The sequence below is a fragment of the Euprymna scolopes genome, chromosome 35 (assembly GCF_053919585.1).
Source record: "Euprymna scolopes isolate OS-2025 chromosome 35, ASM5391958v1, whole genome shotgun sequence".
NCBI classification, from domain to species: Eukaryota; Metazoa; Mollusca; class Cephalopoda; order Sepiida; family Sepiolidae; genus Euprymna; species Euprymna scolopes.
The window spans coordinates 50224547-50296635 of record NC_136516.1 but is presented as its reverse complement, the minus strand read 5'-3'; positions in this window follow the sequence as shown (position 1 = coordinate 50296635).

Here is a 72089-nt window from a genome sequence, read left to right as displayed (position 1 = left end):
AAGGGGTAAATGTGCAGAATATTCTTCAAATCATTTTATCAAAGTAGTAAAAAAATACTAATGGATGCAAAACATCGGCGATGTGAGAAGAGCTGAATCTGGTAAAATGAGCCTCCTATTACATGATTTTTTTTTGCACCTTGTCCATAAGAGAACCTGGTGCTTGACGCATTTCTCCAGATGTAGTACAAACGAATTGTGGATTTTCTGAGCTATAATCTCTCAAAACAATAAATATACTTTAAACATCTAATATCACATAAATGGGGAGAAGTTGCATTGATAAGGTAAATATCTGATTTCGACATTCAGGGGGTGATGTCCTTTTTCTTCTACCTGCCACCCCTTTTTCACAGAAAAGATGCTGCAACATATTTTTGGTCTATCGTAATTGTTATGGAAGATACTCGAATAACTCAATCCACTACTCGATTTCTTATAAAACATTATAAAACAAATACTCGTCTAGCTACGTCCATTATCAACAATTTCCCAATTTAACAAACAGATTTCTTTCTTAGAACTAATGTCTGCGAAACAAAGTACAGCAAGGCTACTTACCAACTGACTTGGACGTTTTCAAGTCCAATGTAAACAAGTTCCTGTTGAGCGTCCTCTTATTTAATCCAAGTCGATCGAATTTCCATAATCACGATATTTTCTCACCCGATACTCATGAACACTCGAGTCACCTCTGAGCCTTGATAAGCTGTGACCTTTAGGTAAAAACATAAAGTAATGAATAAGCGAAAGATTATTTGGTTTTGTTTATTTATTTCAAGTTTTTAGTTTTAAAATAGAAGAAATCGTATCGATATTACAGGGGATGTTTTTTTTTCATAGAATCTATTATTGAATTCCTTTCAAAATATATCATAAAATGTATTTTCTTGCTGCATATAATTTACGAAAAAGGTTTTTATAATAATTTATCAATTTGTAAAATCAATATATTTGAAAAAAGCATACATTTGCTTTTTACATTGAAAAAATACACATTTATTATATAGAATAGTCAGTTTCTAATAATTCGCTTACAAAATATGTATATAATCATGAATGCCATGTTTGGAATACGTAATCTCCCTTTACCTACCTTGATTAATAAATACCTAAATAATGACTAGCGTCTAACCTGGTGTCGCTAATGTAAAAACTCAAACCTTACACATTTTAAAAGTAATTGTTCCAAATTCAAATAAAATCGTCCTGTCGAAAAAAATGTGTGAAATAAATACACTAAAACGTGACGGTCGTTTAATTGGAATGATTTAGTTGATACTTATATTTATTGTAGGCACAATCAAAAAAATTGTAGAAAAATCAAGTTGTTGTTGTTGCTTTATAAACGATTTAAAATCTATTAAAATTCATTTTACTTGAGCAGCTATTTTTCTAAAAAGATAAATGCCTCCCTTTTATTATATGAAAAGTAGAAGAATATAATACTTTTTCTACTACTTTTAATATAATTTAAAATTTTAAATAAAAAAAACACAATTCGCAGTCATGTCTGTCTCAATGTATAAAATACTTGTATCTTTTTAAAAGGTTTTGAATCAATGTGTTTTTTTTTGTTTCAATAAGATTTAGCATAATTTGCTATAAGAATACGCAAAAATATAACAACATAAGTACCTGAATTTCAAATAATTCTATTTTTTTATCTCACTCAATGGTTGAGCGTAAGGAAATTAAAAACTCCAAATTTTACTGGTAGTATGAAAGACACTTCGTTAGTCTTTATATAAAGAAATAGAGGCATTTAGTCCTGTACATTTCCATCTATTTTAACGATTGTTTTTACGATTAAGTGAAGAATCAACATTATAAGTGTTTCATTCTTTTGTTTTTCGTAAGCGATACATATTTGTTTCCTACATTACCCCCGAATATAAGACACGATGAGGCTGGCTAGCACTAGATGGGTGACTATTTTGGGAATGCTAGGCGCCGTATGTGTTTGAGACAACTCCTGCATCTTGGATCACGCTTGGTTGTCTTGACTCTGTTTTACCATCAAGACCAAGTGTTTCTATACGAGATAGTGTGGTAGATGCAAATCCCTCACACTTTAAACTAAGTCAAGCACACGCCACAGCAAAAAGGAAAAAGGGGGAGATAACAACTGTTTGTAAATACTTTATGGTCTTCCATAGTTAAGGAAATATCACGTAACAACAAATTACCGAAACAAATTATCATATTTTTACAAAAAGGCACAGTTATTTATCGATTCTTTTCTTATTTTTCAGAGAATTTCCTATTTAACGAACTAAAAGAAAATTAGTAATTTATATTCAAAGTAGCATTTTCTTAAAAAAGTGAATGTATATATTTGAAAGTAGTATTTTGCTAGAAATAGTGAATATATATATATATATATATATTGCTAATCTGAAAGAATAATTATAATTAACATATTTAAAGAATTTCATACTTTCAAACTTAATGGATTAAGCACATTCACAATTCAGATTTCCAACCTAAAAATCTGATACAATCCTCACACCCCCTACAATACCATCGATTTTGTTCAGTTTCGGCTTGTTATTTTAAGCATATTTGTAACCACAATTAAAGAAGAGAGGTTAGTTGGAGAAAAATATATAAGTAATTATATGGATTATGAAAAATAAAATACACCGTTTTAGATTTTATTTTTACTTAATAATTGGTGAAAATTTCGTATTAATTGAATAATTGCTTGGTTTTCGGCAGCTTTTTAAAGGGAGACTTCCTTCCGTTTTGGCCGTGCCTTGTATTTGGTAAGAAGACACAGAATATCGATTGTTTTAAAACGTATAAATCCGCTTTAATTTAAAAGAAAAAGAACGTATATCCATAGATTAATAGGATAGCATGTGTGTTATTTATTTTGTGTGTCACGCTTACATCCGAGTGACTGTCGTTTAATTGTTATGGACTTCCATTTCTTGTAATACATAATTTTATCAAGAATTCTTTATAATTTTCGTGTTTCTGTTTCGATTATTCCACTCAAGTATGTTTTATAGAAAATTTTGCAACTGAAGTCATTTATTTTTTATGAATAGTTTTACCTTTATAATAAGTTTTGTTTTCGGTTTCGATTATAGCTGATGGAACTCCAGTAATCTATTTTTTGTCAAGAATTTTTCATAAATTTGGGTTTCGGTTTCGATTATAGGTGAAGTAACTCAGGTTATATATATACACATGTTTTCATAAGTTTTGGTTTCGGTTACGATTCAAGCTAATGCACACAAGACATATGGATATTCATTTTTATTTAAATCGCAACATTATAATATATAAAAATCGATAGAACATTAACTCTATAATAATATATACGAAATCTGCAAGATTTAAAATATTATATCTAAGCGTACTTTACGATCGGGCTACACTGGGCGTCTCTGCTTGCTTTGATAAATACTTTTGCAGTTTTAACAAAAGAGTTCCAATAATTACAGAGCGTCTTCATTTTCGCTGAACATCTACAGAATGCCAACATCAATATATATTACATATCAATGAGTCCCCTGCGGAATTTCCTCAGACCCCGCTAGTTTGTATGACTTATTTAAAGTATAGCTGGATGTTAATGGAAAGTATTTTACAAAAGTGTATTGCCACCCAGAGATATTTATTATTTCAAAACGAATATTATTATTAACAATAATTTATAAAGATGATAGATAGAGCCTTATTAATTTTATTAAAACACACTATAGTTTTTGCTAGGTATATAGAAAATTCACTATAAAAGGAAGGAATATTTTGGTATTGTAACTAGTAAAACGTCTGGGCCCTTCATAAGCTAAACAAAATGAGAACTGAAGTTGTTAATCAAGGAAACCAGAAACTAATAATGATGCTTAGTGTACTACACTCGAATAATGATATTGATCTACGTCATGAGAAAAGGGGGAAAAAGTGAATAAGTACAAAGCCATAAAATTGTGAAAACAAATGCAAATTTAACAGCGGGATCCCCCCCCCAAAGTATTCTTTTTTTTAAATCCAGCTGACCTAAGCTGTTGTATCAGCACTAAGATGGACAGAAAAAAATTGTAAGGCTTTTAGAAGAGGGAACGTAAAGTCACAAGAGCAGATTGGTAACGTATTTATTCAATATCACTTATCGTTTATTAATATGATAACCGATTAGTACATACATGATGATTGCAACGTCTTGTCAGACGAGTGCCACTCCCTCAGACACTTAATGTCTATGAGCCAAAAAATGATTTTTTTTTAGTCCTACTGGTGAATTCACACGCTAAAGTAGGCATGATACTGAAGACGGTCATTGAGATCAATTATTACATACTCCCAGCATTGCAAGCCTCCATGCGTCACAACTTTTCCATCGCCACAGGACCATTTTTATAGACAAATGCCTGAGGGAGTATCTATACACAGATGATGTTACAGAGTCTTAGCTTTGCCCGACAGCTAAGTCTCTCTCTCCGTTCAAAATGTTGAGATCCAGCAACAAGCAAGAGCAAGATAGCCAGCAACAAGTTAAACTGCAGACCAGCTTAATGCGGGTACTGGTCTCCCGCTTTATGGTATTTTAAATCAGTGATTTGCTTCTCCTAGAAAGGTTGCCTTCACAACGGCTTACCGAAGCCCTCTCCACCCCAACATATACATGCATGCACACAAATATACACGGTGCTAGTTGGCCGGTGACCCCGAAAATTGGTTCATTCGCCCTTTGGAAGGTCTTGTTTTTAATCCTTCAGGGAGACTAGCCACCCTCCTCACCGAACATACATCCTTCAGGGAGACTAGCCACCCTCCTCACAAAACATACATACATACATACATACATACATACATAATGACTGATGTGATAAATATGTTGTCCATTTACTATTTCTCATCTGCCCTCTCTTTAAAAAGCCCAAAATATTTGCTAAATAATTTGTCTATCCTCCAAGGTGAAACGATAGCCCGATTCAGCTAGATTTCGATCGAGAGAGAAACTAAAACATGTGTGCGCATATGTAACAAATACTGTTTGTATAAATAAAGGAATTTATGCTTTAAATATATGTTGCCAGTAGATTGAAGAGAATATGAAGTGTGAAGATGAAGAGTGTTGTTCCAATAATAGAAGAATCACTATAAACAGTTCAGAAAATATAGAAAATTTACAAGGATGATTTACAATCAAAGAAAGATGTGGTACCATACAAAGCACGGCATTGATGAGAAAGACAATATAGAACACCAACGTGAGAATATTAAGATGCAGATGTATTGCTTTTCTCTTTGCAAGATTTTGTCAGGCGACCGTCACATAAGGATACTCCTGATATGAAACATACACTGACCAAGTACAAGCATCTTTCCAAAACTACTGCCTTCTATTTTTATTCCGCCCGAAATGGTCCAGGGGCATTGTAAATTGCATACTTTAGACGACTGAACTTGTGCATTTATGACCTGAAAGTTTCATCTCTCTGTTGCAGTTATTAACGATGTGACGCTCAAAGAAATCTAACGCTGTCATGAACATTTTTCAGAAGTAGATATGCGTCATTGAATTATTGGCAACAGTGTATTAAGAATGGTGGGGACTATGAAGAAAAATGAATTCTTGCACACAAAGGTTTACTCAATTAATTATTCTTCTCTATATCTAATTTCCTATCACAGACGGTTACTTTTCCAACCTGTTTTCTTGACCAGCAAGAACAACACGCATCACTGTTATATCTGTTTCTGACCACAGTTCTCGATGATTACGTTACGAATGCCCACAGACCACTTGGAAATGCTGATCATGTAGTGATAATAGTTGAAATCGCACTAAACTCTAGAGCCAAAACGGAAGAGAGATTATTGAAAACAACGAGGTATTATAAAAAGACTGACTGGGAAGCAATCAGGGATCTCATCAGACACGCCGCATGGGAACATATCTTTTCACTTCCTGCTCAATAGTGCGCACATGAGACCACTCAGTGGGTCAAAATAGGAATTGAAGCACGTGTTTCCACGCGGAAGTTTTATAGCAAGCCCCACACCCCCCAATGGCTTACTTCTAGTTGTGCAGCTGCCATCGCGCAAAGGCAGCATGTGTACCGAAGATTTAACCGACTTAAGTCCGGTTAAAACAGACAGAAGTATATAGAACCCAGAAATAACTGTAAGAAAGAAATAGCGACAGCTAAGATAGAATTTACTGAAACCACCAAAAAACGCACCGAACCACAGAAATTAGGGATCTGTAACTTCTGAAAAGACTACAACAATGTAGTAAATAATGGGCAATCAACAATTCCCCCACTATCCAACAATCATGAGGTGGTTTGCTCAGCAAACGAGAAGGCTAACATGCTTGCCAGTCGGTTCGCCTCCAACTTCACACTGGACCTTGCAAACCAACCCCTAACTGACTTTCCTTTGCGGACAGCCGCCACACTAGACGATCTGGAAATAATCTCATCTCAGGTGCATGCCATCATAAAAAATCTTGACACTTCAAAAGAATGTGGATCTGATCTCATCACGACTGTGCTATTAAATAAGTGCTCCGCCGAAGTAATGCCGGTTCGCTCTAAACTTTAAAACAAATGCCTTAAGGAATCTTGCTTTCCTGCCTACTGGAAAACTGCTTCTGTGGTACCAGTTTTCAAGAATTCTGGTGAAATAACTGACCCTGTAATTTACCGCCCCATTAGCCTCCTCCCACTTTTCGCCAAAATATTTGAGTTCATTATTAACCAAGCTCAAGTCCATCACCTTACAGATGCTAAACTTCTGACTGACAAACAATACGGATTTAGGTAAGCCCGTTTCGATGGCAGACATCCTAACTGTAATTTCTGAGCGTATATACCATTCACTTGACAAAGCAGGTGAGGGTAGAGCGGTTGCTCTAGATATATCTAAGGCTTTTGACAGGGTATTGCATGAAGGTCTTTTCAGGAAAATCAGATCATACGGTATCACTGGAAGAATCTTTAACATAAATCTTTCTTAGATAAGAGAAAAATCCAGGTTGTCATCGGTGGTCGTACATCCAAACAATATGATATAAATGCAGGAGTGTCCCAGGGGTCTATCCTTGGACCTCTATTATTCCTAATATTCATGAACGACCTCCCTGACAAAATTGTCTGCGAGATGGGTATATATGCTGATGACACCACGCTCTATAACAGACAGGACAGGAAAACATGTGAACACATATCTAGAGAAATGGCAAAAACACTAGAGGATGACCTCCGATCTGTAGTGGAATGGGGATAAAAATGGATGGTCACATTCAATGCTGCTAAGATTAAACTTGTTTTCTTCAACAATTACAAGAAACCTCCTCTACCACTAATAGCAATGGTCAATGACTCTTTATCTGAAAGTTAATCTTTTAAACTCTTCGGTCTAAAGTTCACAGAAAACATAAGATGGAAAAATTACATTGAGAGCATTGCCAGAAACGCTGCGAAGAAGGTAGGTTCTCTATACCGTGCTAGAAAACTACTAACACCCGAAAGTATCCTGTACCTCTATATGGCCACCATTCGCCCATGTATGGAGTATTGTTGTCATATTTGGGCTGATGCATCTGTTACTAGTCTCTCACTCATAGACAGGGTTCAAAAGAGAGTCGGCAACCTAAGAGATCCTGAACTGTCATCTAAGCTTCAGCTTCTGTCCCATCGACGTAATATAGCATCCCTCTATCTATTCTACAAGTATTCGCATGGTGAATGCTCTGACGAACTGCAAACACTTGTGCCCCCTCGACGTAATTACCCCCGAAAAAACCGACAAGCAACAAAATCCCACCCCTTCACAGTATAAATTCCTAGATGTAAGAGAGCCTTCTACTCCAGTAGTTTCTTCCCCAGAACCGCTGAACTTTGGAATTCCCTTCTGAGTTCCTGCTTCCCCTAACTGTACTGACATGCAGAAGTTCAAGTGTAACGTGAACCGACATCTTGCTGCGCAACTCCTCACATAGTACCCATGTAGCTTATGTCCCTGATAGTAGCCCCCTATAGCAAAGTGGCAATGTGGCTTGTTTGGGCTTAAATTGCAATAAAAAAAAAATTGGTACCATTTTCGTCTTCTGTAGCTTTTCAACTTTTTTTTATTAAATATTAGTGGATTTACGTTTAGAATGATCATCGTATGATAATGCGCTTGCAATCATCGTACATCGCTTTTATGCACCGAGAATATCGGTTACTACGTAAAAATATAAATTTTAGATCAAAAGTGATGCTCGTTTTAATAGTCCTAAACCTGCTATTGTAACTCTTCAAGATTTTGAGTTAAAAAAATAGGAGCCTTGACATTTAGAACGACACTCGTATAAAAAAAAAATGCGCTTTGTCCAACATATTCCCCGAATAATCAACCAGTAGCCGTTGCTGATGAATAAATCACGAAAACAAGACTCAATTCTGGCTGGTTTTTATCTAGGATAAAAAAGACCCTCAGTTGGTTTATAGATTAGCCAGGAAGCGGGAAGCAAAGATGTAAAGCTTCCTACAGAGTGTAATCTATATTATATTCTTCTTCGACTGTTCCGCATATTTTAGGAAACTGCTGAGCTCATATAGCTGAATCTTTGTACAGACTTTAGTTATTATAAAGTGCAGCGAACTAAGTATCATAGTATATGCTCGATGTATAATTATGAATTCATAGGGATTAGTATTTAATGCGAAAATAAGCACAAATTTAATAAGTGTCATCCATCAGTTTGACATAAATTTCTCATTGTAAATCAACTGGTTATAACACATTCCTATTATAACAGGCGAAAAAGTCTTAACATTTTTAAAAATAAAACCCTAACCCTACACATTCAAGCGTGACGCTAGAATCTATTTTTATGTAAAAAAAAAGCTCTCATTCATTTCCTAATCGTAGGGATTCGGAAAATGTGAAACGATATGTGATTGATTTACTGATTACGTAATCTTCTTAATCGAAAATACTAAATAAAACTGACAATTAAAAGATCATCAGAAAGATGTAAGGTGAGTCCAATAATAAACAAACAAGTCGACAGAGGAGACGAAGTCCGCGACAGATTGAAATATGAAAGTCTAAGAACAATTTTTTTCTAAAATTCGACCTCATCTAAGTAGAGGTCAACATAATCAAATCGTTTTTTCCTCAAACAATGAATATTTCTGATTGTTCATAGCAAGCCTTTCTTGGTCTTAGGCTGCTTACAGAACCGACTACTTACCCCTGGTTGTCAGCTAGATTTCAAATAGCTTACAAACTTATTAAGGACAAAAACCCACTAAGGATGAAGGGTGAATCACATTATTAGATGCGTTATGGTTAGTTGGTTGGTTGGTTGGTTTTGTTTTACGGCATATCAACCTTTTCAAGTATTTAATGCCGAATGCAGTGATTTTGAAGAAAAATGTTTAATAGCATATATTTGTTTGTTTGTTTGTCTTTTTTCAAGTCGGTTTCTATTTAACCCATAGTTTGGACCCTAAGTGGTAGTTTCATTCCGGATTAGAGTGGACCAGGAATCAATGGCAATTAAAGGGTGGGTCCACACTCGCCAACGCCCGCAACTGGAGTCTCACCATCGGATATAGTTTAAGGTCATATCCAGGACCAGATGGGTCATGTAAAATAATGATATGATTTGAAACAATGAATGAAATAGAAGAACTTAATTCAGCGAATGTTTTCACAAGTATTTATTTAAATTATACTTGAAGACGACCATGTTGTAATCTACAGGAAAACAATTACGTGTAAAATGGGAACTTCTTGGAAAAAAACTCCTTTACGAATACTGCTTTTTGTTTTAGATACACAAAAAAACGACAGGAATGTTTTTCGGTGTGGTTGAAGTGTTGGTAGTGGAACGAGTTATTGTTGTGAATACTTGTCACAAGGGAGCAGATATTTGAGCTCAGTAAATCATCTACAATGGAAATAACGATAGAGCAGGAAGAGAATAGAGCTGCATGCTACGTTGACAGTATTTTGCGTGAACAGTCGCCAGAAATGTCGTAAATCTTCTGTTTCTATGATTATACTTGTGACCATATCACTAGTAATAGTCCTGGGCGTAAACGTTTTGTCTAGGCTAACGTTATTCGCCTGATAATCAAGGACCCGAACCTTGGATTAACAACTAAAATAAATATTTCTTCGTTTCTTTTTCTGATTTACTTTCCCTATCTGCTCTGTTCTAAGCAGGTCTGTCGACCTATTTCACAAATCCCAAAACTCCATTATGAAATGCTTCCAGAAGAAATACACGCTTAAACCCAGATCTATAACTATCAACGTAGACGCCCATTACTGTGCCCCCTTCTCCAACATCAGGGGTCTATCTTTCAACCTTCCAGATGTTGAAACCCAATTACGCGAGACTAAGCAAGACCTATTATTCCTGAGCGGAATGGGGTTGAACTGATTTGTTCCCTAGATGAGTTCGTAATTAAAGCGTGCTCTAACTTAACTTCAAAATCTGAACCCCAGGATAGCCATGAGCATAGCATATAAGCCTACATTGAAGACGGTTTTCCATATGGTAAGACCAGCTTTAAAGAAGATCCTAAATTACTTATATGTGATTTTGGGTTGCCTACTGCGTTTATATTTGCTCTCCATCGCCCCCACCACAGCGGAATTATTATCTTTAAAAGCATATCTGAGAAAATTGACCACATCCTGCCTGTTCATTCTTCGGCTAATATTCACGTCTGTGGAGACTTAATGTTCAAAATGTGAAATGGTTAACCCACTCAAACAGGACTTATGATGAGGGAAGGTACTGTCACGATTTTTCCATTGCTTATGACCTCATTCAGAATGTTCATGGACCCACCCCTGCGCCCGACACTGACGGTCAGTATGCAAATCTCCTAGAACTTTTCCTCACAACTTGCCCTGAGCTATGTTAATCTTCTGACCACTTTGTTTATCAGTTAAGATAAAAACGAAGTGTAATAAGTCCTCAGATATACCTCTCCATCGTACAGTATATTGATACTCTATGGCTGACTGGGATAGCTTCCGTACACTTATATTAGATCTACCTCTGCGTTCCATGTTTAAAAAGGATGTGTCCTCCATAGTATCAAACCTGACGGAATGGTAAATTGAAGGTACAGACTGTTTCATAACATCGAAAAACATTCCAGCAAAAACCTTACCGCCAGCCGTAGTTCTCTCCAGAATGTGCTGCTACGATTGCGCACAGAAATCACTTTTTTTCGTTGCTTTCAATTAAATAGATGTACTGAAACTAAATCCGCCTTCAGTACTGCCAGCAACAACTGTAAAAGAGTAATAAAGAACGCAAGAGAGTTGTATGCTCAGTCTGTCAAGTCCAAAGTAGCTGAGTAGCGGCTTGGTTCTTACCAGTTTCGGCAAATAGCAAAAAGGATCCTGAACTGAAGCGTGTGTTTTATCCCAACTATCATCAATGGACCTGAGGTAATCTCGTCAGCATCAGACAAAGCCAAACTCTGCGCCAATAATTTTGCAGAATTCTACCTTATGCGCCCAAGGCCACTAACCTCAGTATTTTCTTCTACATCAGAAATATGCTATGCGACATACAAATATATGTGCGTGATATTGCCGAGCTAATAAAAAAAAATGATTCCAGTAAAGCAACTGGCCCTGACGGCATTACAATTATAGTAATGAAAAAGCTTTAACCAACACTTGTTCCCATGCTTACAAAGCTGTTTAAGCATTGTCTTAAGGGGGATTGCTCCCTAACACCCTGGAAATCTCATCAGAATGCCTCCTATTTAAGAATTTAGATGATCGGTCATTTCCCTTCCAGTACAGTCCAATACGTATCCTGTGCGTCATGAGTACGTTGCTTAAATCTGTATTAAATAGAGAAGTAGTCAATCACCTCAGCAAAAATTACCGTCATCGTGACATGCAATATGGTTTCTGTTCTGCTAGATCTACAGCAGATGTGCTTGCGGTTATATCTCAAAGGATTAGCGAATCTCTCCATGGAGTCTTCCTTTCTAGGACAATTGCTCTTGACATATTCAAAGGCCTTTGATAAGGTATGGCATAAAGGTCTACTTCAAAAGATCTCCAGCTACAGTATAGATGGAAATGCCTTTTCAGTTATTAAATCATTTCTCTTTGGTTTATAAGGGTAGTGGTTGATGGGCAGAAATCAGAAGCTAACAGTATTAATGCTTGACCCCTCAGGGGTTTATCCTGGGCCCAACTCTCTTCCTGATCAACATTAATGATCTTCCAAATCACACCCTTAGATCATTCGTAGACATTTATGCTGGCGACACTACTATCTATGGCAGCACATCAAAGCCCGTAAAGGACCAAGTTCTCTCCGATTCTCTCTTTTCTGATCTTGAGCACGTGGTAGAATAGATTAAGATGGGGCTGGTTATTTTTAATGCATCTAAAACCAAGCTTTTATATTTACATCATCAACGCTCTGATCCCCATCTGGCATCAATTGAAATGAATGGTTCTCGTATTGAGGAGGCTCCATGTTTTGACAAGCTTCAGGACTTGACATTTACTCCTGATCTGAAATGGAACCCGTACATCAAATCTTTTGCCAAGGTTGCCGGAAATATGCTGGGTCTCTTCTATCTATCCAGTAGATATCTACCTGCTGATGCAATTCTCCATCTATATGAGAGCCAGGTAGCCCAAGAATGGAGTAATGTTGCCATCTCTTGGCAAGTGCTGCTGGAAGCAGCTTATCCTGCCTTGACAGAGTTCAAAATAGCCTTCGTAGCCTAGTAGGGGATGCCCTTTTCTCTTCTTTGCAACCTCTTTCTTACAGAAGAGACGTTGCAGGCCCGTCTCTACTTTATCGTTATTTTCATAGGAAATGCTAGTCTGAACTCCAATCTATGGTACTCTCTCGCCAAACTGTTACGAGAAACACTCGTCTATCTGAAAACACTATGAATAATTTCACCCACTCTTTATCTGTGCCTAAACCTAAACGAGGATTCCATGAACAAAGTTTATTTCTTAAAACTGCACAGCTGTTGAATTCTCTTTCCTTTGCATGCTTTCCAGCTGCGTACAAGATGGTCATCTTCAAGTCCAACGTAAACTAGTTCTTGATGGGTTATTCCTCTTAAGTAATTCAATTTTCCAAAATTCCAATACTAACGATCACGACGGTATTATCCCATTGAATACTGTCCACTCTTAAGCCCTTATCTTCGACTGACCTCTGGGCCTTGACAAGTGGTGACTCCTATGTAAAAAAAGTCTAACACCGTTCTTTCTGTGAGAATTAAACTAAAGGGAAAAGAAGGATTCATCGCCCACTATACACACAAGATCCACACGTACACATACACAGCTTCACGTACCTATTCACAGAGTAACATGCACATATAAACACACACACACACACGCACAGACTTTCAGATATACAAACAACGCCAACACACATCTACACACATATTTTCCTTGTTTCTAATTATTTTCTTTCATCCTATCACCGAATATTGTTTCCACTTGGCTAAGCATCCAGTTGTTGCTTGCCCGCCCCGCCGCAAATCCTTGTTTCAACCGTATCACCTTTTAATAAATGTGCCTCTGAAAGAACCCCACGCACCCCGAACCCTTCCATCCATTCTCTCTAAATAACTGATATCCTTCTCATATGTGATAAAGTTCCAGCCAGTTTCTCGCCTCGGCTTACCTCTATTTATCTAAGCCTTCGTCAATTCAATACATCATACCCAGGTCATCATATCCTAATGCGTACAACACCGAACCAGTGTTTGTTTTATAGATGCGTCCACACAAATCGCTAACACGCTTTGTTTGTCTGATTTTCTACATCTTTATTTGAAATAACATTTCAATCGCAAAACTCGAGTATAGAATAGCTGTATTGCAGCCTATAGCAGGCGATGGCCGCATTATTTCAGTTTGAAATAACATTTTTTTATCTATCAATTTATTGTGCATGGCATTGTTGTTGAATTGTCAAGCTTATGTTCGATTAAATATACTGATAATTTTTCACGCTTATGCGTTCAATAGCATTTTCTGCTAAATAAAGCATTATTGTTGGCATGTGACGCTCGTGTTGCAATGACATTTTCGTTGGTTTGTTACGCTTATGTTGGAATATCATTTCAATTGTTCTGTTGGCTTCAGATGAGAATAGCACTTTTGTTAGTCAGTAATACTTATGTTTTGAATAAAATTTTTGTTTGCCTGTAAAGTCTCAGATTCAGATAGCATTTTTGTTTGTCAGGTTCATGGTTTGAATATTATGTTTCGTTGGTCTGTAACGCTTTAGTTTTGAAAAATATTTTTGTTTCCTGTTACTCTTTATTTTGGGATTGCTTTTTAGTTAGTCTCTGATACTTCACTCTCGAATAGCAGGTTCGTTTGTCTGTAATGCTTCAGTTTTAAATAACATATTCGTTAGCCTGTTAACCTTCAGGTTTGGATAGCAATTTCATTGGTCTGTTACCCTTTTATTGAAAAAGCATTTCCGTCTGTAATTTTTATATTTTTTATTAACATTGCCGTTGCCTATAAAGTTTGGAATAAGATTATCTTTGGTTGTTAAAGCTTATATTTTAAATAATATTTTCGTTGGTCTGTCACTCTTCAGCTTGGAATAGCATTTTTGTTGGACTGTAGCGCTCTAGTTTCGTATAGCATTTTCGTTTGACTGCATCCCTTTAGTTATAATGCCATTTTGTTTTATTTGACAGACTAATGTTTCGAATAGCCTTTGCATTGTTCTCAAACGCTTCTATTCAGAATAGCTTTTACCTTGATCTGTAACTTATGTTGACTATGCTAATTTCCAATAGCATATTCGTTGCTAATTGTAAAAAATTTGGACCTTACGATCAGCTAAAGAGCACATCAGCTAGGTGAAATATGTGTAAATAAATTGCTAGACGAAAGCTATGTTAGAAAGTCAAGTTTTATGTTAAAAATAAGATTAAGAAGAGAGGTATTTTAACCAATAAATAAAACGACAAAAATAAAATTGTAAACAATCGGTTTGAATTTAGAATTTACGATAACAACCATAAGTTGGAAGAATAACAAGAGTTGGGCTTATTCGCAAACGTAAAGAGATGGTGTAATTTGAGTTTTAGAGACAAGTATATATTGTATTTTATTAGGTACGGAAAAGAGAGTTGACTTTTAGTTACCAAGAAATTCGCTTAGCAATAGATCATCACTTCAATTTCTGGGAGCTCAAAAGGAATCTACAGTCCAAGACATAAAATAATAGTTACAAGGATTTGAAATTATTTTTTTAAAAAGCAATGTTGTTTATCTGTCGCGGTTAATTTTAAAATACCAGTTTTGGTGTGTCATCCTTGATTTTTAATATCTATTTCGTTGGTCAACTAAAATTTAAAATATCAATGTCGTTGGTCTGTCACGGTTAATTTTTAATAGCATTTTGCTCGTCTCTCGGGCTTGATTTTTAATATCTGATCTGTTGGATTGCTTAAGTTTAAAATATCAAAGTTGTTTGTCTGTCAATCTTACTTTTAAAAATAGCATTTTCTTCGTCTGCCATGCTTAAACTTCACATATTAATTTCGTTGATCTGTCGCGAATAAATCCGAGTTATCATCTTTTTGTCTGTCATGTTTGATTTTTAAATTTCAGTGTCATTGGTCTGTCACATTTAAATTTATAAAATCAACTTTCTCGATTTGTCAGACTTAATGTAAAAATTTGAATTCTCCTTACTCTTTCATACTTAATTCTCAAATATAAATTTTATTGCGTGAAATTTATATTTTGTGTGGAGAAACATTTTTGACATGCCGTACTTTATTTTGAAGTATCAATTTTGGTTGTCTGTCACACTTATGTTTCAACTAATGCATAACCACGTAGATTAAATGGACGCATCTAAAGAATTGCCGTCCATGTCGTATGAAACATGACTTGCTTATTGCTTTATCTGGTTCAAATTTATTATTTCAAGATATCAGATCATATTTCGCAGTATAGGAGAAATGTCCGTTTGAAATTACCATTCCCAAATATGTTTATCTGAACATTTTTTCAAGCTATCTTGCGATTAATATTGACCTTGTGCTAAGCCTGTCATTTTTAGCATTCAGACCGCATTTATATCGGGGCCAGCATCTCGGATCGGATGACAAGGAGCGACTATGTGTGTATCATGCGATCAAGAGAGCAAACAGCAATTAGATCCCGAATAACTACCAATAAAAAAAGCACTGTAATCGTCGAGAAAATAAGAGAGGGTGTAGAAGGTTGAGGTGGATTAAAGGACTATCGGCATCAATGAAGTAGATATAATTAATATAATTGTTATTGTACTCCGTCTGCATGACAGAAAAATAGAAGAAATATAATTTATTAGCTATGATCTTCTTCTTTGTGTGTCTATGGAGAACATGATCAGATAACTGTTCTCCACCTATTTCGTGCAGTCTTTTGTGTTATAGAGAGATAGTTTCAGGATTCTAATAGTTTAAGTGCAAATATTTGAATCTCTTTTGCACTTGGTTTACCGGGTATATTTGAAGTAGTTATTGAAATTATTTTTCATGCTCCAGCTGTTCCTAAAATTACTGGATGGTGGAAATCTTCTTACGATCCTACCTTTTTATCATGCCGTACATAAAAAATAGCTATTTCGTCGTCTTTCCTTATGTATATAAACATTTAAATTAAAATAAATATTTAATATTGATTTACATATTCAATCAAATATCTATTTATAATTACCAAATCTTATTTAAGAAGCTCAATGTAATTACAGAGCAATATAGTGAATAAATAACAAAAAGACTATATTCAAAACTTCATGGTGTTGACCATCTTATAATTCATTCCTTTAATTCAGTTGACATTTAAAATTGTTAACTGTATCTTTTTCGTAGTGCAAAATCAATCACTTACTTATTATATCAACCAGTGAATCTATTTTGTCCTTAAGTCATCAGAAGAAATTGCAACAATAAATTCGAATATTAGTGGAATATAGTATTTTGCTTTATTTACTATATCTTCTTCAGCGCATTTGGATAAGTTCATGCTTAAGCACATAGAGAAGGATTGTTTCTACTTTTGCAACAAAAGGTATTACTTTCAACTTTTCTGAGAGAGTAGATGATCATGTCTTCCTTAACTTGTGACATGCACTCCATGACAGTGCCATTCTTACTTCAAAATCTTTTTCAGTGTCCTCTGACCATGCTCCAAGGTACTTGAAGTCTTCGACAACTTTGAGCAGTGTCCCATTAAGTGCTTTCACCGTAATTGAGTCAACGTGATTTAAGGCCCGTATCTCTGTTTTCTTGGCATTGAAATACAAACCCACCAATCATGCTTCCTCTTTCAGTTGGCTTAAGACTTATTGGGCTTGACTAATTTCTTCAGTTAGTAATGCTAGGTCATCAGCAAAATCGTCATCAGCGTTGCTTAGTCGCAAGATACTCCTAAATATTAATATTGATTAAAATACGTATTGATTATAGAAGCAATTTTTTTATCGATTACTATATTGAAGCTTATATATAGTAATATAGATATATGAATTAGGTGTCAATAACAATTCGTTGGACGCACTTGCGCTTTCGTCTACAGACGAAAACCAAGCTCCTCTTCTCTTCCATTGAGTGTCTTTCTTAGAACATAGTCAAGTACTATGGCAAAGAAGCAAGGTACTAATATGTCTCTTTGTAAGACTCCAGTACTAATATTGAAAAATTCTGTTTCTCAAACTGGTGTTATCACTCTTGCCCTTGTGTTCTCATAGATATTATTTATCGCTTTGATGGAACATCATAAGCTTTCAACATTTTTATCATCATGCCTCTGAATCAAAAGTATTCTGGAAATCTACGAAAATAATTATTGCTTTCCTGTCATGGCGTTTCACTTTTTATATCAATAGCCGAAGCGCGAGGATATGAGCAATTGTTGAACATCCAAGTCTGAAACAATTTTGGTTTGGACGAAGATGTGTATCCATTTTTGATGTATATATATATACATATATATATATATTTATATATATACATATATATACATATATATTTATATATATTTATATTTATATATATATATATTTATATATATATTTATATATATATTTATATATAAATTTATATATATATTTATATAGATATATATATTTATATATATATTTATATATATGTATTATATATTTATATATATACATATATTTATATATATATTTATATATATATTTATATATATATATATTTATATATATTTATATACATATATATTTACATATTTATATATATATATAAATATTTATGTATATATATATATATATATATATATATATATATATATAATAACATGTGCTTTGATGAGTACATATGCGTCTTTCGGGGTGTTTGAACAAACGTATCAAATGTATATTTCCAAGAATGCAGGCATTGTACACACATTTTATTTTGAAATAAGGAATGAGGAAATAGAAATAGTAGAAAGCGTGGGCGTATAAGATAAGACAGACATATATACACACACTCACACACATACACGCACAAATATACATACACATATATATGTGTGTATGTTTTTGTGTGTATGTGTGCATGTGTCTAAGTCCATTAATAATATTTCTATTTATTTTGAAGTTTATTCTGAATTAAGAAAATATTTTCATATGCACAGATACGTATGAACATACAATGTATATATATACATATATTTATTTGTATATATATGTGTGTATATGTCTGTATATACATGTATGTATATATATATATATGTGTGTGTGTGTGTGTGTGTGTGTGTGTGTGTGTGTTTATACATTCCTGTCTAATATATCGCTGGGTGTGGTTTGTTTAAATCTCCCACTACTTATATAATTGAAAGATTGTCGTTCAGCAAGTACTTATTTAAAAGCAGTATTCTATTTCACGTTTTTTATTTTTATAATATGTTGAAATCCATTACTATTTTCGCAGATTATGCTTCAGATATTCCAATGTTTATTTACAACATACGCGGTTTCACAGTAAACGATTATAAGGCAGTGAAACACGTTTCTACCATTAAATACGTACCCAGTGATAAGTCGTATACTAGTCGTATACTGTCCATCATAAATGATGGAAGACAATTATGGTTTACCAAAGTTTGCACTACTAATGGCTATCAGCAAAGAATTGCGACTACGACAGGGAAGACCAAGGAGTAAAGAATTGGTAATAGCAAGCATATTTATATGTCAAACTCACTTAGCTCATTCATACTTTCTAGCGGAAAAAAAGAATCTATGACATTCATATCGTGCATGTTATACTGAACCGTGAAACACATTATTATCTGTAATGATCTTTAAGAAAAAAGACAAAAATACTACCACGTAGCCTATATGAAGGACCAATTAAAAAGTTCCTGCATAAATTTCTCGAAGTCACAACTTTATGTGAAAAAAATTTATCCTTTTGCACTGCTCCTAAATATGATTACAACTAATACTTTAAATAAGACGGACAAATAAAAACGTTGTGATTGTTAGTGGTCAAAAAGGGTCACTAAGAAAATCACGGACAGATATATGCATTATAAAAGGTAATTTTATTGATAGAGAACAGGATATAGAATAAGGAAAGGTCCTACCACATACCACTAAGATGGTGTACTTCGAAGTAAAGAGACCGCTATAAGATTCGTCTTTCTCTCGGTCTCTTTATACAGTTCGGAAGAGTTAATCTCTAGTTTATGGGTGATTTCTCACAATTAACCTCTTCCAGGCTATTTTGCACCGCAAAAATCTTGCAACTATATTTTGCGCTTTGGGTTACCGGGTATATTTGAAGTAGTTATTGAATATAGTCAGAGGTCGGTGATGTTTTTACTTTGACCATCGCTCTACTTGCGGTAAGTCTTGATTTGACGTTTCGAAAATGGTGTCCATAAGCTCTTACTCTATAATGTATATATAGTTTCATCTAATTTGTTAATTGGTTTCGTTCGTGGAAATTAGTATGTATTGTACCTGGTATGTATATACCTGATATCGTCAAGCCTTTATTATTTGATTTAAGGTTCGCGTTTCTTTAGTGATATAGTTCCTGAATTACATCCCAATTCCGTAGCCCAAGTTTTGTTACTAAAGTCAAACCATCTTCGTATTTGTCAGTTCTACTTACTTTTCAGTTGGGTATTTGTTTTTGTGTCTCACTGCACGCCCCAACCGATTTTTGTTTGCGTTAAAACAGAACGTCTTTCTTATGCAACAATATTTATAACACTTTTATTTTCTGCGTATTTTTTAATAGTTGCGTCGTTTTTTCCAGATGTATTGGTGAAATATACGTGCTATGCTGTATGCAATTCATTTGAAAGTCTTTAGTTGTTTTTCATAATAGCTTTATTTCGAAGGGATTTCGCACGGTACGTTTTGTATCTTTACACTTCTTTGAGTTACATATTTTCTGATTAAAAATTTTATGCTGATAAAAACCTTTACCTTTAGAATGTATAAGGCAACTGATTGATGCGCGTAGACGGTTTGTAGAATATATATACATATATATATATATATATATATATATATATATATATATATACTAGCAGACCGCTAGGCGTTGCTTAGTCGCAAGATACTCCTAAATATTAATATTAATTGAAATACATATTGATTATAGAAGCAATTTATTATCGATTACTATATTGAAGCTTATATATAGTAATTAGGTCAAAACAAAATATAGATATATGAATTAGGTGTCATTAACAAGAATCAAAACTAAAACTACAAATTTATACCGTCTATCAATATATCGCAAGAAAATGCATTAGAAAAGGTCATTTGTATTGATAGAGAACAGGATATAGAATAAGAAAAGGTCCTAGCACATACCACTAAGATGGCGTACTTTGAATATAGAGTATACCATCTCATATACACAATCGGTGTTGACAGGTAAAAGTGTCAGATCTACTTGCCGACACAAGTATTGAAAAACAATAATATTCAAGTTTTTTTTTGTTTTTAATATGAACATATCTCACTGTCCGGTTTTATATCTTACCTCTCGCTTACAATCTCTCTCAATATCTCTCACTCCATGTTTCGCCAAAATGGAAGATTTGTATTCAGTTAATATCAGAAAACTGATGAAGTCTGGTCGATTGTCGGACCAAGGAGTCTTGATTAGAAAGACTCCATCAATATTTGAATCATCGCTATTTTATCTTATTTTATTTTAGAATTAATTACTAGAGCAGAAATATTTTGGGCTAAAATTGAACGCTGTATAAAAAGTGAAAACAGATAATTTGTATTATCTGTTTTCACTTTTTATTCAGCGTTCAATTTTAGCCCAAAATATTTCTGCTCTAGTAATTAATTCTCAGAGGAAAATTAATGACGTCTTAGCTCGATAGAATACAAAGAATAGTAAACGTCATATTCACCCTTTGAAATAAAGCGAATTTGGCTATCGTTTTATTACCTTCTTAACACGAAAAGAGGTATATGTCACGCATGGACGTTCGATCCGTTCCAGAAACGTCACGGCACTGTGATCACACAATATTACGTCCACCCAGCGCAAGCGATTATAATTCAGAAACTATTCTGTTTTCTTGCCACAAACTGTATCTCCTGATGTATCTTCTATTATACGTCACAATTAAATTCAATTTTTTTTTCTATAATTTTTACTTAAGTATTTAACCTTTAACCTTATCATTTACTTCATTTTTACACTGCAACAGTATTAAATTGGCACCCTAACAAAACAATGCGCTAATGATGGTTTCTTTTAAATATTGTAAATGTAAAACTTCTGTATATTTTTTACCTTAAAATAATCAACGTTTACTGCCCTTGTGTATTTGTTTTTGCTCATATCTATCTCAAATAAGGTATATTTCTATTGAGAAGTAAAAGTGACTACTATGAACTAGGGACAATGCACAGAAAGCCACCCCAAAGAAGTATATGAGCAGTGAGGGCAATGTTTGTTTTCTACTAAAATTTATGCATGTAAATAGAGTCGGTAAATCAAGACAAAGGAAAGGGATTTCAAAGTCTAATAGTTCGAATAAAAAAACTATTAGAATAGAAAGATTTCCACTTATTATTATTCAAAAACTCTTTTGGAGTGTTGTTCAATAAAGATGGACTATCAGTTGTTCATATTTATCTCAAACATCAGCTCCTATGTAGCATCTCGATTAAAGGCAGAAAGGAATGATGTCTTTGTAGTGTTACCTGGTATGTGTGTCTCTGTATTTAGCGCGATAAAGAAATCCCACACTCTTTGCTGCAGCTTTGGCAATGATTTCTATGTATTTGTTCCACATTCTCTTACTTTGAATGCTGTTTATTAAGTATTATACGCACACACAGAGACAGAGACACAGACAGACAGACAGAAAGATAGACACACACACACACACACACACACATATATATATATATATATATATATATATATATATATATATATATATATATACATATATACTTGGACACGTGCCCACGTTAAAAAGACATGGGTTATATAGCCCACTGCTTCCATACCATACAGATTCCACTATATAACAATACGGTAAAAAGGATTATACATTATATATATATATATATATATATATATATATATATATATATATATATATATATATATATATATATATATACGTGCGGGTGTGTATTCAGAGATATATGCATATATACATATATACATATATATACATATATATATGTACATATATATAGATATACATACATATATATAGATACATACATATATATGCATACATATATATACACATACATATATATGTATATATATGTATATATATACATATATATGTGTATATATATGTATATATATATATATATATACATATATCTCTGAATACGCACCCGCACGTATATATATATAAAATAAAATTGAAAAGGTTTCTGAACTTTTTCAAATAATGAGAAGAGAAAATATGTCATTTATAAAATGAATCAAAGCTAAGGTAAGGTAAGAATCTTAGGTTTAATTTATGTTAGGCATGGTATATTTACTCTTCTCCAAATTTGAAATAAAAAAAAACTCTGAAACCTTTTTAATTTTTGTATTTTAATTTTTCTTACCTGGTGAAATCATATATGATTGACACGGGCTGCACATCGTAGCAAGATACGATTTTATGTACAAAAAGAAAACTAACAAATATAAGTTGCTATATTTGCTTAAGCACTACCAATGACCCTTTGCTGAAATTCAATTATTCTTAATTTTTAATATTTTTCTAATTGGAATATATATATATATATATATATATATATATATACATATATATATATATTATTTGTGTATGTTTATAATAGGTGGAACAATTTTTACAGCTCCATAAGGGGAATCCACCATCTTTTCAGCAACCGTGGCAATGTCTTCTATTTAGTTCTTTAAATTCGTATTGCATGTTAAACTGAGAATTGTGAATACATTTTCTGATGCGGTAGTGTTTTTTTTTGTTTAGTTTTACCCATTGTATAAAGAAGGAATATATTACCACGTCTTTTGCCGGTTAGGAAAAGAGAAAGATTGCAAGGAGTTAACATGAACCGGATGTTCTCGCAAAATATCGAAAGAGTAATTTCATGAGAAAAAAGTTAAACATGATCTCCCTACGTAGAGTTTGTTCTTTCCTTCATAAACGAATGTAAATATCCGATTGGGAGTTTATAGCCAAATGTACAGGTGTCAAATTCTTTCGCGTGATTCATTTTTTGTGATAAAATATAATCTCAACATTCGTAAACGTATCATTTTTTATGGAAAGAGACAGACCCCAGTAAGTAAGAAAGCAAAACTAGATAAGTTTGAAAATGATATTAGGAAAAGGCTAGAATCGAACCAGTAATCAAGTGTTTAAATATAAGGAATGCAGACGATTGGCATTATTCTCGCAAATAGCTAGATGTTATTTGTGTCAGAGATAGATAATCAATTTCGAAATTCATTCAATTGTTCATTCTTTTAGAAATAACTAGATATTAAATATGTGAATTAAAAGAATACACAATGCGAGTTAATAAATAATTATTAAAATAGGTTAGATATTGATGCATTGAAATTGGGATTTCTTGTTTTCCAAACGTGTGTTTGGACAGAAAATCAACGGGATATTTATTCACGTGGAATAAGCACATATCTGTCGGCATGAACAAAGGAGATTCTCAACATATTGAGGCAGGGTTTGAAGTTAGGAAGAAATCAGAGAATCACAGTCACAGTGATAGAATCAGTTAGAGACTTAGTAAAGCTTATGCCCTTAGAGGCGAATGAGGAGAAGATCACACCATGCAGTCATATAAGCTTGAATTCATGAGTCATCAATCGGCCGACTGATGAATAAAAATGACAATCTATATTTTCCAACTGTTATCCTTGTGTCATTACAACTTAAAGATAAATGTGTTTTGTCTATTATCATCTTGTAAACAGATTTGTATTACCCCCTGTTCCAAGTAATGTGTTAACAAGAACTGTTGTATAAATGTCTCAGCTCCATATTTATAATACAAAGTCCCCGTGAATCGTCACAGTCGACGTTGTGATGTAAATAGTACATAAATGTCACTATCATCGTCTGTTCTGTGTCCCCCGTTATACGTGTCTCCAATATGTGGCCCGACTATTCAACATGTTACCAATATGTACCTGCTACACAACACATTTATTTAGTACCTATTGTAAAAAAGACTATTGTATTCATATAATTTCGAGGTGTCTTCAATAAATTTCCAGATATTTTTTGTAGGCATTTCAAATAGTAGCAGACTCTTTAAAATTCATTATCTTATTGCGATACATCTTTTGACATAACTAGCTAATTTTTATGATTTCAGATTCAAATGAACAGCTACAGCAGGAATATGAATACCCCTTCTTGATTGTGACAGCTGGTGAATTTCAAAAATGCAATCTGGACGTGAGAACACTTTAGAAGAACGATATGCAATAAAATTCTGTTTTATAATAGCTAACGCAGAAACGTATGGAATGTTTCAGATTGATTTTTGAGCATCTTGCATAAATCGAGCGTCAGTTGTTGAGTGATGCAAGAGATTCAAGGAAAAAGTCCGTGAAAGAATTAGGCGAGATGTAGAAAAATAAGGAATTTACAATACCAGGGTTTATTGGCCAAATGAAGAATTTCATGGATGAGAACCGCTGTGTGTCTATGTTTTGTAATTGAGAACACGAAAAATGATCTGTTATTTATCTATCTAGCGATCGTATTTTTGTAGCGGGTTATCTATATACTTATGTATCTCGATCTAGCTATCATACTCAATTTAGCTATCTATCTAACTAGCGAGGTAAACAAGAGATGAAATGTGAAGCTATGTTTTGATAAACTTGTCAAAACTATAAAATTGACAAGTTGCACCGGAAGTTCTAAAAATTGCTGTCCGGCAGGACGTTGTTGTCACGTGATCAGGTTAGCTAAACGTAGAGTCGAAGTTGGGATAAGGACATAAATAAGATGTTGCGAGGGAGATAATGTGCCTCCAAATTAGAGGTCAGAATTAACCACAAAGCAAAGATTCTCACTTTCTATTTTTCTGTGTTCGACATGTGGAAAATGATTAAAAACTAATATAAAGCAACCATCGTATGGCGTGAAATGCATTCGTCCAAAAGTTTGCAGCTTCCCTTCAAGAAAATATAAAACCCAGGTGAACCACAAGATCAAACACGTAGTTTAAAAAGATATGCCGAATACAGGTATTGCATATAGACACACACACACACACACACACACACACGCACACACACATGAACATTTAGACGATAATTTAGAGACCAAGAGACAGATTTGAAGTTTGCTGACTCTTTCAGACTCAAGAAGAGCAGACAGGACAACTCTACCCAGAAGCTTAGGATGATCACTTTTTTGACAGCATATGCATGATCTACATGCACTGGCTTCCCCCTGGGTAGACAGTCAGCAAGAAATCCTAAGTTGAAGTCTTAAAGGAGTTTAGCAAGAGATTCCGTCAGAAGCGGTCAGCACGCAAATCGAGTAAGTGGCATTTCCAGTGACAGGTCAATGCGCCAGTCAACAACTCTATATTTTCCCAGACTATTTGACAAAGATGGGCATCAAGACATTTCCTCACTCTCCTTATAGTCCAGACGTTGTTCCCTGTAACTTTTGGTTGATCCCTAAGCTCAAGGATAACCTTAGAGGATGTCGTGATGAGAAAATTGAGAAGATGAAAGAGTGTGCCGAGGAATATTGACTCTCTTACAAGAGGATTCCCATGCGGCCTTCCAGAAGTTGGTCGATAGGTACAATAAGTGCTTTGCACACGGACGAGATTATTTCAATGTGTATCAATAAATATGGCCCACAAGAAAATATATAGAACCTTATTTAAGGCACCTCGTACTTGATGTATTATCAGCATGTTAAATATATAACATAACAATGAGGTTCTAACGAGATTAAAATATAGTCGGGGAATTATTGTTTTTACTATAAATGCATAAACAAAAAAAACAATAGTCTAAACCCATCAAATAATGTATGTGCCCCATAGAATAGCTATTGGTGACTCTACTATTTTGGCTAAATTATATATAAATTTAAATAGAAGAATTTACATAAATACTACGGTAACGCAGCTCGTAAACTCGTTCTCATCAATCAACACTTGTTACCGAGATAAATAAATAAATAATAATAAAAAGAAGAAGAAGAAGAAGAAGAAGAACAACAACAACAACAACAAAACAACAACAGCAATAGACAGACAGTATATTAGATTAAACCAACCATACATTGGAGTATTCATCTTTAAAAAATTATCAAAATGAATATCCTTCCCACACCTCTGATCGTCCCCTACAGATTCCTCCCCTCTCTTCCTTTCTTGAATCGCTTATGCCACTCCAAAACGTACGCTCGACTCATACAGGACTGTCCAAAAGCAGTCTGAAGCATTCTACACGTTTCCCGAGCATTATTCCAAGTTTAAACCAGAAATGCATTGAATATGGTATTTGTAATGATTCCTCACGTCCGGATAGAATTTCTGAAATTCACCAGTTATTACAATTAGGCTTTAGTAAGGCGTATTCCAATTCTTGCTGTAACTGTTCCTTCGAACTTAAAATCATAAAAATTGGTTAGTCATCTCAAAAGATGTGATGTATAGAAATAACATATTTACTATCCAAATGTCTAGGACAATATTTAATTCCTGTACGAAAATCTGGAAATTTATTTAAGTCATCTCATATATATATATATATATATATATATATATATATATATATATATATATATATATATATATATATACGCTAGCTGATCGCTCTTGCCCTGTCGGAAAATATGCACAAATATGATATTTTAATTAATGCAGATTTCTAAATTATTATTATAGTGTTAATTAATTGTTATCTAATACATATTTAAAAAGTTATAAATAATATAAATTGTGTACCATGACCATGCATCAAAAATCAGAATATTTACCCTTCTAGAATTTGCTATAGGTCCAAATACACTTTGTATCAAATTTTCTCTCTGTTGATTTAATATGTAGAGAGGAGTTTGGTAGAGAAGTTTCGCACACATACCAACAAGTTTACTTATACACACACACGCACACACACTCACACACACATACACACACATATGTATTTCTGTGGCAACATTCGTTGTTCACTTATGTTTCCTTTTATATATAGCAATATTTATTTAAAAGCTCAATGTAATTACAGAGAATATAATGAATAAATGACAAACGTCTATATTCTAAATTTACTGATGTTGACAATCTTATAATTTATTCCTTTAGTTCAGTTGACATGAAAAATCCTTGACAGTATCTGTTTTGTAGCAAAAATAATTCAGTTAATTAATATATCATCAGTAAATCTATTTTTATTTTTTCTTCAGAAGAAATAGCAATAATCAATATATCAAAAATAAATAAAATGCGGTTGGAAATGATTAAAAACTCCGAGGATTAGAAGAGAAGCTGCAAATGCGTTATAGTTTGCTTACATTTCGCCAATTTGAACTAAGATATTTGCAACTTCTCTCCCAATTTACGGATTTTTTTAACCATGTCCAAAAGCATTTTTTGTCTATAAAGGAAGAAAGACTAAGTTTAAGAGCGATTTTTTTTTTTATTTTCGAGACGTATCGGATTAACGTTTTTACAAGACATATCTAAGACCACTGCCAGAAATATAAATTAACTTTGTGTAAAATTTGAAAAAGCTAAGTTCAGCCGTTTCGGATACTTTGTGATAGAAACTCACTCCTACACATTTTTTTTTTGTTTTATACACTAGTAGAAATACAGGTATTTATTAAAACAAAATAGACCGTTTTGTCTATTAATCTTATTTTTTCTTCTTTCCAAACTTTCGAATAACTGCTTTCACTTCTGGCAAGAAAAGGGCTGATGTAATCGCAATATTTGGTGTAAGTCCGCAAACGGTTCTAATATGAAGACGAAACAACAAAAAGAAAATTAATAGAAAAAAAATCATATATTATACTTAATGAAATATGCTTAAAAGAAAAAATGCTGCCTAAATATGTATGTGTGTTTATATATAGTCGGTTTTCATGGCGCAAATCCAGGAAGAGGGCGGAATTGTATCCGTGGGTAAACGCCCTGACACTTCCCGGCTTATGTCACGAACAGAAGACCATAGTAGTTGATTTATGGAAAAACACATCAATGCCTAAACTCACCCGTCAGTTTTCTCTCTTTCTTTTTCTCACTTACCACAAAGAATCCAATCAGCTCATTCGCTCTCTCTTTCTCTCCCATACACTCTCACACCTCATACATCATGTAACTATTTCCTGAAGCATACACATAGGCATCTACGCTCACATATACATTTTTGTACCTATAATACATTGTGTGCGTGTACATTGATATTAATCTCCTTGTTTCCGTTCATAAGTATATGATTACAACAGATTTCCGTGTATACATGCGTACATCCCCTCTCACATTCTTTTTCTCTCTCTTATGCTCTCTCTCTTCTCTCGTATATATATATATATATATATATATATATATATATGCACATGTGTATATGTTAATTTTATATACTTATATATGTTATAATTCATATGATATATATTTACAAATAAAAGCACTAATAGGTCATGCTTTATAACTCGAGACAAGCAAAGAAAATTCAAACAAAAATATCGTTATATATATATATATATATATATATATATATATATATATATATACATATATACATATATATATACTTTATATATATATACATATATACATATATATATATATACTTTTTCTTTGTTTTACATAAATATTAATATGTAGCTATGCATTCATCAGCATCTTTTGGTCGACCAGTTACAAATTACTAGAGACCACTTCAGGCGATATTGCTTATACAAAAGTGTAATCCTTACTGAAAATGATTTGGGAATTTACAAGCACGACAAATAATAATAAGGGAACACATCTGTGCCATTCAGAAAATTATAAGACAGTGTTGGTAAAAAGGGGAGAGTAATGTATCTTTTGAAACTGAGAAAAAAACATAAAGGGAAAACATACAGGAATAAAAGAAAATAAAGGAAAGATAGGAAAAGAAAGAAAAAAGGAAAAAAAGGAGAAAGAAACTAAGATGTACTAATAATCATAAAACTATCACTAGATATATGCATGATATATATATATATATATATATATATATATATATATATATAACAAAACTCTCAGCTTTTAAAGTTACCTCGATAAAATACGTTTAGATTAGTATCTCAATAATATATTATATATATATATATATGTGTGTGTGTGTGTGTGCGCGCGCGCGTGTGTCTGTGTGTGTGTGTGTATAGGAACAATAAGATTGGAAAATGAGGACACAAAAACTATATATTGGTGAATATAGAATAGTTCTTTTAATTAAATAAAAGTATACACACATTAGTTGCGTACCTTTATTAAATAAATTAACCATTCTGTATTCACTAATGTATCGTTGTTGTGACATCATTTTCCACTCTTATTGTTTCTTATATAAGCTCCAATGGCATTTATTGAGCTTTATCTTATCCCGATAAGTCTCTTCTAATAGAATTGAAATTGAACTATATATATATATATATATATATATATATATATATATATATATATATATGTACTATATATATATATATATATGCGTGTGTGTGTGTGTACTATATATATACATATATATAGTACATATATATATATATATATATATATATATATATATATATATATATATATATATATACGCACATATATACAAGACGAAAAGATAAAATTATCGCCCTAGAAAAGACAACATCATTCAATTTCCGTGTAATGAAACCCGGTTTTTTTATGTTGCAGACCATCTACTAATTTGCCAATTATGTAAAAATGTCTAATTATGTAAAAATGTCTTCATTTCTAAAAGTAACACAATGTTTAACACGCGATATCAGAGATGCGCCCTTGTACAACCCATGCTTTCAAACGATCCAATTAATGAAAACAGGACCATTGCCCACACTTTCAAAATGCAACTCTGAGCGATACAACGCTGGAGAGCAAAGTTCAACGAACTTTCCGGCAACGGTTATGGATTTGATGTGGTTTCAAGTGAGGGTTCCATCATGCAAGCTCATATTTTCAAAGTCGATTTGAAAGTCAACACCAATACGGATCTTGTATGTGCTGAAGAGTACGGTTATCAGCAGGCGCAATCATGTGGCAACTGGAAAACTCTGCTAGTTGCAGCAGGACTCGGCGCCAGTCCATAAGTCTAAAGAGGCTTTGCTTCAGAAGGTGTGCCACAACGTTTTATTCTTCTCTCGCTGGTCTCTCCTCTCCGACCTGAACCCACTAAACTACTTCATTTGTTCATACGAATATCACCAACATAACCTCCTACAACACTAACGCGAGCCTGATCGCCACCATCCACCAAGTCTCCGTCGAACTCTCGCCGGCGCTTGTGGAAAAGGCATGCTCTTAGTTCCGGACTAGTATCGGGGCGGTGATTGAGGCTGAGGGTTACTTTGTAACCTACAGAAGTGTGGTTTCTTCAGATAGTTGAATCCATCAACGAACTCATGCAGTCTGTGAGAATAAGAACACTTGATGATATTGCAAAGATTTGGAGGTCATATTTTGGGAAAGCACACAAAGATGGCAATAATAACCTTGGCTACTCGAAGGTCAACACGAACGATGTAGGGTCGAGGTGTCCCAGCAGTGTCTTCCCCCCCTATGAGAAGGATAACGATGAATTTCTGAAGATGCTGTAACATGTGACGAGATAGGTCTGGCACTATGATCTTGCGTCCAAACGGCAGCCCATTGAGTGGAAGCATTCGGGCTTTCTAGTGAAGAAGTTCAAGTGACAGCGGTCCACAAAGAAGCTTATACTCACAGTTTTTGTAGATATGGAAGGCATTATGTCCGTAAAGAAAGAAAGCTTTGTAAACAGTGACACATATTCTGAACTGATGGGGCAAGTCACGAAAGACATAAGAAAAACAAGCAGGAATCATCAGTCAGAAGGAGTCTTTTTGAATCACGACAATGCAATGCTTCACATAGCAGTCCAAACGGTGCTGACCATAAACAATATGAACTGGGAACTGCTCCTTTATTCTCCTTACAACCCACAAGCTGCCCCTTCGGACATTCATCTATTTGGTTCCCTAAAATCGTTCACGAGATGCACGGAATTTGAAAGTGACGATAAAGTCAAAAGCGTCGATAGCGACGGCCAAATATTTTTACGCTGAGTGAATTGTACGCAGATAGAATATGAAGTATGTAATACCTCCACTGGACTATCTGTAAAAAATTGAACATCCAATGCAGCAATAAATCCTAGGAACATCAACCTTAAAGAACAGTTGGAAATGACTTATATACCATACATTACGACCGTGTAATTCCTACAGCCACCTACTTTGAAAATACTGCTGTGAAACATGACATAGTTATATGGAATAAGTCAGAGTGGGTATCCCTAATGATGGAGGTCTGAACAGAGCTGAAAGGGAGAAACAGACCAAATATCAAGGTCTCATGTACGGTATGAAAAGAAACTGGAATCTTTGAGCGATATCAATCATACCAGTTATTATAGGTGCAACAGGGCTTATGAAAAAGAACCTAAAGCCCCCCCTAACTAATATTCCTGTTTAACCAAGTGCAGAAGAGATGCAGACAATTTCACCTAATGAAAGAACGAGGATACTAAAATAAGCTCTCGGTCAGTTTCAATAAAAAGCACAGCAATGTTGGCAGCTGGTCTGGCTTCCCCATACCCAACATTACAATCTTAAAAGAAAGAAAATAAAATGGAAATGGTGGGTGATATTGCTAAGAAACTACGTTGAACGATATTTTTAAAACATAAAGCTTCTTTCTTTATTAAAACTCCATATTCCGAAAAATTTACTTTACGTATTGAAAGACTTCGTACATATTGTTATTTCATTTCTATATATAAATAATTTATAGTCTCTGAAACGCTCGTACCTGCTAACTTACAGATTATCAATAAATAGTATTGTAATCTATATGTGTATTTCTATTCATTATACACACACGCATATATATATATATATATACTGACTATATATATATATATATATATATATATATATATATATATATATATATATAACCCACCTTTTCCATTTTATTTTCCTTTTTTTTTAGATTGTAACGCTGGGTATGGGGCAGCCACACCAGCAATATATATATATATATATATATATATATATATATATATATATATATATATATATATATATATATATATATATATACTTCATTTACTCACATAAATTTAACATACGAAAGTATAGATCAATGCGTAAACTTTAAGTATTTACTTCAAAAGTGCTCAATACGTAGGTAGAGCTAGTTAGTAATTTATAAACTATATATGGAGATTAAGCTACACTGAATATTCTGCGTTTCATCCACTATAGGATTCGTCAGGCTTATGCGTGAATTCTGTGGTTGCTTCTTGTTTTTATATATGTTGAGGATTTTTAGTTCGCCAATCAGCTTTCTAGTATCAACCGTGCCCCTTCCTATCAGCCAATGCGCATGCATTTTATCGAACAAAGGATCTGTTTTAGAACTAGGTTAGTGGTTTAAGGTAGACGTTTTCCTTTTTCTTTCATATATAAATAAACCTATGTGTACACACATACATGCACATATATATAGATATATATGTACATATATGTGTGATCGTTTATGTATATTCATGTTTATTAATTTATTTATTTGTTTGTTTTAATAAAATCTTTGTAAAAGCAGATAAAACCAGAAACTTTTATAAAATAGATAAGCAAGAATATAACAAACTAATCACAGAAACCATTACAAAAAACTACAAAAACATAGACACAAACGAATGCGACTACATAGATATAATAAATACTGAAAGTAAACAAATTACCGATAAACTAAAAATTAGCGATAAAGTTTGCAAATTGAAACCTAGAGAGTCATACATTCTGCTTAAAGACAACAAATGGGACTTTAATAATAATCCCAACACCCGCCTGATAAACCCAACTAAACCAGAAATAGGTAGAATTAGCAAAACTATACTTTCTAGAGTAAACAAAAAAAATCTAACAGGACCTAGAACTAAACCAGTGTGCAAATACTACCGAAGCAATCACCTGGTTTAAAAATATAGAAAACAAAGATAAATGTACGTTCATACAGTTTGACATCATAGACTTTTATCCCTCGATATCCGAAGAACTTTTTAACATTGCCCTAGAATTTGCCGAGACATGCACTGATATATCCTCAGAAGAAATCAACATCATTAAAAAATGTAGAAAATCAGTTCTAATAAATAACAATAACCAATGGATAAGAACTAAAATGAAAAATTCGTTCGATTTCGCGATGGGTGCCAGAGACTCTGCAGAGGCATCAGATCTTGTGGGATTATTCATTCTATATACCCTCACAAGCATATTCGACACTACGGATATCGGCCTATATAGGGATGACGGACTAGCTATAATAAAAAAAAACTACAACAAAGTCAAGGGAGAAAACTTTAAGAAAATCATGCACAAAGAAATGAAAAAATTAGGCCTAAAAGCGGACGTATCAGCTAACATAAAAATAACAAACTTCCTGGACGTCACGTTAAACTTAGATAAAAACATATATGAACCATACAAAAAAGATAACGCTACTCCAATTTATGTAAACCCCAAGTCCAACCACCCACCATCAATTATAAAACACATTCCTTACTCAATCGTAAGTAGACTCAGTAATAACTCAAGCGATGAAAATGCATTTAACAGGTCAACCAATATCTACGAAACAGCCCTAAAAATAGTGGATACAAAAATATCGATATCAAATATAAGCAACAAAACACCAACAACTATAATAAAATTAAAAATAGAAGAAAAAGAACTATCATTTGGTATACGGCCCCATACAATCAAATGTTAAAAACAAAACTTGGCAAGAAATTTCTAGATCTTATTGAAAAACACTTTCCCGCAACCAACCCCTTACACAAAATCTTCAATAAAAATACCTTGAAGTTATCATACAGTTGTTGCGAAAATTTAGAGATGATAATCAAAGCACATAATAACAAAATACTAAATAAAAACAATGTAACCAACAACAAAATAAATAATGAAAAAGTAGACACCATGACAAAAATAAAACCAACACTAGCGAAAATAATAATAATAATAATAATAATAATAATAATAATATTAATAATAATAAAAATAATAATAACAAACCAACCCCGGACAAGAACAACCATACTATAAATAAAAATACTAATAACGAACAAGATAAATGCAACTGTAGACACCGCACACTTTGCCCAGTCCAAAATAAATGTCTAACAAAAAGCGTATTTTATCAAGCAACAATATTTGCGAAAGAAAACCCGAATAACAAGAAATATTACATAGGCATGACTTCCTTAGATTTCAAAACCCGATACTATGACCACAAAAGTACATTTGAAAATAAAATACACCGTATAAAAACAACACTAGCGAATAAATACTGGGAACTCAAAGAAAGCGGACATTCGCCGGTAGTCGAATGGAAAATAATGAGACAAGCTACCACGTGCAGACATTTAGACGACCCATGTAAATTATGCCTCCATGAAAAATTTGCTATCCTGTACTTTAAAGAACCCCAAAATCTATTAAACTGTAGACGAGAAATAGCAAACAACTGTGTTCACAAAAGAAAACTTACTCTAGGACAGCGATACAAAATAGCTTTAAAACTAACAATAACAATAGAAAACAAACAAATAAATAAATTAATAAACATGAATATACATAAAGGATCACAGATATATGTATATATATATGTATATATATGCGCATGTATGTGTGTACACATAGGTATATTTATATAAAAAAAGGGAAAACGTCTACCTTAAACCACTAACCTAGTTCTAAAACAGATCCTTTGTTCGATAAAATGCATGGCCATTGTCTGATAGGAAGGGACGCGGTTGATACTAGAAAACTGATTGGCTAACTAAAAATCCTCAACATATATAAAAACAAGAAGTAACCACAGAATTCGCGCATAAGCCTGACGAATCCTATAGTGGATGAAACGCAGAATATTCATTGTACCTTAATCGCCACATATATTTTATAAATTAATATATATATATATATATATATATATATATATATATATATATATATATATATATATATATATATATATATATATTACCGTTTGCGGGAATCACACGAAGACGGAGATTAAAGGGATCCCCAGTTGGGCCATGAACCACGTTATGACTGGGAGAATGGATGCAATAATGTCAATAGGAGTTTATTATACGAAAGGACGACTCAACGTGTATTTGATGACATGAGATTTTATGATAACGATATTTTATCCGGCTGCTAAGTTGCTTTATGTTAGTTTACCCCAAATACCGAGTGTCTTAAGAGGAATCTTGTTTGAAAGTTTCGCAAGGTCTTTCGCACAAAGCGAGAAAAAGAGAGACGAGAAAGAGAGGAAGAGATAAGAGGTTTTTTCATTGTGGTTGTAACTTGATTGGATCTTACTGCGAATAGTTCATATGTTTGGGAGCATTGTAGCTGATTCGAGCAGGTATTATGATCATAACGATGCAGTAGATAGACGCTAGCTGTGTGATTGGCTGAAGTGAAGATAGGCGACCAACTCATTAGATTTCGAAGTCGGTTCTGTACTCTTTCAAGAAATGAAAGAATATTCCAACCGGAACATACTGAATGATATCACAGCAATACGAAATTTTCAGACGGATTTAACTCGTATATAGATAATAGATAACGATAGGATTGAGAAACGTTCTAGAGCAATACAATGATCTGATCATTTTTTTTTTACCGACTTGCGCAACAAATTTCATCTTTAGCTTTTTTTTCATGGCGGTAAAAGTCAATACTAGGCGGTCCTATTCTAGGTTTCTGCAACGTTGCAAACCAAACTGAATTGAAGGAAAATTGGCGGATCTAATTATACCATTTTAGAAAGATTGTATACTTGTTTGAAGAAATAGGTTGTGTTTGATAGAAAATTCTGTGTGGTAAAATATGGCATTTATTTCATGTCAACTTGATACGCAATATGAAATATTTTCGGTGAAAGTGAAGGCTAATCGCGTCTTTATCTGGTAATTAAACATGCATGAAAAATGAGTTTTTGATATGATTTCGTAAAGTGCTCCACCCATGCTCGTATGTAGAACTAAAGGAAGAACCAGAAAGAAAAGGGAGAAAGAATCCTATTCCGTTCACTTGAAGATTTATTTGCGGAGAAATCAAAAATACCCGAATTTCTTTCAGTTTCTTTTGATTCATTCCTTTCTTTATATTCTCGGTGATTTTCTTGATATTAGCCTCTCTACCTCTCTCTTTCTCTCTCTCTCTCTCTCTCTCTATTTATATATATATATATATATATATATACTTTTCAGAATTTGAGAGATTGTATATAATAAATTCTAAATTCCACAGCCAAACAACATCGCAGCCCACAAGAGCCATGACAGTCCAAGAATCAGAAGTCCAAGACTCGAGTTTCGCCCTCATTTGGGCTCATCAGTTAGACAAAACCGAACTCAGGATTCGAAACCTGAGCCTCTTGCATGCAAGGCAAGCACTCTACCAACTGAGCAAACACAAGAATTTCTATTAACCAACACAGATCAAGCAAACCGCGCCGACATCCGACTGTGAAATGAACCTACTTAGTCTCAAAAAGGGATGCGGTCATCCAACCAGCTAATAACCCCAAGTCAATGTCTCACAAGTAGGAGTTTTAACTCGAAAGGACGATGCCATCCAGCAATGCTAACCAAGCGAGCAACTTATGATAGGATTTTCAGAATGTGAGAGATTGTGTATAATAAATTCCACAGCCAAACAACGTCGCAGCCCACAAGAGCCATGACAGTCAAATTAGGGCGAAAATCGAGTCTTGGACTTCCGGTTCTTTGACTGTCATGGCTCCTGGGGGCTGCGACATTGTTTGGCTGTGGAATTTTATATATATATATATATATATATATATATATATATATATATATAAAATGGGTTGAGAAATTCCGTCGAGAGAAACATATATTAAATGAGAGGTCACTACCAATGTGTATGCATTGTCTAACATTATTTTTTATTCTTTGTTTTGATTTTTTAGTTTAAAAATATATGTAGATCATTGTAATAAAAAAAGGGTAGGGGTTGAACACACACATCTTTAGAATCATTTACAGATATTTCCACTGCTCGGAAACGTCAACAAAATGGACTGCGAAAATGCTCTTATGTATTAAAACATCTTAAATATGTTTTAAATATTTTATATGTTGAATACTTTCTGAAAAAGACGCCTCACAAAACGTCTGAAACGCGTTAAAAACTATTTCACTGATTTGAAATCATAATTACAATTATGTAAACAGATTTTTTAAATGAAAAATTAAAACACTGAATAATAAAAAAATGTTAAAAAATACATACACATTGTAGGTGATCTCCCTCATTTAAATAAATATATATATATATATATATATATATATATATATATATATATATATATACACGTTCGAGCACACGCGCACACACACAGACACACACTTACACACACACACACACACACACACACATATATATATATATATATATATATATATATATATACACACGTTTCAGGACTACAAAATGACAATCCACAATCATATATTCTTTAAAATTTATTTTATTTACTATATGAACGAATTTTTCTATTTATATTTACTTTATGTCTTACACAGTTTCACTGTGCTCATAACCGACACTCCATCACGCAAATCATCAGAAACAAATAACTACTCTCTAATTTGTGGAAGAGTTTCTTATAAGATGTTCTTTACAAGAAATGGGAGTAGACGAAATAACTGAGAAACAATCCTGATTGTTGATTTATAGTAGACAGAATGCTCGGAAAGTTTTTTACTTTTCCTCATCTTCCTTCTCTTCTTCCCATTTTTGAAAAAAATTCTACATGTTTTCTTTCTTCCTTTTCTTCCTTTCCCACTTCACTTTCTTTTTCGTTTCCTTCTTATTATATTATTCAGAGCGTTAGAATAGAACTTTCTCAACCTATCTGACTTCACTAAATCTATACATATTTTTTTATATATTTGAGTTTATGGTGTTCTTTTATATAGCCGTAAAAATTCCTAGCGCTTTAATTAAAAAGTTGCTTAAATATCTACTTTTACTTCTGATAAATTGTTATAAGCGTAAATGTGAATGTATTAAGAGTACTCTTAAAGAGTTTCCATTATGTAAGGTCTTCGTTTGTGATTCGGTTCACACAATTTATTAGGGGCGTGTCTCTCACATGTATTCATGCCTGAAGGCATTCGCTGCGGACATTCAAAAATATCTTTTGGTGTCATTTATAGTGTATATAGTGCGGTATTTCTCCGCATCAAAAACGGGACACCGTTTTGAGGCTGGTGAATATGCCGGTCTTCTCTCTATATTCTTCCATATATATATATATATATATATATATATATATATATATATATATATATATATATATATATATATATATGTGTGTGTGTGTGTGTATATGTGTGTGCGTATATATGTGTGTGTATGTGTGTATATGTGTATATATATATATGTGTGTATATATATATGTGTGTGTATATATATGTATGCGTGTGTATATATATGTGTGTGTGCGTCTATATATGTGTATATATATGTGTATATCTGTGTATATATATATGTATATATATGTTAATATATATGTATATATGTATATATATGTGTGTATATATGTACATATATATGTATATATAGGTATATATATGCATATATATATGTGTATATATATATGTATATATATGTATATATGTATATGTATATATATATATATATATATATATGTATATATATGCATATATATATATATATGCATATATACTAGCAAAAGTATCCGTCGTTGACGGTTAAAAAACAGCCTACAGAAAATGGACTATGATTTATAAAAGTATGATAGGTTATGAAAAGGAAAAATGTTAAAGAGATATCTTCGACTTTGAGGGTATAAAAACCAAAGCAAAATATGATGAAAGTAAAAATAAAATTGATAAATCCCATAATTTATTATACCATACCTGTTTACACTGAAACACTTATCACAATATTCTGTGGATCTATATTAAAAAAACCTTGTTAAACTTTGTGACATATTTCCATTCTATGGAGGTTAGGCGCCAACGAACACCCCATAATTTTATTATACAATATTTCTTCAAACTGAAACATAATTATCAAAGTATACTTACGCAGATCGATACGAAACGTCTTTATTAATGTTTGTGCCTATTTCCATTCTATGGAGGCCAGGCGTTAACGCAGACCCCACAATTTTATTATACCATCCCTATTTAAGTAAAAACATACTTATCAAAGTATTATTATATACATCTATATCAAAAACACTTGTAAACGTTTTTTTTTAATCTTTGAATATTTTATTTCCATACTTTGTGAACCAGGCGCGTATGATGACCACACAATTTTAATGAATCATCATTATGCCAGATATAACATACCCATTCTTGTGTCTCGATACATCTTCTATCATTATATGTGATCAATTTTCTATAATAGTTAACCATATAGGAGCCTATTCGTGACCAGACACACACACACGTTTAGCTTTATATCAGATGCATATATATATATATATATATATATATATATATATATATATATATATATTGGAACCTAGGATATGGCATGAAAAATGTGTAACACAATACAGTGCAGTATAGAATACACATGTATGTAACCAAAGAACATTATAAATAACATCCTCATGCGCCGAAATACATCGCATTTCACACCATAATCTGAAAAAAAATTTACTATCTACTATTATATAAAAATTACTTGTGTGCGCGTGTGTGAGTTTCTTGGTCATACGTTCAAAAACGGCTGAGCTTAACTTTTTCAAATTTCATACAATGCTAATTCATATGTCCAGCAGTGTCCTTAGATACGTGTTTCTACAGAAATTCACCCGATAAGTATCGAAATTCGAAAAAATTCAACATTAACCTACCCTGTCTCTATTATAGATAAAGGGAACACTTTTACAAGGTAATATCTTAGGTTACACCGACAAAGGGAAATGATCAGTCCTGCCAATTTATACGTTTCTTTTACTGCTGATCTGGAAATTTCGTTAGCAGTCTAACGGGTAACATTCGGTCTAGCGGCTACCGGATTTATTCTAGGCAATCGTGAGATATTTGTCACCCGAAAACCCGCAATTTAAGATTAAAAAAAAATAAAGAAAAGCATTTAGAAATACTTTAAAACATAAAATAATCTTATTCAGGTAGGTAGAAAATTAGCATTTATTGACGATTTGTTTTATTTTCACAATTATTTTTTTGTTTTGGATGACCATTTTTAAACTCGCTATGAAATCGTTTTTTTTCTTGTTTTTTTTGCAGTTTTGTTTTAGAGGAGAGTGCGTTCCAATCTCTCTAGATTACATTACGAACACCCCTCAATTTAAAAAAATGTAGGCAACAGTCATAACTTATATAAAAACAAAATCAGCAAAATCCTCATATCAAACCCAGCAAAATTTATTAATTTACCGATATGTATACTTTTAACGTGCTAAAATAGTTTTTTTTTTCTTATTTGAAAATGTGTTTTTCAAATCCTATTTAAAAAGATAAATAAATAAACGGCCGCTTATTGCTTAACATGTGGGAAGGCTTACTTCCTGAAAAGTTGTAAAAAAAAACAACTTATTTTATCACTAACCCTTGCCCTCACCCTCACCCTCACCCTAAATTCGACTTGCATCCCCAAATTTAGAGTTAGTGGTAATCATAGATTTTTTTTGAATACACTTTTTCAAGAATAAAGTACCCAACAGTTAAGCGACAAGCAACTAGCTATTTACTGTAAAGACAACTAAAATAAATGAATAAAAAGAACGTAAACATAATTTCAACATGAAAGATACTTGAATTTTACTGCGTTTTGTTAATTTTTGTTATTGTTTCAAATTTCTCTACTGTTAACTCTTCTAGACCTAGACAAATATCCAACATTTATGCTACTACTCATTTTTACTAACTTTTTCAACGTTTATTCTTACATTTAATTGTCAGCGTGACACAATCCTTTATGGCGCAGCATACGTTAACACCTCAATAAAGTTTGTTGAGTTTATTTTTGAGCAACCATTAAAAACAGAAACAAAGTTTCACGTGAAGAAAATATACCTACCTTCCTACTATGTCAAAGTTAGACACAAGTTTTAATGCAATGAAGACCCTGTTACCCACAAAAAGAGTTATTCGGGATTAGAGTAACTTTTTTAAATCCTACACCTCAAAGTAATCCTCTTTAATTGACACAAGACAGAAAAGATAAAGTATAGTATCAGAACAGATAATTTCACATTAATTTTATTTAGAAAAATAAAAAAATACACGTAAACCGAAAATAAAATAATATCTAAAATTGGCAAATATTTAAATTAATTTTTTTTAAACATTTTTTTAAAATTTGCAGAAGACAAAAATATACTAAATTGTTAACGATGGTGACCAAAAAAGTGCTGTTCAATTTAATGCAAAGTAACACCTTTATTTTCACTTTCTACTGGCCTATAATTTAAGACTGTTAAGCATTTATTTATTTTTATTTTATTTTTATTCATTTATTTTTTAGCTATGGGAGAGTAATTTTGCATGTTTTACTTTCTATGGTTACTTTGTGTAGCTCTATGATATTTCAAGTCAGACTTAGGATTAGACAGATATTAAAAATTTGTCCCCCAAAATGTTGAATGACCTAGAAACGAGGGATCATTTTAATAAACATTTATATGAAAAAATGATCACCGACTACAAATTCTAAATATATTTTTCAGAAAATTCAAATGTGAAGGGGTTAGCTAATGGTCCATATCCTTTCTTAAATATAGATATAATTATTTTTTTTTTAAATTGAAAAACTTTCTAAGTTTCCTTTTTGTATATATTCTCCAAGCTTTTTATCGTGTGCTTTTTTTCCCCATTTATACATTTGTACTATTTTTACCTGCCATCCCAAATCTCTTTTTCAGTATGATTCTAAAATCTATCAATTAAGTCACGTATAAATATAATACCTCGTTTTAGTGATTTTCTTTTTAAATTTTTAATTTGCAAATATTTATTTTTCTGATACTGACGTCATCGAAGTATGCTCAATATTATATATTTATGTACATCATTATTGTAGAGGTTAGTTGGCAATATATTTCAATTTAATTTTTATTATATTGTCCACTGATTTTATGATTTGTTTATTGGCAAACAAAATATTCCAAACCGGAAAAACAAATAACACTAACTGAGAAAATCTAAAAACTTTATAATTCCAAAAACATATAGTGAGAAAACACGGAATATTTTTGGAATATTTTAATGTAGTTAGAATTTTTTTGGAGATTTTGGGAAATTTCTAATCAGAGTTTTGAAAATTTCTAATTCTAAATTTTAAACGGCAAAAGTAAAAAATCTAACGATATTCTGAACATTTCTTTTTGTCTGATCTAGGATTGATTTTTGAATCTCAGTTGGCAACACTGCAAATAAAATCTCAGCAAATCATTTTTAAAAACATCGAAAAATTCCGACCTTAAAAATACTCTTGCTCTCTTATAGATAAAAAAGAAGAGATATATAGGGGAATATTTTACGTTACACCGGCAAAGTGAAATAATAAAATATCAGCAAATCATTTCATCATTAAAAACATATTATTGCTATGTAAAGGTATAGTTCAGTGGTATAGAGCATTTAACTACAGATCGAATGTTTAAGTCCGATTGTAGCTCAGCATTAATAAATGAGTTCAATTTTCTTTCTCTCTCTCTCTCTCTCTCTCTCTCTCCCTCTTTATATATATATATATGTGTGTGTGTGTGTGTATGTATGTATCTATATAGGCAGTATTTTTCATTCAAGCAAACATTTTAAAGACAACAAAAATCGTATCTTTAGTTATACATTTTTTATTTTCTATTTTATGATGATGATGTTTTCTTTTCGTCTCTCATCAGGACACTGTCAGGGGAATGTGTAACATTGGTTGTGCTGACGGGTGGATGGTGGCCAAATGTAGAAGTTACGGTTGTGTCTTGCGAAACTGTTTGCGCCCAGTGGAACTAACGAAAATACTCGGTTTGGGGGTCAAAACAGGGTCAGAAAATATATGGGGTTATGATTGGCATTTAAATATGTTTTGGCTAGATTGGAATGTAACCACCTTAAGGGCAGTTTACTGACGTGATAGATATATTGCTTTCAAAATTTAAAATTTTTAACGTTAGTTTCATAGTGTATAATTTGAGTGTTGCTGACTAAAATTACTCTAAACTCGGAAAGGCGTAGATATGCTTCTTTTCTGTAAATATTATAAGAAAGCACAAGATTCTACAGGGTTCATAGTAAGACGACGGGATAGCGTGGTATTTATGTAACCAACGTAACCAACAAAACTGTTGCTTGATTTTTTTGTTATTATATCGTAAGAAAATAGCGGACAGACGCGGTAAATTATCTTTTTATCTCGCTATCTGGTAATCCTATTGTCTGTGTACCGATCTAGTTATCTGTTTATCAATTAAACTTTCGATCGATCTTTATATATCTCTATCTATCTAGCTATCTGTTTGTATAAATATCTATCTAGAATTGAGTGGACAATATAAATTTGAAATCATGTTTTGACAGGGTGTAAAACACGTCAAACTGTGATCTGGTCAAGTTTGCATTATAATGCAAGTTATTCGAACAGGTTACAGACGTGACGTTTCATATATCACGTGTTTCGGTTTGCTCAAGCATCGTTGAGTTGGACTGGAGACATCGAATGAACAAGATGGGCTAAAACAAGTGATGAACAAGTTGGGCTAAAACGAGTGTCCTACTTAGGGGCTGAAGTCACAGAATTGATACATAGAAAAATTACTTCAATATATATATATATATATATATATATATATATATATGGGGGGGTTCTCTTATCGAAGACGATGAATGAAGGTTCAGTATCCAATCTTCAGCAGCTCCTAATTCTGTGACACCACATGCATAATTGCAATCCTGTAGTCGTCCGGCACACCCCTTCGCAGATGGTGAACATGCATATGCTCGTCGTTCAAAGATGTCTTCTCAAGTAAACAGATAACCCTGCTTTGCTGCGTGCTTTGAAACCACAGTGGCACACATACTCATCTTTTGGTGGATTTTTCTGGTGTTTCTCTATTCTCTGCGATCCCCTGCTGCACTCTCCCAGGAACTCAGAAAAATTCCATAACGCTTCAGGTTGTCTTTTAGTTTATCTTTGTAACGAAGCAGGCGACACCATATTGGGAGGGAAGAATCTGTCATTTACCCCCAAAAGTTGCCTTGGAAATCTTGAGTCATCCATTCCCACAAGATGACCCGACCACCGCATTTGTATCCTGATAAAAATTATTCATTACTAGTGATTCCAGATCTCTCCAGTAATTCACTATTCGGAGCACGATCCTGACATCCAACATTGCAAACAGAACGAAGACATCTCATATGGAAAGAATCAAGCTGATTTATATGCTTGCGGTACAAGGTCCACGTTTCAGCACCATAAAGAAGAGTAGGCAGAACAACAGATTTGTAGACTGACACCTTCAGCTTTAGAGACACATCATGGCTATTCCAGAGTCCGTGCCGCAACCTATAAAATGCCTCACTAGCTTTATTAATTCTACTTTGGATGCCCTTTTCAAATTTAGCATCATCAGGCACAACAGATCCGAGGTATGAAAAAAGATACTGTTTTCAAAGCTTCGCATCAACATATACTACTGGTTGTTAAGAGGGGGTAGCGGTTGGTTTTGGCTGGTGAATAATTTTACTCTCTTTTTATTCTAATTGTAAAAACGAATACATTATATTCACCAGAAAAGCTATTGAAGATGCTCTGCATGTCATCAAGTGTATGGGTCATCAGCGTAAAGGAGATCAAGGGCAGTATGTACAGAAGTATTGGTTTTGACCTTGATCCGTTGTTGGTTAAATAATCTTCCACTTGATCGATACGAAACACTTACACATCCTGAGGTGCTCTTGCAAGCTTTTATCAGCATCACCGAAATAAAAAAGAGCAAATAGGATCGGGGCAAGGACACATCATTGCTTAATTTCATTTGACACTTCAAATGGTTTACTTTGTCACAACCAGATAGTACTGTCACCACCATTCCCTAGTAGCAGGAGACAATCACTTTCAACATCCTGTATTGAATAACGACCCTCCTCAAAACAGTCCACATGGCATCCCTAGAGACAGTATCAAATGCCTTTGTTAGGTCATCTAATATAGAAAAACGTCCTTATTTATCTCCCTCGATTTTTCCTGTAGTTGCCGAAGGCTGATGATCGTATCCGCAGTACCTCCTTCTGCCCTAAAACAACATTGGGGTTCTGGGAGCACGGTTTTACAGATTGAACAATTGAGTCTGTTTAAGGTTACATGAACTAAAATCTTATCAGCAACAGATAAAAGAGAAATTCCTCTCTGCTTATCACAATCACGCTTATTTCCTTTGCGCTTAAACAGGTGAATAATTGACGCGGCTTTGAACTGTAGTGGCACGGTACAAGTTCCCATATTAATGAGAACAGGGCACTTAGTTTCCTGATTAGCAGTTGGCTTCTGCATTTGTATACTTCTGCAGGTATGCCGTCATCCTCTGGACCCTTACCACTTGAAAGTTGATGGATGGACTATCAGCAAGCGTCTCGATGGTTGGCCTCTGAGGAATATCATCAATCACTTCTCGATCCACTGTCGATTCTCTGTTTAAAATAGTTGAAAAGTGTTCAGCCCAGCGCTTAGTAATAACTTTCTCATCAGTGAGGAAAATGCCATCCGACGAAAATATTGGAGATGCACCCCCCTTGAAATAGGACCAAACACCTCCTTCAGATTTTGGTAGAATGATTTCAAATCACACCTATCCGCTGCATTTTGTAAGACCTTTGCTTTCAGCTCCCACCAGTTTTATTTCATTTTCCGGAACCGATATTATGTCAACATTTTGGCAATTCTTAAACACCTATATTTCGCTCAAGAATTCTTGTCAGTAATCCATACGTGATGAGTTTGATGCAAGGTGTTGAGCAGAGGGAGGATAGTTGGATCATTTTCATCAAACCAGTGTTGGGTTTTCCTTCGACACTATCCCAATGACTCTTTAGCAGAGTTATAAACTGCAGTTTTAAAATCCCTCCACGATGCCTCAATGTCATTCCCACATACAATGGAGGACAGCTTTTTAATAGTAGCTTTTGAAATTAGAGCACTTTCTCCTTAACTTTGGACTTGTCTACAGTAATTCTCTTGATGGAAGAATTACGTTTATTTCGAACAAGGCGCTTGGTTTTCATCCTGACTGTGGAGCAGATCAATTCATGGTCTGAACAACATTCCCCGATACTGTAAGAGCGTGTAGCATTTATATCCTGTCTATCAGATCGACGTACAATGATATAGTCAATGGGATGATAATGGTTCTATTAAACATACAGCGTCTTGTGTCTGTCTAACGCGTTCTTTTTACACAAAATCGAACTCCCGCGAACTTCCCAGAAAAATTAATAGCAGAACAGGTACTTCGTTATTCGTGTTGTTATATGTTCTGACACTCAGGCACGAACACCTAAATGAATCACAAGCCGATAAAATAGACATTTTAAACAAGAACAAGAGTCCGTTACACAACAGAGAAAACGTACATAGAGACTCACGTATGGTCCGCTTTGATAACAACACAAAAGACAATAGTATTGTCACGTTACACATTCAAACATAACAAACTCAAACACGTATAAGCACACGTACGATTCAACTACATACACGCGTACGTTAATGTGGTACAAGATATACACGGTTATATAGACAACTATCTCCCGATACAGCAATAAGCAGGACACTGTAATAAGTCCCCAGACGTACCTCTCAACCGTACAGTATACCAATACACCATGGCTGACTGGGAAAACATCCGTACATTCATATCTGACCTACCTCTGCATTTCATGTTTAAAAAGGATGTGTCCTCTATAGTATTAGACCTGACCGAATGGTTAATTGTAGGCATAGACCGATTCATATCATACAAAAAATTCCAACAAAAACCTAACAGCCAGCGATGGTTCTCCCCAGAATGTGCTACTGCTATCGCGCACAGAAATCACTTTTTCCATAACTACCAACGTAATAGATGCACTGAGACTAAAGCTGCTTTTAGGAACGCCAGCAACCACTGTAAAATAGTAATAGAAAATGCAAGAGAGCTGTATGCCCAGTCTGTTAAATCCAAAGTAGCTTATCAGCGGCTTGGTTCCTACCAGTTTTAGCAAGTAACAAATAGGATCCTTTACAGAAGTGTCCGTTCTATCCCAACCATTATCAATGGACAGAGGGCATCTCGTCAGCATCAGACAAGGCCAAACTATTTGCCAAGAACTTTGTAGCTAATTCTACCCAATGTGACGAAGGCCATCAACTCCCCATATTTCCTCCTATAACACAGAACACGCTAGGTAACAAACAAATATCTGTGCATGAGGTCGCTAAGCTAATCAAGAACCTAGATTCCAGTAAAGCAACTGGCCCTTACGGCATCCCAATTATAGTGTTAAAAAAAACTTCAACCAGAACTTGCTCCCATACTTACGAAACTCTTTAAGCGTTGCCTTAAGGAGAAGTGCTTTCCAACACCCTGGAAAACCTCATCAGTTTGCCCTGTATTTAAGAATTCAGGTGATAAGTCATCTCCTTTTCAGTACAGACCAATAAGTCTGATGTGTGTTATGAGTAAGTTGTGGAATCCATATAAAATAGAGAAATAACCTTCTTAGTGACACGCAATATCGTTTCCGTTCAGCAAGATCTACCGCAGATGTGCTAACGGTTATATCTCATAAGATTAGTGAATCTATTGACAAAGGCTTCCTTTCTAGGGCAATTGCTCTTGACATATCAAAGGCCTTTGACAAGGTATGGCATAAGGGCCTACTTCACAAGATTTCCAGCTACGGTATAACTGGAAATGTTTTCTCTATCATTAAATCATTTCTCTCCGATAGGTTACTAAGAGTAATGATCGATGGACAAAAATCAGAGGCCTGCAGTATTAATGCTGGAGTCCCTACAGGGTCCATCCTGGGTCCAGCTCTCTTCCTGATCTAAATCAATGATTTCCCTAAACACATACTTAAATCATTCGTTGACATCTATGCTAATGACACGGCCATCTACGGCAACACATAAACATCTGTAAATGACAAAGTTCACTCAGATTCTCTCTCTCTGATCTCGAGCGCGTGGTTCAGTGGGTGAAGACGTGGCTGGTTACCTTTAATGCATCTAAAACCAAACTCCTATTTTTACATCATCAACGCTCTGATCCGCATCTGGCCTCAATTAAAATGGATGGCTGTCGTCTAGGAGAAGCCCCATGTTTTGACAAGCTTCTGGGCTTGACATTCACTCCTGATCTGAAATGGAATACGTACATCAAGTCTGTTGCCAAAGTCGCTGGAAAGATGGCGGGATCCTTCTACCACTCCAGAAGATATTTCACTACTGATGCAATTCTCTATCTATATAAAAGTCAAGTACGTCCAAGGATGGAATACTGCCGCCATATCTGGGAAGGAGCTGCTAAAAACAGCCTATCCTGCCTTGACAGAGTACAAAATAGACTTCGTGGCTTAGTGGGGATGCCCTTTTCTCTTCCCTGCAACCTCTCTCCTACAGAAGAGACGTTGCGAGCCTATCTTTGTTTTATCGTTATTTTCATGGCAGGTGCTCGTCTGAATCCAATGTCTGGTCCCCCCCCCCGCGCCAATCTTTTACGAAAAACACCCGTCTAGCTGAATCCACTGTCAAAAAATTTCCCCACTCTTTATCTGTGCCTAAATCAAAACGTAGATTCCATGAACAAAGCTTCTTTATCAGAACTGCACGCCTGTGGAACTCTGTTCCTCTGCCTGCTTCCCACTTGACTACAACTTGGATGTCTTCAAGTCCAACGTAAACAAATTCCTGAATAACCGTCCCCTTAAGTAGACATTAAATCTCCACACTAACGTACTGTACTTGCAATAACCCTTATCCCTGAGTGGCTTCCGGGCCTTGATAAGTGGTGACCACCGTATAAAAAAAACTCTCCTAGTAGGCATTTGGACTCATAGTTGACGTTAGTTCGTTCGAGAGGGAGGTATTGTTTTACCACTAAATCTAGGGTTTTTAATTTTTCATAAAATATGATAAGTCTAAGGTTATTGTTGGCAATATCTAAGAATAATATTTTTTATAATCTACAGGGTGGAACGATAAAAGTGTTGCCTTAAAGAAACACCACTAAAGCTTTATTAGAAAATTATTGAGAAAAATTATTCAGGTAACTTGATTATGTTATAGAGCTGACATCTATTCAATGTAGCCACCTCAAGCCTCAATCACCGTCTCAATACGGATCCGGAACTGGGAGCATATTTATTGATATAAAAACATTAATGCAACGTTGTAAAATATGTAAATGTATATTTGCGCATGCATAGAATTTTTTTAAGTCGACTTATGCCTGCCAAGGCATATTCATTTAAAATTTTTAACGTTTAGCAGCTATTTTTTTTTTTAGACTGACAACAAAAACGAATATATCACACCCGACCAAATCTCCTATATTTTCAAGTTCGTAGACCAAAAGTTGAGAGAGAATTAGGTAGAGATCATTCCTCATCAAGACAGAGAAGGTGACTCTCTTTCTCGCTCTCTCTCTCTCTCTCTCTCTCTCTCTCTATATATATATATATATATATATATATATATATATAACGTTTGTGCCGCGGTTAGCTTTATAAATGTTAAAATTCACTTTAATCTACCGCTCGATCTCAGTTGACGGTGGCCTTGGTGTTATGATTATGTTCAATGCTAATGGAGACAGGCATGGCTACCTTGGGTTTGAATCCAGCGATCAGCGATAATAGTGACATTTTGCACTGATGATTCAGAAATGATGAAAAACTAGAGTCTGTAGGTATGAGAATAATTATATATATATATATATATATATATATATGTATATGTATATATATATATGAAAATAATTATATATATTTATATATATATGTATATATATAATTATTTTCATATATATATATATGAATATAATTATATATATTTATATATATATGTATATATATATATATATATATTTATATATATATGTTTATATTTAATTGTTTTCATATATATATATATATATATATATATATATATATAGAGAGAGAGAGAGAGAAAGAGAGAGAGAGAGGGGTGGAAAGAAAGCGAGAGAATATTTTGTGAAATGTGTTTTTAAACAAAATGATGCTTGCATTTTTTTTTTGTCAAAATTTCTTTGCAGTAAAATATATTAAAATGTTGCCCTGTTTTCTATTGCGCGGTACAAAGACGTAAACAATATAAAAGAAAATGAAACTTGTATGACTGCCAGTTATTTTAAGTATAAACTTACTGCTTTTAAACGGATAATATTTCATGTTCCTTGTGTTAATGTATCGTTTATAATAACTTCGCCACAATAGGAATTGTTTTGGCTTTAAATAACCCTTGTAAGAATGAGTACACATTGAAACAGACAAAAGCGACTCTGTAACATTTAGTTTGTTGTTTTTTCGCATGGAAGCACCTGTGGTCACAATTTAGTGACATATACAACCCCATTCGTTTGAACTGAATATCGCATGTATGATATTATTTTCCAGAGATCATAAATAACGTTGGATATTATCCTTTATATGTATTAAAAGAGTAGGTATATAATAAAAAGTAATGTGTGTTTATATGTAAATAAATATACGCCTTGTCACATAAAAAGATCGTACGACGAATAAGGAAAAGAACAAAGGTAAATCGGTGCTTTTTAAACATGTGATATACTGAATGGTTTTGAATCCAATAGGTGATCTACCCGTTGACCCTACCGCAAACGAACCGATGCGGGACTCGCCCTAAACGGGTTAAATCAGCGTCGTCCAAAGTAAAAAGTTTTATGGTAATATCCAATTCCCAAGCGATGTCCACTCGCTTATATATCTCCGTCAGTAGAACTGACGACCCTGACCTTTTGTAGTACTTCCATGTAAAACCTAGCTCTCATCTAAAGCGAAGGCCTAGTATTCCAAAATGTTTACCCATTTTGTTTTGACCAGGTTCGTTGTTGCTTAACTTCGATGATCTAACGAGAACAACCGCGTCAATGTGATTATGCCGTATAAAAATATAACTCTAAAACTATAACTTACAAAAGCTACAGCTAATTTATGATTTAGGGTGTGTAGGTACGAATCAGGCGTTATTATTTGTCAGTTATGGTTTGGGTTAGGATTAAAATGTACATCACATATTCTGGTGATCACACTATGATTAGAAACCATTCGGAAGATGATAGATTGAGAAAGCATAACGCATTACATCAATGTTTTCTTTTCTAATTTTTAAATACTGGTTATAATATCGATTTATACGTTTGCTTATATTACATTATTGATCGGACTACTATTTTTATCCTGAGTGTTACTTGCATCTAAAAAAAAAAAACGAGGTGCCTTAAATGGTTATCCAGGCTTTTTTCGTCTGGGAACTTTTAATGATAGTACATACATTGAACTCTAGTATTCTTCGAAGTAATCACTTCCTGCCATAATGCACATATCCACTTGTTTGTAACGTGTTAATACCCACGTAATCTCCTAAATTGTCTTATAATGACAGCCTCCAAGGTTTTTCCTCGGCTTTGGGAATAACCAAAAGTTGAAGGGAAAAAGTTCTGGGCTTATAGGGAAGGTAAGGGACTGTGTTGATGCCCATCTTGTTCAAATAGTCTGTGACCTTCTCTGAGATCCCTTTGGACAAACTTTACACAAATCAATGTCTTGCAAATCATTGTATTTATAATTCCCACACTGACATTAAACTGTGCACGCAGTGTCTCTATAGACACACGAAGGTCCTTATTAATGAAAGTATTTATTTGGCCAATCAACTCCGATATTCTGTCATCCTTAATCTTCCCACACCTCTTATTGTCTTTCACAGAGTCTCTGCATTCCTTGAATCTTTTATGTTACTTAAAAACTAATGATCGATTCAGGAAAGCGTGCCACAAGCAGTCTGAAGCATTCTATGCGTTTCTGTGGCATTTTTTGCCAAGTTTAAAACAGAATCTTATAGCATACCATTCTCCTAAATTTTTCTTACGTTCAGATTGCATTTTTGAAATTCACCAGAAAGATGTATTCCGATTCTTGATGTAGCTGTTCATTTGAACCTGAAACCATAAAAATTGGTCAGCCATTCCATAAGATATATAACAATATCATACTGAATTATCATGTCTAGGACAATTTTAAATGCCCATGCAAAAAGTCTGAACACTTTTTGAAGGCATTTCGTATTTTATCTCATACATGCAGGTGATTATGTGATTAGTAAGATATAGTCTAAGAATAAGACCATTGACATAAAAGATAAATTCTAGCGTCTGTTTGTCCAAAACTTTGTTCGTAAAGACGGTACCACTCCGGTTGGTCGCTTTTCTAAATAACATCTATTTTACAAATGAGCGTAGTACATTTTATAAATGTCAAATTTCATTAATGAATCGGAATTTTTTAAATGAAAATAAAGCACGTTTTGAATTATTATTCATCGGACTACTGTTCTCATCTTGAGTGTGTTTCTTACAACGTTTCGGTCGATATAACTTCTGACCCTCTTCAGGTGTATCTTGTCGAACTTGAGAATGTTGCTGCCGAACTCGGGAATTTGGACGGAATTTCGAGCGGAACCTTATATTTACTTCACGGGGGTAGCGTGCACTTGTTCCGTCAGCTCTGACTGGATAGATGGCCCAATAACACTTTATTATTCATTCTGTTTGTGGAAGGCTTTGCCTGGGCGTAAAATACGCTTAAGTATCATATTTAAATATATCCAGATTTCATATATATTATTATAGAGTCGTGATTTAAAAAATAAAAAAGGCATGTATATGCCATCAGTTAATATCGAAACCAAAACTAAAATTTAAAGTTGGTGACGTGATCAATGCACCGGCATCATGACACACATACGAACGGATTAAACATTAAAAAGAACTTAGATGAATGCACAAAATATTTAACGGCTTTTTCTTTTAATTTTGACGCAATTTTAATCGACTAAAGACCCATCAAAGAACGACTCATAAAAAATCCAATCATATTGGCCCCTAGCGTTGATATGCGACTATTCGGGAAAATAAAGATTTTTTAGAACTGCACGCCTGTGAAACTCTCTTCTGTTTGATGGTTTTCCAGCTGACTATAATCTGGTTGTCTTCAAATCCAACGTAAACAAGTTCTTGATGAACCGTCTCCTAAGTAATCCAATTTACAAAATTCCGCCTACTTATGTTTACTACGCTATAATCACATTGACTAATGTTTACCCATTAACCCTTATCCTCGAGTGTCACCCGGACCTTGATAAGTGATGATTTCTGTGTAAAAAAAAAAAACACTGCGATTTAGTTAAATTTAAAAAAAAACTATTTGAACTTAATAAATATTCCTTGCATTTCAATTTCTTGGGTGTATTTTAAAGAATATCCAAAGGGGTATGATAAAGGCAGGAACTCTTCTTTGCTAATTTGTTAGCTTAATGGTCATTAGACATCAATTGAACACTATTGCTGGAATTTCATTTTTTTCCAACCGATTTATTACCTAAATAATAATAAGAATAAGAACTTAAAGCTATATATCCAAGGAAATGAAAAATTGACCTAAATCGAAGTATTATATATATATATATATATATATATATATATATATATATATATATATATGACAAAATAGCGTTAAAAGTTCTTTCTTATGAAGCCCCTTTAAATTTTAGAATTGACGAAACTCATAAAAATCATATAAACTTTTATAATGTTTTTTTTTTTTAAATAGGATTAAGGATTCTAGACATGAGGTTTGGTATTAATAAGCATTGATCTTAATAAGCGACATAAAAGTGGCGCAATACTCTTTTTTTTCGGGACATTTTTATACCCGTCCTGTCACAGGTATTGTTCTAGATATCTTTAAAATATATCTAAATATATTTAAAATAAGTCTCATTTGTTGAAATACGTCTTGAAATGCGATTTCAAAGCTTCTTTTAAAGACGTCAGAACAGGTCTAAATAGATTAATAGATAAGCTAAGTAATCAGGTAATTATTTATAGTCTTCATTCCAAATCTAACTCGGTCCTGGATATGACCTTAAACTATATCCGATGGTGAGGCCCCAGCTTGCAGGCTTTGGGGAGTGTGAATCCACCCCTTAATTGACATTGCTCCCAAGTCCACTCTGACCCAGAGTGGTAGTATCTGTTAGCGTCCCAACTATAGGTTAAATAGAGACCGACTTGAAAAAAACACAAACATATTCTATTAAAAAAATGTTCTTCAAATCACTGAATTCGGCATTAAATAACCTGAAAAGGGTTGATATGCCGTAAAACAAAAACAACCAACCAACCAAATCTAACTCGGAAATTAATAAAGCCTGTATATAAATAAATAGAGTTACAGCCTATTTTAAGGCGGTGTGTTTATGTAAATAATTTCTACCCAGTGAAACTATATGATGAAAGAAATTAAATCAAATTATTGTTTATTGTTTTAACAACGCGCTTCAATAATTCACCAAACAAACTAGTGAAGCAGAATAAAATATGGATTTTTGTAAAGAAAGTTCTCATTTAGAAAAATAAAAATGAAAAAAGATAGGACTAACTGTACTTTATATATGAGATGTTTAATTTTTACATGAGCAATCGAGTTACATGTCAGTTGTATTGTTAGAACGATAGATCAGAATCAGAAGACGGGCCGAGAGAACTTTTGGAGGCATCACACTCGGTATTGGAAAAAATATTTTGCCTAATATCCTCTTCCAAGACGATCATTTTAACTCATCTTTTTCTAGAAGATGTACCCAGCGTTGGCCGGTATAGAGGCTAACGTAAAACTGCTTTTAAAAGATGCAGTAAAAAGCAAAAAGAAACGTAGACATGACCCTCATAGTATTATGTTTTGTTTTGTTTTATTCTAAACGGTTCAGTTCAATATTCGAGTTGAGATCGAAACCCAAACCTAAAGACAGTGAGTCAAGTACAATAACCATTAGACTAGCTTATCAATTTCTTTAAATAGAGTTTTCGAACCTACTTATTCTTTACATGGCGACGCTGTTATGTGCACAATTTGCAAAAGTGCAATCGTGAAACAGTTGACAAACAGATAAACATACGATTGCTCCCAAGTACCAATTTTTCTATTTTACCCTTAGCAGCCCTTTTTCCGGATGAAAACCAATTAAAAAGCTTTCCACATGTCTAATTACTCTATATACCTAATTTCAAGTCTGTAGATCAACAATTCATTGAGTATATAGATTGAGAGTTGTCATCACGACCTCACACGCATATATTCTCACTTTTTTTTTTTAGATATAAACTGGAATTTTAACCTCATTTCTCATTGCTATTACTAATGATAAAAATGATAAATTTGTATTGCTTTAAACAATTAACCTAAAATAGCTATATATTATTAATGAACTTGGGTAACCGTGATACTGGAAAACATATGGCGATTAAAAGAACACGATTGGTTGAATAGGAAAGATTGGCATAAATTTTTAAAAATATAGATGAAAATCTCACAATGAGTTTAGCATATCATAATTTGCAATAAATTATCAGGAAAATAGATAGTCGAAACTGCATTTGTGTATTGTACACTCCCCTCCCACCAGTGTACTTTTTATTTTCCTAAACTATATGTACACAGTATGCGGTGTTTCTTATAAAATTAAAAAAAGGAAATCAACAAATCTATAATTACATATTTTAAATTAAAAAATAGAGTCGGAATTGAGATCGGTAATAGTGTTGTAATCGGGAATTTAGAACGGAATCAGTAATTGTATCGGAAACGTCTCATCCATATCAATAACACAGTAAATGTATATGTGTGTGTGTGTATGTCTGTGTTAAAATACTGAACCGATAACTACTCGTCACATAACATTGAAATTATCAGGAAATAGTAATATACCAAAGGGGGGGGGTTTATAACAAGTAAAACATTTGTTTAGATTGATGAATAACGCGTACAGAAATATGTCGGCAAATTGAAATACAAAATGTTTATTTGAACGTGGCGATATAGCTATATTACTTTTGTACATGCAAAAAATCATTTGTAGCTTGAATTGGTGTAATTTCAAATCTTGCTTAGCTACTTCTCGAAGAACAAATGGTAGGGAACGCGGCTGGTGCGCTAAATATTTTGGTTTCGATTCTAGCTAATGGCATTTAAGTAATTTTGTAAACTTTTGTAATCAGTATTATATAATACATAGGCACAATAGAGCATTGACTCTTTGGCAATAAATAGGATATCTATACGAATAAAATATATTTAGATCTATTTTCCAACCTACCAGCCACTAATAAATATGCTTGGGTGTATTTCTAATTACGTCTGACGAATAAGAGCTTAATGAAACTTAATGAAAACGCAATTTCAAAATTACAAATAAATACACAAGAACGGATCTAAATAAAGAAAGAAATAAAGAATCAAAATAATCGCCTCATTAAATCGCTAAGGTACGATGTAAAAAAGAACCTTCCAGGAAGATTCATGATCCAGTCGCCAAATTGAAGACCGTGAAATTTACTCAAACTATGAAAAGTCATTTGCAAGAGATTTTTGTCGAATGTGTTGCGAAATTCACGCTTCCAAATCGAAATCATTTATCATCTTCACTTTTGTTTTATGGCGATTGACACCCGTTTGATGAATTAAGGGCCCAGCGGACGGAATAGAAATAACGTGTGCGACAGGGGTCGGGGTATTTACTAGACTGGGCTGGTAAACAGCGTAACGATATGTTAAACAGAACGTGATAGAGCGGTAAGAATATTTGCATTGTAATCAAGCGCTTACCGATTCTATCCTGCCGTGTGGAACGTTTATCAAGTGACAGAACATTATATACCGGGAACATCTTGAATATTGTAGATAAAATTCGGTACAATTAAACTGTTCAAATGTCGACTGTTGCTATGGAAGTTGCCCGGTTTAAAGAGAGTATAATAGAAAGTAAACATTTGCCTTCCGCAGTCTTTGAATTGTCGCTTCCATTATTTTGTCTATGTGTCTTTGCATAGGTCGATGCTCTATGTCTATGGTGGTCTATGGTCGATGTTTCTGACAAAGGGGGAAGAATTGATGTTTACTGAGCCTAAATTTAACACATCATTGACGTGTTTTTTTTGTCTTTTTTACTTTGAAGTATTTTGGCTCCTTATATAACGTGGCTTTATACCTTGTATACAGCGATTCCATAAAAAACCAACAACGTGGTAAATAATGCATTCTAACATTGCAACGGCCGCGCAACATAGAAAGAAAATGTGGGAGGTCATTTAAACTAGTAAGGGGTTTGTGTATATGTGTCATATAGAGGTATTTGTATTTATAGTCGTGTAGTAGTGCTGTCATAACCATCACCTATTCTATATAACAAATGTAGATATTGTTTAGAATATCCTTTTTCTTACAATGTTTATAATTATGATGTTTTTCTAAAAGTAATTTACAATAGATATTAAACAGTAATTTACAATAGATTTACATTTTGAAAGAGAAATCTTCATATACACCAGTGTTGGTTACACAATATTTATGCATGTTTATAATTTTTATAATTATGAATTCTTCTTCTTCTTCTTCTTCTTCTTCTTATTATTATTATTATTATTATTATTATTATTATTATTATTATATAAACACTGTGTATCGCTTTATTGCGGATCAATATGTTTTTTTAATTTTGAAATTGCTATCAGACGCAGTAAAGTGAAATTTAGGTACTGGAACAGCATAACAAGGTGCATTATCCCCTAGACTTTTCTGGAATGTGAACAAATATTTTGAAAATTATGCTAATTTGTCTATTTTCTGGTAATCCTAAGTGTGTATCACTTTATTGAAGGTCTCCCATAATGCCTAGAAAGATTGACAGCTGGTGAAAAGGAACGTGTTGTTGCAGGCCTTGCAGAACGTTTATCTCTCGTAGATCTAGCCAAGGAGCTTGGACGACAGCGATGAAGATTATCTTTATTCGTTGAAAGTCGAAACATCAAACTAAGATAGGGCAAAAATATAAAACATGTCAATTTCTGCTGCTGATGTTAGAAAAATTCGCTGTCATCTTATCAAGAAGCCGAGCAACAACAGTGCTGATATATTTGACAAGGCTAGAATACCTTCTTTGTTCCGGAAACAAAAAAACAAGCTGCTATATATTAAACGAAATTGCAAGAAGCATTACGCCCAGAGCAAGATCACTGTTAAACCAAACTCATAAGGAAAAAGCTTTGGCTTGGGCTCAGAAATACATGAAAACCAGCTTTGAAAACGTTCTTTTCACCGATGAGGCCAGAGCAACCCTGGATGGACTAGAAAGGTGGGCCAAAGTTTGGAGTCCTCTTGGATTCCATACTCCTCATCGATTCCATCGTCAACAGGGAGGTGAAGGAGTCATGATTTGGACTGGAATAATCTGCGATGAACTAATTTGACCATTTCGAGTGCTAGAAGGTGTCAAACCGACAGGTTAGTCTTGTATTTTATTTTTAAATGAACATGTGCCACCATGGCTTGATGACCTTCCATGTTTTTACTTATTTATACTAACGTTTTCAACGTTTTTTATTGCATTAAATTGTCAGCGTGAAACAACTTTCTAAAGACGCAGCATATGTTAATACCTCGATGAAGTTTATTGCGTTCATTTTTTAGCAAACATTAAAAACAGAAACAAAGTTTTCTACATAAGGAAAATAATTACTTACCTTCTTACGATGGTAAAGTTAGACACAAGGTGAGTTAGTAATGTAGTGAAAACCCTACTATCCCCAAAAAGTAGCATTCAAGATTAGGGTATCTTTTCAATCCTAAATATTAAAGGATTTCTTTTTCATTGACCAAGGACAGAAAAGATAAAGTATAGTATCAGAACAGATACTATACTTCAACGGTAATTTTATTTAGAAACGTCAAAATAATACACATAAACTGAAAGTTTTAAAAAAGTTTCGTAAAATTGGTAAATATATAAATCGTATTATTTTCTCATTTTTTTTTTTTTTTTAATTCGGAGCAAACAAAAATATACTCGATTGTAAATGATGGTGGCCAGGAAAATTGCTGTCCAATTTATTGTAATGTAACACCTTTATTTTCAAGGTTTTCTATCGGTGTAGGATTCCAGACTGTTAAGCATTGTTTCTGCTATGGGAGATGAATTTTGCATGTTTAATTTTTTAAAGTGATTTCGTACAGTTTTCTGACAGTGCGTGTCAGATTTAGGATTATACGGACATTGAAGATTAGTTATATGTCTTCAAACTTTTTAATGTCCTAGAAATGAGGGATCATTTTAATAAACATTTATATGAAAAAAATGATATTTATTTCAGAATATTAACATGAACCCGCCTAAAAACACAGCAGAATATCATTTTTTAAATGGGGTTGCTAAATGTTCTTATCGGCTTTTTAAACATAGATAGGATTTATTTTTTTAATGGACAAACTACTTAATGCTTCCCTTTGTATATATTCTCAAATATTCTCATCTTGTGCTATTATTCCCTATTCATATATGTGTGCACTTTTTACCTACCATCCCAAATCTCTCCATCAAGTATGATTCTAAAATCTATCATTTATTTCACTTCTAAATGTGGTGCCTGCGTTTTGTGGATTTCGTTTTTAGTATTTATTTTGCAAATATGAACTTTTCTCTTTGAAGAGAATTTATATATATATATATATATATATATATATATATATATGTGTGTGTGTGTGTGTGTGTGTATTTCTTTGTATATGTGTGTATTGCTTTATATAAATATGTATATATTCCTTATATATGTATATAAATATGTATTGCTTTATATAATTATGGATATGGATATGTATTGCTTTATATATATATATATATATATATATATATATACATATATATACATATATATATATATACATATATATATATATATATATATATATATATATATATATATATATATATATATATAGTGGCAGGCGGAATTTTTATGGATAGATTTTTTTACAAGAGCTCCCTGTCTGTGGAACACATTACAACGGTACTGTTTCCTCGCAAATTAAAATCTGGTCATAACCGGCTCCCATTGTAATGGAATTTAAATCTTTTCCATTGATTGTTCTTCAGTATTTGGTTGACAATCTTTCCATCTTATTAACTAAAATAAGTTTGTATTTTTGCTAAGAGTAAAGGGCAGTATCTATTTTGATAGCACATTTTGTATATTCTGTCCTCAGTCAATAAAACAGAAATCCATTTAGACTAGAGCTTCTCAACCAGGGGTAAATAAACCTTTTATGAGTAAAATGTATGTAGTCGAGATTAAATAACTTGATAATGTAAGAATAATTTTTTTTCAGGTTCTGCTCTGTAAAGATACGTGATACATGTTACGTTCATCATTTTCTATTGAGAAACATTTTGAATTTCTTTACATTTCTGACAATACTATTCATACAAAACATAAAATCCTGAAAAAATAAAACGATTCTTTTTACTCTTCTTATTTTTCTGTTACTTTATCATGGTTATGCCTTTGTTTTTGTATTGGAGTAGGGGCGAATTGTGAGATATATAAATTAAAATGGTCAATGATGGAGAAACGGTTGAGAATGGCTGAGCAAGATTTATGTAATTTGTATTTCTGTTTGAATCTTGAGAGTCCCTATTAAGAAGTTGGATGTTCCCCATATAAAACATTGGCATTTTGTCTAACCTTGCTCTCATGGGGAGGCAAGTAAAAAAAGACCCTTTCTTTGAGTGGTAACCCAATATTTAAAAAACACGTGTGTTTAGAAATAAATATACTACTTAATACTTGCAGATTGCAGCGTGACATATCAACTGAACGATTCAGGCTCTCTTATGGATACGATCGGACGCATCTAACATAACATGTGTCTATTTATACTGCGCGAGTATGGATGACAATTCTACACCAAACTGAATCAAATTTACAGGCGGAGAGAACCATTTATTGATAAGATTGGACGCATATGGAGAGAAACGTCAATTGCGCCTACGGTGCTAGAGGCAATCCTTCAAATACCCGAGCCAACCCCGTCTTTTCACCAGAGAGACATCGGGACAAGAAGATACTGGAAGATGTCTAAAGATGAACATCTTGTTAAAAGGCTGAAAAGGATAGAAACCACAATAGTGAATATTATCCGGAGCCGAGATAGGCACCAGAGTGAACCCAAATTAAAAGCTGAGCAGCGTTCAGTGTAACTGCATTAGTCGATGTTAATTCTTGGCAAGGATGGCTGACATATCCCAGTGTAATTCAATCAGACCGGTAAAGGCACATGTACTAAATCCAACGAGACGAAATCCTGTCACGGCAGACCGACAGGTCTCGGAGCACATGTGGGAATGCGCATAAGCGTGGTGTAATTGGAAAAAAAAGAAAACAATAGAAATATAAAATACGGATGAGAAAGGGATACCCACAGACGCACGCGCGTGCACACACACATACATATATATATATATATATATATATATATATATATATCTACAGAGAGAGAGAGAGAGAGAGAGAAAGAAAGAGAGAGAAAGGAGAGTAATAGAACGAGAAGGGAGAACGATTTGATACAAAATTGTAAACCAGTATTATTCAATTTAGGAGAATCCCTAAGCACTAATTGTTTCACTTTCTCAAGGACACAAGCATACGTAGATAACGATACGGAGAGGACTGGACATAGAGAGAGAGTGCGATCTTAACGTAGATAGCTAGATAGATGGATATGTAGATATATAGAAAGATAAAGAATCGGTATGTGTCCGTAGGTTTGTAAAAGTGAAATACAGAGAGTAAAACGATCACATACGCACAAACATAAAAAAAAAATGAAAGAAAGATAAGATAAATACACATATATACTTATTAACATTACAATATTACTGCTCTGCAGTGCAGCTAGACTAGTAATTACTCAAACCAGGATTGAAACTGGACCGTTATGGGGACAGTCAGCGTTTCTCGCCGGTACGCCATTTGGCTGCCGCTTAAATAGGATGTGCTCAATTCCAATAATTAAACATTGTCCAAACCCTTAATTTTTATTTGTTCTACAGAGTGAATTTGCTTTGTATATTAGTGGCAGTTTGTTGTTCGCTATCCAACTTCCAATCTCTCTCTCTCTCTCTCCCTCTTTTATATATATACGAGCAAACAGTTACTAAAAAATGTCAAAAAACACTTTGAAATGAGTTAAAAACATATTTAATTTGAAAAGGAAACACTAGATAAGTGGATAGTCGTTAATCCGCGAAGTTTTGGAAGAAATACTTTCCATTTCATCAGAGGGTAGGAATTAACAAAATCCGGGATCGGATTTTGCATGCAGAAGTATTTGATGAAACAACAAGTAAGTCAAAGATCTTACTTGAAAACAACAAAAAAAGTAAAGCAGAGGGAATATGGTGAAGTAAAAGGTGATTACACATGAATGGATAGTCTGGTGGAAGATAAATAATCCAGTGACGGTAAAATCCAAATATATAACTCTAAGAATGTTAATTGAATTTCCATTTGCACATGTAAAATCCAAGGAAATCCCTTAATTGGAAGAAGATGGTGCATAATAATCCAAAGGCAGAAATCCATGGAAAAATTCACAAAAATGTGTACTAAGAAAAAAAGGAAAAAATTCCAATAATATTAATAAAAGAAAAATAAGATATGCTTTTCACTCTACTGCCGAGATATGAATATAAATAAGAAAGATCAAGGAAGAAAAAGAGGAGAAAAAATGATGATAGAGTTAAATATAAAATAGAGAAACAAATGTCAAAATGACCGAGACAGAAAATGTTAAAAGCGCGAAAAAAATATATACGGCAAAATAATATAGGTCAACTGAAATGTACAGGTCATCACTTAAAAAAAAGGTCAGCAAGAGTTGTTAGAAGACACTAAATGAAAAATAAATAAATCAATAAATAAATAGAAAATAAATAATAAATTAACAATAAATAAATAAAAAATAAAAAATAAAATATAAAATAAAAAATAAAAATTATTTAAGGGGAGAGGATGGCAGGTATCTGCAAATTCAGGAAAAAGCAAGAAAAAAAGTAAATAAAAGCATATAGTTAAATATAAGTAAATATACATACAACATATTAAAGTGTGGGTAGATTGGTATATTAGATAGATAGGAAAGTTTAAAAAATAAAGCAGAAAATGCAGATAAAAAACGGCCATGCAAAGAAGAGATATTATTTTATATATAATATATATATATATATATATATATTATATATATATAAAATATAATATATATATATATATATATATATATATATATATATATATATATATATATATATATAATGGCTTTTTTCTTTTTTTTATCAGCATACTCCTCACACCCGGGCAACGCCGGGCACCTATGCTATTATATATATAAAAGTGAGAATGTGTGTGTGTGTATAATTGAGGACAGTTCTCAACCTATAAACCGAACGGTGTTTTATCTACTGACTTAAAATTTGGTATATAGAGTATTCAGACATGTGGAATTTATTTAATTGATTTTCATCTGAGGTTTGCTAAATGGTAAAAATTCAAAACTGGCACGTTGGGGTTATCGGATTTTTATTTGTTTGCCAACTTTTTCATGAATGCGCATGCGTGAATCGTTCACTTGACAACTCTACACATCCCTTACTTATGTAAGGTATAAGTACAGTTGAAAACATTTTTTAAAATTCATGTCCAGCTAACCTAATGTTTATCGTACATTCACTGTCAGTACGAAGTGTTTTCGAGTTTTCTTTTTTTTTTACTTACAAGAGTGTAACTGTTTAAAATAGGCACGGCCAAAACGGATGGAAGGAGTAAATATTTTTGGATTAAATCTCTTTAAAAATCTACCAAAAATACAAGTAATTATTCGATATATATATATATATATATATATATATATATATATATATATATATATATATATATATATATATATATATATATATATATATATATATAATTTGATTAGTTTTTTTTTTTGGAAAAAGAATTCCAGCAGAGTGCTCAATTAAAAGGAAAATCCAATTTTTAAGAGGGTACTTATATTTTGTGTACAGAAAGTTGTTAGTGTAAAGAAAAACAGTTAGTTGAGACAGATCATTGGTACCGTCGGTTTCAAGCCCGATAATAAGGCCCGTTTAAGGTATCCTTATCAAGCTCTCTTCAGCCAATATTCGTCTCTTCGTCGAGACGAATATTGGCTGAAGAGAGCTTGAAAAGGATACCTTACACGAGCCTTATTATCGGGCTTGAAACCGACGGTACCAATGATCTGTCTCAACTAACAACTTTCTGTACACAATATATATATATATATATATATATATATATATATATATATATATATATATATATATATATTAGCCGATAACCCTCTTTTTATGTGTGGTTTAAATATGCTTAAAATAATCAGCCGAAAGTGAACAAAATATATTGTATTTTGCATAGCATGAGGAATGTAGATAACCAAACAAACAAGAAAAAAACAGCTGTTCATGTAGCAGACTCTAAGGTTGAAAATTCGAATTTTAAATGTGTTTAATTTTTCTTCTCTTGTGTTTTTCGAATAATTATTGAATTTTTTTTTTTTGTTTTTGCTAATCTGAAAGATAATAGTTATTAACACATGAAACGATTTTCACACTTCAGTATGAAAATAGTTTCTATATTTCTTTAACACGAAAGGCACTCCTAGGGGACCAACTGTAATTTTTTTCCGGAAAATCCGATCTGCTTTTCTTTTTTTACCCATATCATGTTTAATGTTTGTGCAAAATTTCAAAAAATTCCAAGGCGTAGTTATTGAAAACAAGTGCAATTAGACGAACAGACGAACGGACAAGGGTGAATTTACAAGTCAACCCTCCTTTTGTCCGAGTACTAATAAGCTTGTATAACTTTAATTCAACTACACTTATTAATAGAATATGTATAAACATATCAACTTTGACAAAAACCTCGATAAGGTTTGAGTTTCATCTTGTGTAGCGGTTTTAACGCAAAACATCTTTTTCTTTGTGTATTCATTTTGTTCTTTTTTTTTTTTGCTATTTTGCAAACAGTAATTATCAAGTATTATTGAGTTAACTCGCCTTGTATGATGTGCTTATCCTCTTTGTTTTCTTATCATTCTTACCTTTTTTCCCCCTATCTTGGGTTTTGCTATTGTTTTATCTTGTCGTTTAATACCGTCTTGTTATTCTTCAAAGACGTTACTTTGTCTCTCTCGTACAATCTCCCAAGACAAGTAATGTGATTTCGAGAAAGCGCTGTATGTCGCTCGACATGAGTTCCATATCTCGCAGACTTCTGCGATTCCATGACATTTTCTGATGTTACGGAAAGATAGCATCAATGGGAAAGGAAGCAAAAAGTGTGAGCGAAGAAGAAGAGTTAGATGACACAAAGACTAAGATATGGAGCGAAATAGAGAAAAAGAGAGTAAAATAGAAAGAGAGAGGGAAATGGATCAAAACAAAGTAAGGGGAGATAAGCCAGGAGTAACATAATTGGAACTAAAGAGATATTGGTCAGGTTTCAATAAAAAAAAAAGGCGTGTATTTTCTTGTGAGTAAAAACTAGAGGCAAATAATATATACATATATGCATTGGTTTTATCCCCTTCTTCATTTAAGTACTTCTTTTGCTTTCAGACGTTATATTGCCTGTCTCAATCTATTGTACAAACATAAGTATGGCACGAGTTCTGCGGAATTGTTCGATCTGTGGCATGCTTCTTTTGTTTCATATTGGTTTCAGTCGGCTGTCGCCATCAATTTGCCGGCTAATAACTCATTGTAATACACTTCTGATTTTAATAGCAGCTTTTAAACAATTTCAAGCGTGTGGTACTGTTGTCCCTCTATTTTCCTCCTACTTATAGGATTTGTCTATGCAGGGGTGAGGTAAATATGCATCTCTGTTCTTCGTGAAAATCATATTTTGTTTTATATGCTACTTACATCCAGTGGCTTCATGCTTTGTCCTGAATAATGTACACACACACGCACACATACACACAAATATATATATATATATATATATATATATACATATATATATATATATATATTTCAACTTTGACCAGTTGGTAGCCGAATTTTCGCCGTAAAACTGATAAAAAACCTTACTACCTGTCTAACTACCCTGCATGTAAAATTTCAAATGTTTAGACCCTAAATTAGCTGAATAGTATGCCAGAGACCGCAGAAATGAAATCTTTTGAGTTTTGAACACTAAGCAGCCAAATTCTCGGCCAAACACGAGTAAAAAGCTTGCCATACGTCTGTATATACGTTTTGTAAAATTAAAAATGTTTAGACCAAAATTTGGTTCAGTAATTTAGGTTGGTTTTTGGTTGTTTTTGTTTTACGGCCTATCAACTCTTTTCAGGTTATTTAATACCGAATCCCAAGATTTTGAAGACACATTTTTTAATAGAATATATTTTTGTTTTCAAGTGGGTTTCTATTTAACCCATAGTTGGGACCCTCACAGGTACTACAACACCGGGTCAGAGTGGACCTGGGAGCAATGGCAATTAAAGGGTGGCTCCAAACTCCCTAAAGCCCACAAGCTGGGGCCTCACCAATGGATATAGTTAAAGGTCATATCCAGGACCTCAGTAATTTGGTAGAGACCGCAGCGGTCAAATGTTTTTAAACTTAGACCCTAATTTTGGCTCCTTACCATTTACTGTTTTGTGCCTAAGTCAAATTGAAAGTTTGATCCATGTCCAAGAAATTGGCGGAGGAGTTTGGTAGAGTTTTCAAAGGTCAAATCGTTGAACTTTGACCCCCTGACAGCCAAATTTCTGGCCGAAAACCGATTAAAGATTTCACCAATATCAATACCCCTTATGTACAATCTAGAGTCTGTAGACTGATAATTGAAAGAATAGTTTGGTAGGAAAATGTACACACACAGACACACACAAAGACAATTTCACACACACACACACACACACACACACACACACACACACATATATATATATATATATATATATATATATATATATATATATATATATATATACACCTGGCGTTAAATGCTTTAGATTTTAACTCTCTCTCTCTCTCTATATATATATATATATATATATATATATATATATATATATATATATATGCTTGTCCGTTCAATGTGAAATTGAAGTAAAGTATCTTGTTTTTTTAAACATCATAAATTTGAAAATTCATTGAAATTTACAAATCAATATTTTTTTAAGACGAAAGAAAAAATCATTGTTTACTTTCTAAACTCTGAGATTATAACGTATAAACATGTTATTTTAAGAAAAAAACACAATTTTTTTTATTTCTAAATTTATATTTGCAAAGTTAAGATATTTCCAAAAATAGATTTTTATCTTGCGTGTACACTTATAATAGTCTCCGCCAGTTCGATAACTGTAACGCTGTGATGGTTAGTAATTATAGAAGTCATATGAAGACTATTCCAGCGATTCCCAACTCTGAAAATAACACTACCATATACCCCCCTTTTGTGATTCAATATTATCGAAAAGTTAAAAAAAAATTCTGATAAAACCCCAACTCAGTAGCTTTATAGTGGTAAAAAAATGGCATCGAATTGATATAAACTTGCACATATTCATATATGTGTGTGTATGTGTTATATATATATATATATATATATATATATATATATAACACATGATAATTAATGTTGAAACTAATTAATATTGGCATTCATATTATTTACACATACGTTAAAAATATCTAGACTGCAATTTGCGTTGTTTAGTATTGAGTGATAAACCCATGACTTCCTGCCTCAGTACTAAATCATAATTACTATTTTATTTAGTTTTTTTTTACATTTTACAATAAACACTATTTATGTGAGGCATAATTATGTATTACGCTTTTATTTAGTGGTAATAAATGTGCATAGACTGACATTTATTGGAATACATTTTTGTAAAATTTTAGTCTGTAACAACGCGGTATGTCCGGGCCATCCAGGAGTAATCTTATCAAAGCTATGGTTCGCATAATTTTGTTTTTGTTATTATTTTTAGATTCCTATTATAATCAAGTTATTAATGAAAGCTATAATATAAATATCACCTGTCTGTTTAAATGTATGTATGTATGTGGGCTTGTATGTATGTATGTATGTCGCGGAAAAAGTTTCGACGGAAGCGGCGGATCTTCACGAGATTTGAATCATTTGTAAGCTCAACCTTTTGAACGAAGGATATTAAAAGATTGGTCAAAAACATCAATTCCTTCACCCTCAAATGGACACTTTTCTACAGAAGGGGTCGTTTTTTACCGATATTTTCAAAAGTTATCCCCTATTTTTGATTGACTAGCCTTAATTTAAACATTCGCAACTTCCGGTTTAGCAATAGGCGCAACAGCAAAGATGTTATTTTTTTTTCACGTTCTTTTCGGGTTCACACTTACCTGCCCGCTATCATTTTTTTGTTTTTGTTTTTAGCTCAACGCACACCTCTAAACAACTGCGCAAGTACAATTTAAAAAATCCAAATTAAAAACCGCAGTGTAACCATTGGTGCATCAATCACTAGTCTCCCCTTCCAATAATGAATGTCCAATTATATATTCCGCACTATCAACCAAGCGCCAACTCATGCCCCATGGTCGGAGTGTTGCATACATGTACCCTTTTTCTTGTACTTTAATGCAATGTGCTTTGATGAACTCGTCCTACATATGCCTCCTCGAAATAAATATGAGGGACTAACTCAACAAGCAGCAAAATCACACCCCTCTTCATAGATGACAAAAATCTTCTATCGTAATATTATCTTCACTAGAACTGCTTACTACTGGATTTTCTTTCCTGTTTTCTGCTTCACTGACTGTACTAACGAACAGAAATTTGAATGGAATACGAAAAGAGATATCGTTGGTTTGCCCCCCCCCTACATCTACAACATAATCTCAAACAGTAGTAATTTACCGCCATGGTGCAATATGCCTTGCTGGAGTTAATGCGAGTAAATATGAACATTTTTCTGTGTTATAACTAGGGTTATAACAAAAACATTTTTTTTATTGACTTGACCCTCGAGTGTGTATGCGTTGACATATCATATGCTTTTATATAGAGTGATGAGTTTCTCGGTTGATTAACTGTGTCTAACTGTGTAGGCTATATACTCGAGAGTCAAAGCAATGATAAGATATGCTGTTTTCACAGCCCTAAATTATTTTCCTTCTTTTGACTCTCAAGTATATATTCTATACAGTAAGACACATTCAATCAACCGAGAAGCACATCAATCTATATAAAAACCTACAAGATATTAACGGATATATACTTAAGAGTCAAAATAATGAAAAGAATATGCTGTTGTCACATCCCTGGTTATAACACAGAAAAATGTAATGTAAAGTGTGTATGTATACTCAACAATGATAATGTACTCCTTTGGTAAAATTAAAACGTACTCCTGCAAGTATAATTAGTTATCATCTTAGAATATTTACGGTTAGGTATATCTATTCGCAAAATCCTTGGCGTTTTAAAACAACTAACTGGAAATACAGCATTAAGTTCATTTATCGCTGCTCACCATATGTTCCTTAGCTTACCTCTGCCAAGTTAAACTACTTCCTCAACTGCTCTATATCTATTAATTCCTAAACTCTATTTTTTTCTTTCAACGTAACCATACCATCGGAATCTCGTTTTCTGCACACATATCCCTATACTGCTAAGAATTAACCTTTCAGTACAGTTATAAGAACTAAGCTTGTCTTTACAACTCACATTGCACTCCCTTTATAATTAAATGTCTTTCTATGCAAAGCACACCATAAACCTTTACTATTATATTTTATTTCCATGCACCTTCACACTGCGTGTACACTTATAATAGTCCCCTCCAGTTCGATAACTGTAACACTGTGCTGGTTAGTAATTATAGAAGTCATATGAAGGTATTCCAGCGATTCCCAACTCTTAAAATCACACTACCACCAATCCCCTTTTTTTATTCAACATTATCGGAAAGTTAAAAAAAAACTTCTGAAAAAAAAACAACTCAGTAGCTTTATAGTGGTCAAAAAATTGGCATCGAATTGATATAAGGATGTGTTAGAAATCTGGTGGTCATAGCTTCGCCAACAGTATTTTAGCTTATGTAGACGTAATTAGATCTGATAGATCTTGAACTCGTAGTGCCGATTCCGTAGTTGATAATATCGTTAGTCATTCTGTTAATCGCTACTTGCCAATTGCCTTATATTAACCACTGCCATGCTTATTGTGGATGCCAGATCATAGATAGCTAATGTATACATTCACAATATGTTTCGACCCCCATGGGGTAAAAAAAAAAAAATGCTAAACAAAACAGCTACGAAATAGAAGCAATTGACCCTTCAAAAGTCCAGGTTCGTAGGCGCTGTGCTTAAAACCCCAAGACTAATAGCTATTTAACAAGGCTGACAAGGAACTCTTAACACGATGATAGTAACCGGCGGGTGGCTTCATTGACATCTAGCAACGAGGTTGACCTGTTTGGATAACACAAAGATGACTGTCTTTAAAAATGTCAATCGTAAACAGTTTCCAACAGCGAACTGGTGTGTTTAGCAACGAAACATGACAGTTTGGTATTAGTTGGAGGCCATAGCAAGCAATCATTAAGAGCAGTTGAGAGGGGTGTGGAAAGAAAAGAAAAGAAAGAAACCAGCAAACCGTAGTTTGTTTCAGCTTGTTCCTGAGAAAGAAATAACTATACAATATATGTTTTCATTTTCTACGAGCTGATATTCTCATTTTAGTTGGTATGTTTTCTCAGAACGTTTCGACCGATTTATTCTTCAAACCTCTTCAGGTGATCCTTTTCTATTTTGGAAATATCTCCGTTTCCCAGTATTCTGAGATACAGATAGGCAATTTGTGCTAGTATTCTCCAGAACGTTTCGGACGTTGCAATCTCCGACTTTCTTAAAGTTCATTTTATTTAAATTGGTAAACGATCCTTTTAAGATGGAAACTCACACGAATCCCCTAACTTAACCCCTAGTTTAGCCATCGTTATTTGTGTTCTATTTTTATTAAAATTAATTTTTAATTTGTATTGAAATTAATTACTTATTAATATTTACATTAT